The 72,089-nt window shown below is 38.1% G+C and overlaps 2 protein-coding genes across 3 annotated transcripts; one reads left to right on the forward strand and one right to left on the reverse strand.

Moving 5' to 3' along the window:
• The first annotated feature begins 4,916 nt into the window (after positions 1 to 4,916).
• Positions 4,917 to 7,715, forward strand: LOC122025763 (40S ribosomal protein S15a-1-like). Of its 2 annotated transcripts, none has more exons than XM_042584638.1 (4): positions 4,917 to 5,041; positions 6,205 to 6,369; positions 6,449 to 6,609; positions 7,456 to 7,715. In XM_042584638.1, exons 2-4 carry the CDS (start codon positions 6,237 to 6,239, stop codon positions 7,552 to 7,554), a joined length of 393 nt encoding a protein of 130 aa, XP_042440572.1. In that variant the 5' UTR covers positions 4,917 to 5,041; positions 6,205 to 6,236; the 3' UTR covers positions 7,555 to 7,715. The 2 variants fall into 2 exon arrangements, with proteins under 2 accessions (XP_042440572.1, XP_042440571.1); XM_042584637.1 differs by having other exon boundaries at positions 4,925 to 5,041; positions 6,216 to 6,369.
• Positions 7,716 to 9,019: 1,304 nt separating this feature from the next.
• On the reverse strand, positions 9,020 to 34,689 carry LOC122023425 (DNA repair protein RadA-like). Its single transcript, XM_042581524.1, has 15 exons — positions 33,970 to 34,689; positions 32,070 to 32,125; positions 31,455 to 31,513; positions 31,219 to 31,290; positions 20,672 to 20,755; positions 19,325 to 19,432; positions 18,892 to 18,954; positions 18,515 to 18,595; positions 17,680 to 17,745; positions 16,189 to 16,344; positions 13,583 to 13,660; positions 11,464 to 11,502; positions 11,010 to 11,092; positions 10,002 to 10,074; positions 9,020 to 9,470 (listed from the first exon to the last, which is right to left on the reverse strand). Exons 1-15 carry the CDS (start codon positions 34,617 to 34,619, stop codon positions 9,303 to 9,305), a joined length of 1,836 nt encoding a protein of 611 aa, XP_042437458.1. The 5' UTR covers positions 34,620 to 34,689; the 3' UTR covers positions 9,020 to 9,302.
• Positions 34,690 to 72,089: the final 37,400 nt, after the last annotated feature.

A 72,089-nucleotide genomic window follows, 5' to 3' on the forward strand; every position in this document is an offset into this window, starting at 1 on the left:
TCCGAGGTTACTGAGTTCCCAATGAACAACTTCTCCCCATCTTTGACTTCTTCAAAGTTATAGAGCAGGTCCTTATTACAGCAGACATGTCTGGTGGCTTCAATATTAATTCACCATTATCGCGGGTTTGAACTAACTAGGTTCAGTTCAGAGACAACATCGCAAAGGTCATCCATTTCTGGTCCCTTGTTTAGGTTGGCCTCCTACTTCTTCTTTGACGTTTTACATTCTGAAGATTTGTGACCAACTTGGCCACAATTGAAGCATTTCCTAGAGAATTTCTTACTTACGCCTCCTCTGGGTCCCATCTTTAAAGTCTTGGGGTTCTTCCATTTCAAGTTTTGACCGTGCTCGACCATATTGGCTTTCACAATAGCCTGAGAGAATATTTTTCTCTCTAAACTCTAGTTGTCTTCTTCAATGTGAAGTCTAACAATGAGTTCCTCCACATTCATCTTCTTTTTCTTATGCTTAAAGTAGTTCTTGAAGTCCTTTCAGCCTAGCGTTTGCTACTTGGAAAGTTTCACTCAGAACCATACCTTCTAAGTGGATCTCATGTAAGATCACATGCAGCTCCTGGATATGGTTGATCACCATCTTGGAGTCAATCATCTTATAGTACAGGAATCATCCCAAGATGAACTTCTTGGCCCCTGTATCCTCCATACACCTCAATACTTTATTCTGTGGCTATCTCAACATAACCGAGTTTGTTTTAAGATTGTTGGACAATCTGCCAGAGATTTTGGTGAATTAGCTGACCCAACAATTTGTTCCAAGTCTGCTTAGATAATGAAGATGTAATTCTAGGTTATATTTCAAGAAGGATCCGCCATAGTTTTATACAAATACTACCGGGGAGTCAAAATTGAAGTAATTCATTATGATTCAACTAGGGGACGTATAATTTATAGACTTCAAAATAAAGATTCAAACGATTAGATAATTTTTTGAGCATTCCTTTCATTTTCACAACGATCCAATTAAAAAAATGCAAGAGACTTATTTTCTTCTGAGGAATAGATTCAACATTAAGGTAAGGAATAATAAACATGAAAATACAGGCTTCCGTTCGTAAAATTTATAAAAAATCTCGACTGATCCGTCGGCGCAGATGAATTATAGTGATTTGTTCTAATCCAAGACATAAACAGAGACAAGGATAACCTTTTCAAAAAAACTTTTTAAAATAAAGGAAGAACAAAAGGGGGGCGGATCAGTGCTGAGTGCTAACTAGTTCATCAAAGTTAGTCTACTTTCTAGGATATAACAGCGAACCGTGAGTTTCCACCGAGCATTAGTGGTCGTGGCTGTAAGATCGTAAATACGCTAGAGGGTGAGGGGGTGAATAACGTTCATCCAAAATCGCAAGATAAGTTACGCAACGGAAAAGGGAAACAAAAAGACAACACTAACAATGTCAAGTTTTACTTGGTTCAAAGCATGTGACGACTCCTATTTCAAGGCCCCGCGATCATCGATCGTTTTCATTGAGAAATACTATCAGTTCATAAATATATTACAAAGATTGAGTACAAGAACTGAAATTAGTTATTATTGACAAACAGAAAGGAAATTGGAATCACTCGTTCTGTGAACTTCAGAGTAGCCTTTCGGTGTTGTCGAATCCTTCTCGGAGCAGTACGCAAAAATGAAACTTGTAGTAGTTGTTATTTTGAAACTGCTGGTCGAAGGGCCTTATATAGGTCTATTTCGGGCTCTTGAATCCCTTTGGGCGTCTGGACCATTGTTGACATGGTGATCTTTAGTCGAAACTTCATCCGCGAAGTTTATCCACTTCCGGACACTTGAACCCCTTCTGAACACTTGGACTGTTGATGTGGTTTGGTCAGTCGTCACGCTCCAACTCAACTTCGAGATAAAATTTACGATCTGGGTACCTGGACCATCTCTAGGCACTCAGACCGTCCAGCTGCTTATGACACCCGCCCGAGCGATACTGGTCCGAGCACCCGGACCAGCTCTGAGCACTCGGACCAACTATCAGTGCCCAGACCACTTTTTGTCTCTTTTCTTCCTTCCAGCAAAAAGTTAGTCCATATAACAGGAAAATATATTTATCCTATAAAATAGAGTTAGCATAACATTAATAAGATGAGAGGAGTAATCAGATCCTGCATTCCAAGAGCAGGATCTAGTCAAGGTCGGAATGGGTCCTCACTGGATCTCTCCTTCAGTTACCCACCAGGTTGAGAGAAGATCTCCTGGTCCATAAAAAAGTGGGTTCACCGTCCCCACTAGGTTATAATTTAAGTCGAAGCGGGCGCTCAGAGGTCACCTGAAGGCTGCCGAAAGTGGGCAAGTGTCCAGGTTGTCGGTCGTCCTTCATGGGTTTATCGTCCCTACTAGGTTATAATTTGGGTCAGAACGGGCGGCCGTAGGTTGCCGGAAGTGGGCAAGTGTTCAGGTTGTCGGGCGTTGAGCAAGGGGCGGCCTCCGACGACCCTCTCCAACCCAAATTATAATATGGTGGGGATGGTGAACCCATAAAAGGATCGCAACCAATTACAACGGGATTGCAATTACGATCCGGCCGCAATTGGGAGTGGAGACCAGGAGATCTGGTCTCCACCAAGTCTTCATACCAATTGTTAAGTCCCGCGGACCCAACCGAATTTCTCGCTAAATATCGAGTTCAGGGGTGGATCCAGTTGGGGGGGGGGGCGGCATCGACGGTCACTATCAGTCGACGGTCATCGAACCGTGAGTTTCCACCGAGCATTAGTGGTCGTGGCTGTAAGATTGTAAATACGCTAGAGGGTGAGGGGGTGAATAACGTTCATCCAAAATCGCAAGATAAGTTACGCAGCGGAAAAGGGAAATAAAAAGACAACACTAACAATGTCGAGTTTTACTTGGTTCAAAGCCTGTGACGACTCCTATTTCAAGGCCCGCGATTATCGATCGTTTTCATTGAGAAATCACTATCAGTTCGTAAATATATTACAAAGATTGAGTACAAGAACTGAAATTAGTTATTATTGACAAACAGAAAGGAAATTGGAATCACTCGTTCTGTGAACTTCAGAGTAGCCTTTCGGTGTCGTCGAATCCTTCTCGGAGCAGTACGCAAAAATGAAACTTGTAGTAGTTGTTATTTTGAAGCTGCTGGTCGAAGGCCCTTATATAGGTCTATTTCGGGCTCTTGATTCCCTTTGGGCGTCTGGACCATTGTTGGCATGGTGATCTTTAGTCGAAACTTCATCCGCGAAGTTTATCCACTTCCGGACACTTGAATCCCTTCTGAACACTTGGACTGTTGATGTGGTTTGGTCAGTCATCACGCTCCAACTCAACTTCGAGATAAAATTTACGATCTGGGTACCTGGACCATCTCTAGGCACTCAGACCGTCCAGTTGCTTACGACACCCGCCCGAGCGATACTGGTCCGAGCACCCGGACCAGCTTTGAGCACTCGGACCAACTCCGAGCGCCCAGACCACTTTTTGTCTCTTTTCTTCCTTCCAGTAAAAAGTTAGTCCAGATAACAGGAAAATATATTTATCCTATAAAATAGAGTTAGCACAACATTAATAAGATGAGAGTAGTAATCAGATCCTGCATTCTGAGAGCAGGATCTAGTCAAGGTCGGAATGGGCCCTCACTGGATCTCTCCTTCAGTTACCCACCAGATTGAGAGAAGATCTCCTGGTCCATAAAAAAGTGGGTTCACCGCCCCCACTAGGTTATAATTTAAGTCGGAGCGGGCGCTCAGAGGTCACCTGAAGGCCGCCGAAAGTGGGCAAGTGTCCAGGTTGTCGGTCGTCCTTCATGGGTTTATCGTCCCCACTAGGTTATAATTTGGGTCAGAGCGGGCGGCCGGAGGTCGCCGGAAGTGGGCAAGTGTTCAGGTTGTCCGGCGTTGAGAAAGGGGTGGCCTCCGACGACCCTCTCCAACCCAAATTATAATATGGTGGGGATGGTGAACCCATAAAGGGATCGCAACCAATTACAACGGGATTGCAATTACGATCCGGCCGCAATTGGGAGTGGAGACCAGGAGATCTGGTCTCCACCAAGTCTTCATACCAATTGTTAAGTCCCGCGGACCCAACCGAATTTCTCGCTAAATATCGGGTTCAGGGACGGATCCAGTTGGGCGGACTGACGGCTGCCGGTGGAACCCCTAGTATTATGGGGTTCCACCGATGGAGATGAAAGATACCGTCCTTTGTTTAGCGAGTTTGAATGAGTGTCCGAATGCTATAACCATTGGTCTTTTATAGGGTGATTTATGATGTTACACGAGCCAACATAGTTTAGGACAAAGCTAGACCCTAGATTTCTTCCCCCTGCGCACCCACATGTAATAGATAATGGGCGCATGACATCTCTGGCATAATGGTCATGCGTCGATTCTCAGAAACTGACGACCTGAGATTTACCCCACCATACGTTTGACGTATGTGTACCTGCATATATCTCTCTCAATATCTGTGAGGCAAACACTAGAGGAGTCATTAATACAGTATATCTATAATTTTTTTTAATATGGGACTAAAGTCTCATACACCTTTTTCCTCCCTTTCATTTTTACTTTCCATTCATATTAAAATAATAAAGCTAGATCGTCATTAAACCATAATTACTAATTATGATTCATTAAAAGCAACATAACAAAATAAGTAAAGAATTTATAGACAATCAGATATTAGATACAATTTGCAATTTATTGACGAGTTAATCCGGCTCATTATTTGACCCAACCCCTTATTTGCATGTCGAGTTAATCCGGCCCATTATTTGACCCGGCCGTAGAATAATAATTACCATTTGATACGGCCCATTATTTGCACATTGACGAGTAAACCAGCCCATTAATTCACATTGAGGAGTTACTCTGAGCCGGGCCGGACCGGCCAGTCCATATAGAGACTTAGGGCAAACCGTGCAAAGCGTGAATCGGCCGGGGAATCGCACGTGTATATAAATAAACGAACACCAGCCGCGGTTCTTCTTCGAGGAATTAGGGTTTGGCCAGGTCCTCTGTCGCTGTCGATCTCGCGCTTTCTCCCTGAGGTTTGATCTTTATATTCTACTGATTTCAGTTTTAGATCTCTTTTTCTGATGATTTCCTTTTGTCTGATAGTTTTCTGCTGGCCTTTGTTCTCTATATTGTATAACTTTTAGTTCTTGATTTGCTTGCTCTTGTATCTGTAGAGTGCGTTTTTATAACTTGTTTAGCATGCGGATAAGGGAAGACGTTGCGAAAATGCCTTTGTTCCTACTGATCGGGATTGCGTAAATGTGATGTAAAAAATGTTGTTTACTCTAGATTTTCGAAATCTTTTTCGACTTCTGTTTTGTTCTTTAGACAAAAAAGATTTACATGGTTGCAATGATCTTATAATTCCTTTGACATACAAGTATTCTTGTGTCGTTGCCTGAGCATTGCCTGTGCATTTCAGTTGAATTAGGAAGTCACTGGGTATTTTTTATTGTTAAATTCAAAAAAAATTAGAAGCTTTTTTACTGTTTGACTTACAATTGCATGATCTCAACGTTGTATTGAATTGGATTCAATGCCAAGTTCTGTGGTTTTTACTCCTTCTTTTTAGATGTATGAGTAGTGAGCAAGGGTTGATCCTTTAGTTGGCTATTACCAGTTTAGGACGGTATTGTGGCTTCTCTGGTGAAGGGAGTGCATACTCTCAACCATGCTGATAGCATATTGATATCCTTGCTGACCATCTTTCACACAATCTCTTACTATTCGACCAGTGCTAAGCACAGCTGATGGGTGAGCTGGGTCTAGGATGACAGTAGAAATAATTAAATATCACAAATATAATTGGGCCACATTATTGGAGGCTGAACCATGATAATCCAGTTGATACAGTCAGGTTCTGTTGCCTTTTTAGTGCATTGAAGCTCATGGCTTTGGTCCAACCATGAATAATGAATCAGATATTCATCTTTTTCTTTGCATGTGAAATGTGTTTAGATTTTGTGTCATATCTAGGCAAAATTGAGGGGAGTTTCAGATTGCATTTGGAATGTTTCAGCTTTTACATCCTTTATTTTCCAATGACTTCATGTTTAGTGATTAAGCTATTTGTTAAGTAACCACAACAGATTAATATCTGCCTAACCAAAATCTCTATTGTCGTAGCATGAACAACCCTTTTCTTTCCGTACTCATTGGATTGTGGTTATAGTTTCATTTTCTCATCTGCTAACAGGATCAGTTCAGGTTTTTGCACACTTGGTAAGGATGGTGAGAGTTAGTGTCCTTAATGATGCTCTTAAGAGCATGTACAATGCTGAGAAGCGTGGAAAGAGGCAGGTCATGATAAGACCTTCCTCGAAAGTGATTATAAAGTTTCTCCTTGTCATGCAGAAGCATGGTTAGTGCTTTCCGAAATACTTTAGTTCTGATGCCACTAGCATTTCATTCCCATAATTCTTAATTTTCTGTTTCAACAGGCTACATTGGTGAGTTTGAGTACGTTGATGACCACCGTGCTGGTAAAATTGTTGTTGAATTGAATGGCAGGTTGAACAAATGTGGTGTTATTAGTCCTCGCTTTGATGTGGGTGTTAAAGAGATTGAGTCTTGGACTGCTAGACTGCTTCCATCACGGCAGGTAATTTTAGTTTGCTTTTGATCTTCTACATCAATGTTCTCAGAACATAGAACCAGAACATAGAATGATAGTAATGTTACTATTTTGATGGTTTAATTTGTCATACTTGTCAACTGATTTGCATTGATTATGTTTCTGCAAGTGCTAAATGTTTAAAAAATTAAAATATTTGGTAAAAAAATTGCTACCGCAAAGCTGATACTAGATCCTTAGTGATTGGCCTAACAACTACTCCAAAACACTGGTACATTGGTCCACCTTAGTGATTTATTAAAACCTAGTAGCTAAGGCTGTAAATAACTCATGGTCTTTCTTTGAAAGGAAGATCATTCTAGATAACTCTTTAGACATTGGGTCAAGTTAATCTCAATTTTATATTTAGGAGGAGGGTGCCTAGAAATAGCTCTCTATCTTTCACTTGTAAACCATCCTCAAGAATATCCTTAATAATGTTAAGCTCTCTTTAAATAACCTTTTTCACAGCTTGGTTAATTTCTTTGACTCATGGTCTTTCTTTGAAAGGAAGATCATTCTAGATAACTCTTTAGACATTGGGTCAAGTTAATCTCAATTTTATATTTGGGAGGAGGGTGCCTAGAAATAGCTCTCTATCTTTCACTTGTAAACCATCCTCAAGAATATCCTTAATAATGTTAAGCTCTCTTTAAATAACCTTTTTCGCAGCTTGGTTAATTTAAGGTCTAATTACCTTACACATGAAAATTTTGAATTAATCTGTCAAAGAACTACGTAGCTTGAATCTAATTTTTATGATATACTTCATAGTCTTTGAGTTCCATTGATGCATAATGCTAAACTGTCATTTTTTTGAACTGAAATACGCAGTTTGGTTACATTGTGCTGACTACATCTGCCGGTATCATGGATCACGAAGAAGCAAGGAGAAAGAATGCTGGTGGCAAAGTGCTAGGGTTCTTCTACTAGTTCGGTTTTCGATTCTCTGTATTGGAAAAAAAAAATTGGATTTTGATTGGTATATCTGTTCTCTTTCGTGTTTTGCTCTTAAGATTTCTATTCGGTTGGATTATTTGGTGCCGCCTGCTTCCATTCAAAATATCAATTAGAAATTTATTTTCTAGTAGTCACTACAGAAATTTCTAAGGAAACTTCCCATTAATTGTCATAGCTTTGCAGGCTTCCACCAGTTTAAGGCACTAGTTGTGAGGACTTTACTCTGCTGGATACGGCTGCAACATGAGCTGCCTGAGACACATGTATTTATGAATCCCTTTGTGTCTCCGCTTTGATCGAACACCGTAACTGTGACTGCATAGAGCTCTTTCAGCCTTTGTGCCCTCGCCTTGCTCGACTCCTGTTGTTTTTACTCTTGGGAGCAACCTTAACTTGGGTGGAGAAATCATTTCCTCCCTTAACAACATAGGAATCTCTTCAATCTACTTCCTCCTTGATTAACATTGCAGTGGCCCTTCTCTTCTTGTTGTTTCACCGTCAATTGTACTACCAATCATAGTTTGTCAATTTGGGATGAGAATCGGAGAATTATTATATATACTATATATTTTACATGTTATATATATACGTTATATATATATAGTATATTAATTTTATATTTTTCTTATATTTTTTATTTTTATTTAATTTTATTTATATTATATAATTTATATTTTACATTTTATATTATATATAATATATGATTTTTATTTCATCTTTATATTAATTAGATGAATAATTTATAGATATAGAAATAAAATAACGAATTCTTAGAAAACCTTTAAAGTTGTGGTATGGTAAGAATTTTTAGAAAACTTCTAAAGTTGTGCTATGATAACAAAATAAGGGAATTGTCAGAATTCAATTTCTTTCTATCTTAAGATTATCTTATATCTTAGATTCCTCCAATAATAATTTTTAAAAATATATGTTTGTAAATTTATATTTGAAAATATATGTTTGTAACTTCATGTAAAGTAAGGATGGGAAATTAGTATATTTCATATACTTGTATTTGAACTTTTTGATGAAATTGATGAAAAAATTATCGATCTTATTATAAGATTATAAAATCATGATTTGATGTATATATGTTTGGTAAAATGAATAATCTTCTCTTTTCCTTTGATTATAAATAGAAAGTGTTTGATGACTGAATTGATCTTAGTCACGATGTCGAGGCTTTGAATCCCTCATCACCCATAACCTTTCTAAAAGGGATAGTATCTTTTTTTACGTCCCCATGTCCCTCCCGTGTGACGTCCTGTGGGGACGTAAAAAGGAAAGAGAGCGGAAGGTAAAATTGACACATTTCAAACTCTCTTTGGTGTTTGTATCCCGTTCGAGAGAAAGGATCACCGAATCCTAAATTGCAGTTGAAGAAGTCCGCTTGAGATGCATAAATTTTGAATCGTTTCACATAAAATCGTTGTCTGACCATTTATAATCAGTGACCACTAGAATTGTAAAAAATCTAATATTAGTTTGAACACATATTTAATAGTTCGACTCCTTTACCGCCCTAGTCACTGCTTGATGCATTAAACAAGTGTTTGTGGAATTTCTTTGTCAGTTTCTGTAATCAAAATGCTGTGTTAGTGTATCAGAGACTGAAATATTTTTACAGAGACTATCCCAAAATTGACTTATGAACAGATCAACGCTGATTGATCATAAAATTCGCATTTGCGTTGTATAAGGTCATAGGTGAGGTGCAGTTGCTAGACACGAACAAACACGGCGTTGATAACTTCTTTCAAGTTTTTGCATCCCAATATTTCCATCTCCAGATTCAACGCCATTATCGATTTCTCAGTTGTCTTGGCTACGATGCACCTCTTGAAACCCAGTTTAGCAACAGCTATTACTCTCTTGTCCATTCTTGGAACCTTCAGAAAAGTTGAATTGCAAATAAGGTCAAGGTTTTCAAAGAACATTTGAAAATAGTAGCAATGATAACCACAACTACAAAAGACAGATTCCCTATCATTGATATCAATCTCCATAAGAATGATCATGCTCTACAACAGTAGACACAATAGGTGAAAATCAAAGCTCATTATTCTGAAATTACAGTAGCTAAGATTGTAAGTTGGAATTTCAGTCTTTGACTTTGGTATTGCATTGACGTTTCAATGCAGGTGATGGATTGGAAGTTGAAAGAAAAAAGAGGTGAAGTAGGAAGAAAACATTATTTGTGCTGACTCGGTAATTTACTGAAACATACGTTTCGACCATTTCGTACAACTCGATATGAGATTTCAAACCACGGTGTAATTATAGGAAAGAAGATAACTTCTCCATAGAACCAAAGTCTTCTAGATTATTTTAATTATATTACAATAATGGATTATTAGTTTTTAAAAATATATAAAAGAACTTGCAGCCATGGAGAAACTATTTGGGCCGATATTACTTACAGAACGAAGTTCACCGCCCAGCCCAACCTCTCCAATGAAAGCAACATCGTTAGGGATAGGGAACTCCAAGAAACTGAATAAATGAAGTCCTTCAGTTGTCTTTCAACTAAATGTTAGAATAATCAAAGATTCCAGATGCTGTGTAAGAATTATTACAGTACAAAATATATGAAATAATGCTGGTGAATGAAACAAAAACATGATGTAGACAGTCAATAGTTTCAGAAAAATGACTTGCACCGCAGTTGAGCTCATTCCAGGTATAGATAGAAGTTGATTAAAATGCAAGATTAGCTATTAACATATAGCAAAAGACACGAGGTCTTCAAATAATTGTTAAACTTGGTATAAATATGTCAGATACCAATGTGGCTTGCATCTTGCTTGGTCCATCTAACCCACTAGTATGCATTTGGCCAATTTAGTTCCTCTTCACAACCCAACCTAACTTGTTTGATCGACTCAGGGTGAAGGAATTCAACGATGAGGTTTGATGAGGTTAGTGTTTGGGAGTGTGGTGCTCACAAGGCTAGAAAGTATTTTAGAGGCACGAGTGTGCATTATATTGCAAGAAGTTATAAGCGAGTAATAGTTCGCAGAAGTCAGGAGTGCACGTATTTTGGTGACAGATTTACTTTTCACCCAATCTTGATGGCACCCAGATGTTGGATAGAAGGATCTCATCTATTCAATTTTGTAACCAGTAACAACGATTAAAAGTTTCTAAAAATCTTATCTATAATTTACTCCCATTTTCCATCTAATTAAACAAACTCTATTCTGATCTTTGATGGGGTTACAAAGGATTAGAGGTATTACACATGCTAAATATCTTTTCTCAGACTCAGGAAGTTGAATGTACCAAAACAAACCTTCAACTCTCACCAATATTACTTGTGTAAAAAATAATTTCAGGCACCAACCAAAGAATTCTAAATCAACTATAGCTAAGCATTAGATTTCTAATGTGTTTAAACCAAAATTCACATTAGATGGATACTTGTATACCTGCTACAAATTGCAGCCGCAATTGCCAGGTCTCCTGCAGTCTCGTTCAACTGAAATCCACTAACAACATTCAGAAAGATGGCCTGTGGAAAGAATTGAAAATTGTTAGACTTTCCTTTCCTGTCAGCAATATTATAGGCGTTGTGCATAATTCTCCTTTGAGGGAAAGGATACCAAAAGATAGATAATAGTTTGATTTCACACTGGTTTAATCAGAAACTTTCTGACTCTTGGCCTAGTAAAAGTTCACTTTCAGATTCAAAAGTCCTGAAAACAGTATTGCATCAAAAAAAATGATCCAGCAGATACTCAAGCAGATATAACATATTTCAAAAACAGCAGTTCACCAATTCATAGGAAAACAGACTAGTAGCCTATCATGACTTAGAAAGCCTTACATATAAGAAACAGAAAATCAGTATTTTAAGACTAACGGCGAAAAAAAAAAACTTACATTTTCTTGAAGCTTCAGGCCAACCTGCTTCATTAGAACCTTCAGAGAAAAAGGTTTTGTATGTCAGAGGCCAAATAAACTGTCTAATTTAGAAATCAGATGATAATTTAAGAACAAGAATTGAAATGCCCTGGAAAAGGCCATCTTTGCTGATTAGTGTTAACTGAACAAGTAATGCAAAGCATTCTATAGAACACAAGACCTATTAACAGGAGAGAAGCATCCAAGACCTTGAATTGTTTACCCATGCATGCTCTAATTAGACAAATCTCCAGCTACATTAGAATATCGTTAGAGCCTTATTTCTAGCCACAATTGTTATCAGGAAATTGTTCTGTGCAGCATAAACAAATCACACTGTCAAAACATGAAGTCACCTCACCGAAGAGCAAAAAATATTTGATACAGCATGACCAAATCATACCGACAAAACACAAACAACTCCGCTCACCAAAGAGGAAAAACATTATTAAAAGTGAAAGACAATCAATTACATGGGAACCTAACCCTTTTATGAAGATCAACGACCTAACTTTTCCACTCAAAAAATAACTTTTCTAAAAATCTAAACAACTTTAATCATTTAAAAAAACTATTAAAACTCAATAAAATTACAGAAATTGAAAGCTAAATTCTTGAGTGGCTTCTCCAATGTGTGAGAAACTGATTGATCTTCATCTTTGTTTTATTTTTGTTCCTTTTTGGGCATCCCTTTTAATGAGTCATCAGAGACACAAATGTCTCTGATCTAGAGGTAGAAGTAATCTATGTAAATCCCATGTGACACACTAAACATATAAAGACATAGGCTTGAATATCTCCTAATAATTTATCACTCTTTGATTTGAATATTAAATGGATGTTTACATAAGCTGGCAAGTTTAACAAACAAGTCAATTTTTCTCACGGTAATAATAAATATCAGTGTCTTCATAGATCTCCAACCCCACCTAATAGGATAATGCTGGGTTGTTGTAGTGCCTTCATAGGTATGCTAATGAATGCATAGTTGTACTTTGTACCGTTGTCTTTGATTCTATGGGCATGAGCATATTATGCAAAGGCGGAGGCTTGAATATATCTCCCAATAATTTAGCACTCTCTAATTTGAAAATTAAAATAATGTTTAAATAAGTCAACAAGTTAAATAAACAACATATTAAAGTAAATTTATCTCACAGTAATAAATGTTAATGCCTTCATATGACTCCTCATGGAAATTCTAAGGCTGATGAATCCATAGGTGTACCCTATGTCATCCTAGAGTCTCTAAGGTGCATAAGCATATTTTTTATAATATTTATTTCCCAACTCAATCTTTCTTCTAATATCCAAATGTGTCTCTCTTATACACAGAATTCTCAAATTTGGGGATAGTAGACAAAAAAATCAATACAATATCTTGGTGTAAACTGGTAAATGACATACTAGAATTATTATTAGCGATTTTACCAACTTATATTCCATCCTTCTTCTTTTGTTCTTTTAATTCAGTTGGTTCTTTTGAGTCCTTGTAGTGCGGCAATCGATTACTTGAATCATGCCTAACGTGTAGAATGTTTCTTCAATGCAATGGTTATTGGAGGGCTTTAAGAAGATTACATTAAGAATAGTAAGGAGGCGCTTTTAGCAGCTAAGCAAAAGGTTTGACAAGGGGCTCTCTAGAAGGTACGAGTGAAGGATCATCAGAGGAATCTTTAGAAGGTTCAAGTGAAGGATCATTAGAAAACTTTTTAGAAGGCTCGTGTAAAGAATCATCGGGGGACTCTTTAGGAGGCTATTGTTAGTAGACTCTTGACAAGACTTAGTGAAAGATCGTCAAGGGCTCTTTAGGTGAAGGATCGTTAAGGGTCTCCTAAGAAGACTCACAAAAAGGAATGTCAGGGGTCTTTGGGTGTTACCATTAGGAGTCTATAAGATTAGAAATATGCAAGTTATGTGGCGTCTAATGATATTTATTAAAATTATTAAATAAACAATGTTTGTCTATACCCACAATCCTAGAAACTTCATTTATGGTTGGTAGGAAACATTTTGTATATTAGATTCAAATTTCAAGTGTTAAACAAGCAAGAAAGCATCTTAAATTACACAAGTACAAGGTACTAGTGCTACTCACCGAAATTATCATATCAGCTCTGCTACATTGTATTCCATTGACATGTCTTCTTACTGAAGAATCAGAAACACACAATGCCTAGAAATAATTTTTTTAAAAATGAAATATTTTTTATGTCAGAGAAGGGAAGGAGAGGATAAATTTATAACTGAAACAATGCTAGAGAAAGACTAAAGAAACAACATTTTCAAGTGTGAAGAACAAATCAACATATTGTATTATATTACTAACATGATCTGATGTCCTCCTACTTAGATTATTCCCGCATCTACAATGCTAGTGATTCTGGCCTCTTACAAAGAAAACTACTGGCCACAAAGGTTACTGTATTATAATATTTAGAATACTCACAAACCACACAACACAGACGAGTTGGGAACAATTGTCAAATGTTGTTTTGTTGTACAAGACTCAAAACACTAAAATTTCAGCATTCTAGTGCTCATACCAATTTTTTCAAACATAGATAACTTGCTAATAGTACAAGACCAGCCATCTCTCTCTCTCATGCACACATGCACATACATGATTGCCAGTAGTAGACTAGTGTCGATACCAGTCAGACCAATTCTATTTTGCAATTCTGATTTTCTTGTGCATTACAACCACAATTCTCTTAACCCATGAAAACACAGACACAACGCTCAGTACAGCCAGCTACTAACCAGTACCAAGCATAAATATGCAAAGTCTAAAATTTTGATTTATGGTATTGGTTTCTGTAAAAACTGAAACAGACACCATTTCATGTCAAACCATTACGAAACAGGGCATGAATAGATTGTACCAACCTTGTTTTAATTAATAAACCACATTTAGGGTCTTGTAAATAGTGGTAGGCGGTGGCAGCGCAGTTAGTGACCGCCTACCGCTTCAATCGTCTAGGTGATGCCTAAGCGGTTGAATTTTGTTTAATATTTTTTATACATAATATTATAAATAATTATTATTCTTTATAATGTTTTTTTTAATAAAATATATTAATTAAAAATTTAATCTAAATATTTTTAAATAAAAAAGTATTATATATATAATTAATGGGATAATTTTATTAGAATTTAACTAAGTCTATTTAAATTATCTCAATCATAACTAGGAGTTGATTAAAATTATTAACTTAAAGTTATTTAATTAAATCCTAACTTACAACTTACTTGCATGTCTTGTTTCGGCCGGACGACGAGCCTGATGTGTCTGGTCCCGTTGTCGGCTCGGGCGACGCCTCCAGGCTCAGGCATCATGTCTAGGCTTGCGCAACACATTTGGACACGTAGTCAGGCACAAGCAACGCATCCGGGTCGCCGAGCTCGAGCGACGCTTTTGGGCCCGTCGCCTGGCTCGGACGACGAGTTTGGATTAGTCGTCGGGGTGCAGTTGATGCCCATCTCTCGCCTAGGCGGTCGCCTCGACTGCCATTTAGAATACTAAACTTAAATTTAGACCTAACGGGCTTTAATTAAGAAATAATTAGAACAGTGGATATTATGATTATGTGGAGCATAGACTCTATCTTGATTTGGTTTGGCTCAAACCAAAACCAAACTAAAGTTGAAGAGGTATTATGCAAGTATAAATAGCTTAATCAGGTTATATATTATAGGTATATGGTTTGCCTATTAATTAATGTTTTTTCAATTAGTGATGCTAGAGTTCCTTAAGTGTGCTCTTGTCTGCATGATCATTGTTGTTCCACATTTCCTCCACTATCAATCTCAAAAGACCAAGTGAACTCGAACACTTGCCTCACAGAAATCCATTGTTGGTAACCAGATAAAATCTAAACAAGTAATTTTCTTCATCCTGACCTCATCTCAATTTTGGTGCCCTAGCAGAATAATGTTTCATTCATGACAACCGGCACAAACAAGATATGAAACCATGCAAATATGTATTTGATTCCTTGAATAGGTGTAACAAGAATATGTTGCAAAATACTTTTGTTGGGTATTAAAATACACCAACGCATAGGCACACTTGATATCCTTGTGAGATGGATGAGAATATCTTCCAGCTTGCAGCATCACATGATTGTTTTCCAACATCTTGAAAGAAAATGACAACTAGGATCCACTACCTAGATCCTAAAGGAAACTAGAATCCTAGATTGCATCTCTTACTATTGTTCAGAACTCACAGAAAATGAATGCTTGGGAAAGGGGGTAACAGAAACAACAGGCCTTATGCATTGAAGGAAATGTAAAAGAAAGCTACAAAAACAAACAACCACAAATGATACCAGCAAGCTGCGTACTCGTGTAATTTAATAGGAGAAGTTGTAGATATATCCATATAGGAAACTGATGTAACAAGGTACAAGGTAGCACATGAATTTATGTAGGTATATGATATTAGATACATAAGCTTTATAGAAGACATAACCTTATGCTACTACTGGGTTGACACTAGGTGGCCATGAAAAACAGAATATAGGTTACCCAGGTATGAGCACTGGAAACTGCAGTCCATGCTTATCTCTAGCAAAAGATAATACTAGTGTTGCTGAGAACACCAAGTACCACAATGATGCAAGAGAAAACCATAAGCAATTATCGGTTTCTTCAATAAAAGAAAATTGAATAACAAATTGAACATATAAGCAAAAATACCTGGATTTCAACCAGGAAAGTTCGTGAGCCGTCAAGGATAACTGCTACTGCAAGACCAGCTAATACTTCAGAGTCAGAGAAGTGTTCGCTTAGGAATATTTCACTTGGATTTGAGACAGCTTGCAAACCAAACTCTGTCATTTCAAACACTCCAAGCTGACAAAAACCAAGAAGTTATTTGCATTGACTTTTTAACAATTACAACCACTCAGAAACATATTAAGATTCATCAAGTGCCAGGACTGTCTCATGTATACAAAAAGTTAAGACTGTTTTGGATAAAATGGCCAAGCCAATTTCTAGAAGTATACCTAGCCATACCAACTAGTACAACATAACTTTTAGATAACATATAATGCACTGCAACAATAAAAGATGCATGAAATCTGTAATTTTAGTGTCATCAGTCATGATTTTCTAGTTACCAATATCCAACCCTTTCAGACCTTGATATCGCATGAATATATACAAGATCAGTTATCTAATCGTATGTCTATTAATAACCTTTTGAGCTAGAAAATTTTGCATGCCAACAAATTAATATTAAAAAAACGCAATCAGATCGATAATCTTCCTATTTGGTCAAAACAAGGAAATATTATATAACTTGGAACAGTAAGATATACCACATTTAGAAATAATTAAACAGCAAAAATGTACTTCAATTTAGCTCTCTTATCCATATTCTATCTCGTTATTGAGTACCCAATATGCATGCTTTTGTATTTACAATGTCTGCCTATCTCCTCTTCACTTTTCAAGGTTGATGTGTCATGTTCAAATCCTGTTAAGCACTAACAACTGTTAACTTGCCAATAGCACTTGAACTGCTGGCTCCAGAGAATAGTAAATGATGACTCGAATTCAAGTCTTAGCAAAAAAAGGTCTCCAATAGTGATGTTATCGAGCCATAAATAATCAAGTACTGATGACTATGCTTACTATAAAAGCTGACAGAAGATAGGCCACTCCTGGATGCTGTTATACAACAGATAAGAGGGAGAGAAATACAAGAAGCTTAAAAATTCACTCCAATACTGCTACCCAAAGTACCCATATGATATTTAGTGAAGTTTATTGCAGAACAGCCACACTCAAATTAAGCTCTAGCTTATGGAAACTCTACAACTGATTGAAGATACAGTTCTATAGGTAATGTGAGTAGTTTATATACTAAATCCACCGAATTCTTTTGAAATCTGGTGTTCGGCACTAGTTCTAGGTCAATGTCTTGTTCAGCCATTTATAAATGCAAATGCATTGAAGATATTACTTATAATATAGGTGGTCAAATACAGATTACCAAATTAATCAAAACACACGAGCCACATTGATCTAACGCGTAGATCCTTTTCAAGCATTTGACAAGCAAATAACTTCATGAGGCAAACACAACCTTTTCAGCCTAAGAAACTTACTCAGAACTATGAGAAACAATGTGGTAAACACAAAATAAAGTAAAATGCCTCCGGTACCTCGACTATCTGATACCTCATCAGTTGAACCAAAGCGGTTCTTCACAGAGCGCAATAGCCGATAAGATGAGTACCTCTCACCCTGTAACAACAGTCTTCAGGTAAGCATATTGGATATAGGACATATTCCATTGTAATTATGGGGTTACAAGAAAAATTACAAGGCATGGAAGGATGCATGTGTGGAGGCTTGGTTACCAAAGCATGAAAGATGCCTAACTCAATTATGAAGGAACCAATAGTGGCCACTGAGACCATGTTGTGTTAAAAGAAAAAATAGCCTAGGGTTCTCATTCCCCCTTCCTTGTATTATTCACATAACAATATTACATACAAATCCCAGACTATTATACTATTTACATAATGGGGTCTAACATTAATGATGTGAGACAACCTTTTTTTCTTCTTATTTTGATCATTAAAATATTTGCAAATGATATATAGTTATTCTGTAATATCCCGGTTCTGAGATTCTGGTTAAGTATGACTTAAAAAGTTAGATGGTACTATCCATATCATCAAAGTGCACCTTCCTTTTCAGAAGTCCAAACTTAAGAACTCCAAGTTAAGTGTGCTTGGCTTGGAGAAATCTTAGGATAGGTGACCTCCTGGGAAGTTTCCCAGGGTGTGTACGAGTGAGGACAAAGCACGCTAAATGGACCTTCGGTGGTCTATGGAGTTAGTTGTCAACCCGATGGGCAATTCTGGTGGGCCGAGGCGTTACATATTCAGTATCGGGTGTTTAACTTTATTATACACTAAAAAAACACAGTATCTTAGTTTCAAAAAGATCCAATAAAATCAAACACGAGATAGTTGGGTGCTACAGACACACAATACATGATACAAACCTCCATATAGAAAACACCATCTACTATGTGCTCCAACATTCGGGGCCCAGCAATATCTCCTGATTTTGTCACATGCCCAGTCTGAAACAAACAAAGAATTCTAAGACTTCTGAATTATTGTTCAAACAAAGAATTCATAAGATTTTACCAAAATATGGATAGATCTTCCAAATCAAATGTGAAGACAAAAATAGAACTGTTCTGATGGGATTAGTGGCAGGTACAAATCACATGATTATTTATTGCCCACATGCTCTGGATAATTTATATAGAAGTACTTTGTAAGCTGAATTATCATACTACTGGTGGGTTGCTGCACCAATCCATGTGAAGTGAGCATCAAATTCAAATAGCAGTTTTAGAGAAGGTTAGCTTACAAAAAGAATGGGGATATTAGTCTGCTTAGCAAATCGGAGCAATGCAGATGTACACTCCTTAACCTGTAGAGAAAAGCAAAATTAGCTACATAGGGAAAAAAAGTGGAGATGAAAACATATTCAACTATGTTTCACATCAACGAAAGATAGGGAAAGCAAAGTTTGCTACAGAAAAGAGGTTATTCCACGTGACAAAAGAAGATACAAACCTTTGCAAACTTAGAGAAAGTATACATACTTCTAAAGTTATTTTCAGCTAGATGCACAATCAAAACAGAGCATAGGCAAATAAAAGCACATGTTAACAAGGCAACTCTATTGTAAAGCTCCCACTGTAATAGATTTTCTCAAGTATTATATATATGCCATAACCAGTATTTTCTGACTTAAACTAGTGAGATGGGAAATTTCTTGTAGTTCTATGAGAACAAACCTGCATGATATTTCCAGCACTACCAGTAACTCCTTTCAGATAAACAGTTTGAATGGAATCAACAACAAGAGCACGTGGGAACAATGTTTGAATTTTGTCCAGGATGTCCTGCAGTTGAATTAATGTTCTGTTTATACAGTAGATTGTCAAACAACTACTAATTTATTGTAAAAACAAGTTAATATGATCCTCTTTCCATGGCATGAATTTTACAAACAAAGATATAGCATTTCAAGAACTATGGTATGGCAATCAGGTCAATATCCACAATCTATGAGAGAATATAATCTAATTGATGGTCAAATTACATTAATAGTATGTTATATTAATGATCCAACAAAAAGATCAAATACAACCTGGCTTTAATACCAAATTATGAACACCGTATACTAGATAATATCAAGGTTTTATCCACTTTACCAATATCCTATACTATCGACCTCATGGTTTTGTCCGATGAAGGAAATTGGCTCCAAAGTGGAACTTCTCTAGAGGTGACCATTGTGAAAGTTGCCTCGTCAGGACTCCTATAGTTCATTATACGTCACACCCATTAGCTAGTCATTTTTTCCAATATATTTGATTGCTTCCTGCCTCCAACATCCTATGATTCTTCCAAGAGGTTGCTCCTTGCCCAAGCACTTTTTCTGGACAATCACTCACCACCCTTGAAAGATTGGGTTGTTCTAGGTGACTTGATTACAATAGAGAATCAAAGAATTAAAAAAATATTTTAATTGAGAAGTGGAAGAAACAAAATGGAATTCTTTAGTCTAGAAAAATAAAACAAAAACAAGAGTCAATGATTGTTTACGAAGCACATTTTCCTTGATAAACTCAAAGAAGCTAAAATTGTGCATTCAATACCATGAAAAAATCAAATTATATTGCCTTTAAACATTATACCATGCCACCTCCATAACACGTTGATGAGGAAATAATATGTAGGATTTTTATTAAATGGAACCCCTTTAAATTAAAAAAAAAAGGTAGATAGCAATGTGTAATGTTCCACAAGGACACCTAATTAACATAGTTTAGTAACAAATATAACATTGATTAAATTTGGCAAACTAAAAAGTCAGCTTGAATTAGCACAAATAAACATATTTGATAAAATGTTCTACAGTCACTGTTACTTCAGGTAATAAAGGGCTCAGAAATAGTGAGCATCATATGAAAATGTTTGTGGCATTCAGGAAAGTTCATTCTTTTTTGGTCATCTTTGAATTTGGGTTTCATAATGTCTTTCTTGATTTATAATTATCAAATGCCAAGAACTCAATCATAACAGCAGCTATCTGGTCAACATAATTGAAATAGACTTCTTTGGTAGTAAGAAAACACCTCAATATCGGTACTTGAATACAAGAAAAGTTCCTTTGTTGTGATACTCATTCTGTCTGCCCTGTTTCCTATTTGTTCAATGCTCTGCAAAGAAAGAACATTGAGTCATAAAACAAAAATCAAGTTCATAGGTAAGAATTTTATGATCAGCTTCAAAGCTTATGAAAAAATTATTAAAAAGAAAATGTTATATTAGTCAGCACAAATAATTGAAAAAAAAAACAGTAATTAACAAGAAAGCAGAGGTAAAAACAATAGGACAAGGATAAAGAATAAAAGCATCACAAGAATGAAGTGTGATAGTTTTCTCAATTCATGAATCCACCAATCAAATTTTTTTCAAAATCTCATAACATTTATCTTAAAAAACTTCCTACCTAAATATTCTTATTAAGAAAAAGAGCTCCCTGTGAATGACGATGATTAAGATAGCATCTAATCATAAAATTCAAGGGTCATTACTGTCTTACAAATTTTGGGGCGTGATGTTGAGATTATAGTATCATCACTGACAGTCTCAAGCTGGGATAAAAAGGTGGACTGTTGCATATACCATGATATCAACATAAACAATGGTGCACACTTAATGAACAAGTATTTTTAAGTTGTTAACTGTATTTGTTACAAGGTTAGACTGCCAAGATATGTGGCATAAGATGCATTCACAACCAGATTACTAATAGAAAACAATGCTCTCGGATGCTAGTTGCCTTGGATGTGACATTTGTCTAGTATCATTGTTAAAAACATGTTCGAAACCACTTATTTAATTGAGGAAATTTATTGGATTAAATTACAATTTAATTAAAATCTAGATTTATTTAATTAAGGGGATTTATTAGATTAATTACAACTTAATTATATTTCAAATTTATTAATTAAAGATATTTATTGGGGTAATTGTAATTGTTCACTTGATTTAATTAAGAATTTATATACATAAATAGATTTAATTAATTAAGTTAGCCTATAATTAGGAAATTTGGATTAGTTAATTATATTAAGAAAATAGAAAAATACAAATATATAAAAACTTATTATTTATATAATTTATGTGTATAAATTATCCATCTATCAATTTGGAAATAAAATATAAATAATATATGTATTATATGTATTATATATATTATATATAATACAAATTATAGAGTATAAATTTAATGTAACGTGTATATAATAATTAAGAAACTATAATTTGTGAATTATAAATGGATAAAACTTAGTATATAGGAATTATAGGACTTAACATTTATAAAGGGATAAAACTTTGTATGTATATACAAATTTATATGTCTATAAATTTTTATAGATTATTCATCTAATTAATATAGAAATAAAATATAAATAATATATTATATAATATAAAATGTATAATATAAATTATAAAGCATAAATAAAATTAAATAAGGAAAATATAAGATATGGAACGTGTAAAATTTTATAAAAATAATATATTATATAATATAAATTATAAAGCATAAATAAAATTAAATAAGGAAGATATAAGATATAGAACATGTAAAAATATATAATGCATATAAACTAATTAAGAAACTATAGTATTATAAATTATATATATATATCATGTAAAATTTGTATGACTAAGTAAAATATATATGGAATTATATAACCATGAATATAGGTTTCTATTTAGACTTAGTATTAAGTTTTATAAAAATAATATATAAGACTTAGCATTTATAAAATTGGTAGGAATTAGAAATTGAGACCAAGTCCTAAGTTCCCTCTTTTATTTAAACCCTCACCTAGAACTCCACCTTGTCTTCTTATTTCCACCGGCCCTAAACTCTCACCTCGCCCAACTCCACCGGTTCTAGAGCTCCAAGAGAAGACAACTAAAGGAGGGGTTGGTAGCTGTTGGAATAAAGAGTTTTTAATATTCATAATATTTCAGGAGAATTACATATGCTTATATAGCCACACAACCCTAAGTATTAACTTATTAACAAAAGATAAAAAGACTTATCTACCCTTGCTTCTCACAACACTCCCCCTCAAGTTGAACATATATATCAAACATATTTAACTTGCTAAGAGAAGAGTTAAACACAACTTGGGATATAGCTTTTGTAAACATATCAGCAAGTTGATCTTCAGACTTAACATAAGGCAGACATAGCTCTCCAGAATCAAGTCTCTCCCGAATAAAGTGACGATCAATCTCAATGTGTTTAGTCCGGCCATGTTGTACTGGATTATTTGCAATATTGATTGTTGCCTTGTTGTCGCAATACAACCTGAGAGGTAATTCAACCTTTAATCCTATGTCTGTCAACAGAAAACTCAACCACAACATCCTGCAAGACCATGTGTCATGGCTCGATATTCAGCTTCAGCACTGGACCGTGCACAAACATTTTGTTTCTTACTCCTCCAAGTTACCAAGTTTCCTCCCAAAAAAGTACAATAGCCAGAAGTGGACCTTCTATCATCTCGAGAACCAGCCCAGTCTGCATCAGAATAGCATTCCACCTTCAGATCACCACCTCCTTTAAACAGCAAGCCTTTTTTAGGACATGATTTCAAGTACCTTAGAATCCTGTCAACGACCTTCATGTGGATAGTTTTAGGAGCATGCATGTACTGGCTTACTACACTAACAGCATAGGTGATGTCAGGCCTAGTCATAGATAAATAGAGTAATTTTCCAACCAGCCTTTGATACGTTCCCTTTTCCAGACTTGTAAGATCTTCCCCACTAGAACTAGTAAGATCATGATTTACTTCTATAGGAGTAGACGCTGGCCGAGAACCCAGCTTTCCTGTCTCCTTGAGTAAGTCCAACACATATTTTCTCTGACATACATAGATTCCTTTCTTTGATCGAGCGACTTCAATACCCAGGAAGTACTTCAATGATCCAAGGTCTTTAATTTCAAATTCTGATGTTAACTTGGACTTAAGAGCCTGGATTTCTACCTCATCATCCCATGTAACTATCATATCATCAACATAAACCAAAAGAATGGTAGTGCTGTCCTTTTTCCTTTTTATAAAGAGTGTATGATCAGCATTCCCTTGTTTAAAACCAAACAATATCATGACTTTGCAAAACCTATCAAACCATGCTCTAGGAGATTGTTTAAGCCCATACAAAGTTCTTTTCGCTTACAAACCCTTTTGTTTCATTTTCCTGGTGGCAACATGTATACTTCTTCATAAAGGTCACCATTCAAGAAGGCATTTTTAACATCTAACTGAAATAGAGGCCAATCTTATTGGCAGCAAGAGAAAGAATACCGACAGATTTAATTTTGCAACTGGTGCGAAAGTTTCCAAGTAATCTACCCCATATGTTTGGGTGAATCCCTTGGCAACAAGTCTGGCTTTATATCTACTCACTTCACCCTCTGAGTTATACTTGATAGCATAGACCCATTTAGAACCAACCAAGTTCTTCCCCTTTGGGGGATCAACTAATTCCCAAGTACCATTTCTGTTAAGAGCCTCCATTTCTTCGTTCATTGCTTCCTGCCACCTTGAATCCCTTACAGCTTCATAATAGGAAGAAGGTATAGCATGGTTTGATAATTGTGAAACAAATGCATGATATGAAGGAGATAAACGAGAATATGAAACATAGTTGGAGATAGGATGTTGAGTACATGACCTGACACCTTTTCTAACAGCAACCGGAAGGTTCAGCTCGTTCATATTTAGAGGTGCGGTTGGCTCAACTGATGAGGATAACTGCTTCACAGGATCAGGAGCCAGAGCATCCGATTCAACTAGTCGATCAATAGTAGGTTCTTGCTTGTGTCTTCGTCGTTTATACGTAATAATATCTGGTGAAGACTGTGCTCCCAGTGATGGAGCATCTTTTCCCAGTGATGGGGCATCTTTTCTATTTTCTATGACATCCAGTGGAATAGGAGAAGAAACCACTTGAGGAACTTGAGGAACGACCACTTGAGGCACAAAGGAAGAGGTAATATTCTCCCCCTTGAGGATGAGACTGAGGAGAATAATAAGACAAACTCAAAGAAAGTAACATCCTTCAAGATATATCTCGTCCTAGTAATAGGATCAAAGCACTTGTAACCTTTCTGGCAAGTGGAATACCCTATAAAAACTCCTCGTATAGAACGAGGATCAAGTTTAGAAGATTTAGGACCAAGAACATGTATAAAACAAAGTGAACCAAAAACCCGAGGTGTAAGGGAGAACAACTCTACGCTAGGATGAAGAATAGTGAGAGGACACCGGTTCCCGAGACCTTTAGATGGCAATCGATTGATGAGATAAACAGCGGCAAGAACAGCATCAGCCCAGAAATATTTAGGTAAGTGACGTTGAAATAATAGTGCACGGGCTGTTTCAAGAATATGACGATTCTTTCTCTCGGCCAATCCATTTTGTTGTGGTGTGTAGGGACAAGATGACTCATGAAGAATTCCTGAGTCTTCAAGAAAAGTATTTAGAGACTGTGCAAAGTACTCACGGGCATTGTCAGAACGAAGAATCTTCACCTTTGAGTTAAATTGGGTTTCAACCATTCTACAAAAATTTTGAATGAGACGAGGAACTTCTTCCCTGGTTTTCATCAAATAAAACCATGTACAGTGGGTGTAGTCATCAATAAAAGATAGAAAATATCGATAGTCATCCAAAGAAGTCACAGGAGAGGGCCCCACACATCCGAATGAACAAGATCAAATGGAGACAAACTCTTCTTTAAAGACTCAGAAAAATATGTTCTACAATGTTTGGATAACTGACAGATTTCACATTGGAATGACTGAAGAGAAACAGAAAGGAACAGACTAGGAAATAAAATTTTCAAAGACTGAAAAGACAAATGTCCCAACCGAGAATGCCATAAAAGAATTTCTTAATGCTTAGTTCCCAAACACTTGGCTGCAGATTTCAGAGTAGATCTGCACTGAAACACTTGGCGGTGGTGACCTTGTGGGCACCTTCGGGAAGAAGATCTGCACGTGGCAGAGAGAAGGGAAGAAAGCTTGATCGGCGCCAGGAGATCGCGATGAAGGAAGAGGAAGCTTGGTCGGCGCTAGGGCAAAGAGGAAGAAGATGCGCCGACGGCTAGGGTTAGGGATCGGAACTTTGCTCTGATACCATATTGGAATAAAGAGTTTTTAATATTTATAATATTTCAGGAGAATTACATATGCTTATATAGCCACACAGCCCTAAGCATCAACTTATTAACAAAAGATAAAAAGACTTATCTACCCTTGCTTCTCACAACAGTAGCTAAGACTCAAAGACATGTTCTTAACTATATTATTGTTTTATTTAGCTTCTATGTCTTGTGAAGTTTCGGATTTTATAGTTTGTTAGGTTTGGTTATGTTGTGGTCTAAATTAGCCTCAATAGATGAACGAATTTGTAAGATACGACAAAATTAAATAATAAGGTTTAATAGACAAATAATCTTAACGGAATTTTTAGAAATTTTTAGGAATTTTCTAGGAATTTTTCGAAACTCGTATGACGTATGTTAAAGGGATCAATTATTGGGCTAAGGGAAAGTCTGTTTAAGCTACCCTATTTGAACGAGGAAATGTTTAATTTCTTTTCTTTTTCTTTCTTTCCTTCCCCGTGCCCTAACCTCACCTCTTTTCCCCGACACTGACGTCATTCCCTTCTCGCCGTTTCTTCCCCTAGCCCTTCGTCTTCCTCAAACCGACAGCGCCGCCGCGACGCTCCTTCCCTGTGTACCTAGTTATTACATGGCATGTGTATCTAGGTTTTTTACTTGGCATGGGTACCTAGATCATCGATATGGACTTGGTTTTCCTTTTGGTACACATTATGAGGAGGCTGGTATTTTCAGGGTTACATGCTTAGTGTCATGCACCATTTTGCATGATTGCATGCTGAGCGATTGTCGGCTCCATTGTTGTTGAGCATATCGCCAGTTACATGGATCTGCACACACAATCACTAATGGGTTAGTGGTATATCAGACAGAGTGTGTTGCAGCAAGTTGCTCTGTCAGGGTTCCGCTGGTCCGCTCATGGGTAGTGTGATTGCAGCGTGGTAGCGGACAGGGATCCCTCCTCTTGACTATGACACAGGGAGATGAGAGCATTAAGCTCCCCCACTATAATTTCGGGTAGGAGGATATGTGAACTCCGACAACATCCTGTCCACTCAGTCACTCAGGAGTAGTGATGGCAAAGTGCACAGTTGTCATAGCCCTACCCACTCGACCTTACTATCGTGTGTGAGGTGGCTGACTGGCGTCAGGGGTGATCATGTCATTTGCATCATATGCATGGATTGCATTTATTGCTTGTGATTGCTGCATTTTGGATGCTGTATTTTTGTGGTTGCATATGATTGGCATACATACAGGAGACATGATGTGTTTGGTCTGACGACCCTTATATCCGGATAGGAGGTCCTGGTGAGTACAGCTTTTTTACTTGTTCAGTTTTCACATTTCCTGTTTTTAATCAAGAGACTGTACTCCATGATTATTACTGTTAGATATATCTTACTATGCATGTCAGCTTAATACCCGCTGAGTTGTTGAACTCACCCCGTTGCTTTATTTCTATTTCAGGTTGAGGCTGTCGGAGGTTCCAGTCGCTAGTCCCCCACCTCGTGTAGATATGATTTTCTACTTTCAGACTTTGTTTCCTTATTTTGTGATCTACATGTGTGTGATGTGTAGATCTTGTACTCGTGGATGTTATATCGAGTTTTGGTCTACTACCCTTGTTTTACGTTGCGATGGTTTTCCGTTGTGGGTTGTGTTTTCCTCAAGTAGTGGAGTAGGTTTTATAATAAACTGCGTGTTGTAATTTGTTGTGTAGCTAGCCGGAGGCTGATTTATTATAAACTACGTGGATTGTTTGTTTATATTATTATATATGTTCCGGCTGTGTTGGTCAAGGATTGTGAGGCCCTGCGGGCTATGTAGTCAAGTATCAGATTGACACCCGGAGATGCTGCCAAAATTTCCTCTAGCAGGGACTCCTCGAGGCGTGACAGAATTTCACTTCGGTGTCTTCTGTTGAAATGTAGGAAATTTAGTTAGCTTTCATTACCAATTTACAGAACTCTTTTCGGATCAAATATGAATTTCATACGATTTTTATACCACTGACTGATGAATCTGGAATTATGCTGTGACCCTGCTGCTTTTGGTTCTGTTGTGGTGTAAATTAGCCTCAATGGATGAACGAATTTCACTTTGGTGTCTTCTGTTGAAATGTAAAAAATTTAGTTAACTTTCATTACCAATTTATGGAACCATTTTCAGATCAAAGATGAATTTCATATGATTTTTATACCAACGAATCTGGAATTATGTTGTGACCCTGCTGCTTTTGGTTCTATTGTGGTGTAAATTAACCTCAATGGATGAACGAATTTCACTTCGGTGTCTTCTGTTGAAATGTAGTAAATTTAGTTAGCTTTCATTACCAATTTACGGAACCCTTTTCGGATCAAAGATAAATTTCATATAATTTTTATACAACTAACTGATGAATCTGGAATTATGTCGTGACCCTGCTACTTTTGGTTCTGTTGTGGTGTAAATTAGCCTCAATGGGTGACCGAATTTCACTTTGATGTCTTCTATTGAAATGTAAGAAATTTAATTAGCTTTCATTACCAATTTACAGAACTCTTTTCAGATCAAAGATGAATTTTCTATGATTTTTATACCACTGACTGACGACTCTGAAATTATGCTGTGACCCTGCTGCTTTTGGTTTTGTTGTTGTGTAAATTAGCCTCAATGGGTGAGTGAATTTCACTCCAGTGTCTTCTGTTAAAATGTATCTTTTATTACCAATTTACAGAACCATTTTCGGATCAAAGATGAATTTCATATGATTTTTATACCACTGACTGACGAATCTAGAATTATGTTGTGACCTTATTGCTTTTGGTTTTGTTGTGGTGAGTCTTAAATTCTGTTTTAAGAGTTATGAATATGAATGTTGCATTACAATTTGGGTCATGCTTCTAATTGTCTTCCCTTAGAAGATCCATGCTTAATTTTAAGTATTAAATTTGTAAATTTCATATTTATGGGAGCAGTTCTAAATTCTGTTTAGGGGGTCTTATTCATCATGATGTTGCGCTACCGTTGTTCTATGTTTTCCCACATCTTGTTTTATTTTAGTTCTTTAAGTTCGTGTATGTTTAGGTACCCTATATAAGTTTCAGTTTTGGTTGTATGTATGTGTTAAGGAGATGAAACCATGTTAGCTTTTATAGATTTATAGGGTTTGGATTGTATAAGACCTCATGCTCTTTTATTACTTAGAAGTTGATACCATGCTAGCTCCTAGAAATTTTGATACCATAAAGTTGAACCCAAGTTGATGATTACTTTGTGTCATATGTAGGTTTGGATCTTAGGGGTTAAGTTGCCATGAAGCTAACCATCTGGTGCTTAAGATATATGTAAATTTTTGGAATTGGGTTGTGTTATACCTTTGTTTATTTTACTTCTTATCATGCTAACTAATGAGTCACATGTTAATGTTAGGGAATTAGGATGTTAGATCTAGTTATGCCCATGTTTCTTCTTTCTCTTCATCATGTTAACTTAATGAGTCATATATTAATTCTATGTGTTTCGGACTTTTGGGGTTTAATATATGCACTCAATTATGTTTTGATAATTTAGTATGTTAGATTAGTTCGTTATTTTAGGGACATGTATGTTATGAAATTGATGATAATATGCATGTGTAATGTGGTTACAATGTGTAACTGATACCATGTGAAATTAAAAGTAGTACTCTTTACGAAGACAATTTAAGAACCATGCATGTATACTTGCGATGTAAGATATGAAAGAGTTATATGGATAAGTAGAGGAATACGTGCATGTGTGATGACAATACGGAATTGGTGCCTCGGGAGGAGCTCCGGGGAGGGCCTTTCCAAAAATGAATGATGGTGTAACACATTGGTTTCGACTAGTGTGAGTTGTATCATAAGGCATATGCTTGTTGCACAACTAATTACATGATCATGGACCAACACCTACGTTATGTTCGTCTCTTATTAAATTATGTATATGTTTTCCTTTCTGTAAAGTAAGTTTATGCTCCATGCTTCCTAATTTTGTTCTTGCTTATGTTATGCTCTTGTTAGGTTTTAGATCTTTGCATTAGTAATGCTTAAGATTATATTTTGCTATGCTCATGTTATGCTTTATCTATGCAATTATTTATGTGGAGCGAAAAGTATGATAACATATATGTTTGGCAAGAGTATGTTCACGATTATGCTCTCCTTATGTTTATGCAAAACAATTAGCTAGAGGATGAATTAGTTAGTATAGGTTCTCCAATAGGACGCATAGATATAAGAACTAATTAATGCATAATATGGTTTGAATGTGCTGAGTCTCTCGACTCACAGATTTTAACTATTTCAGGTAATGAGACGAATGAGGCAGGAGACATTGACAAATGGGCCAGCTGGGGACACAGTAGTACAACCCGAAGACCTTCCAGTTTAGTTTCCGCATCAGTTGGATTTGAATGTTTCTTTTTGTAGAATAAATTCTGGAACTATATGACCAGTACCTAATGTGGCTAGTAGTTAAATGTTTTAAGGACTATCTAAGTATCTCAGTTAAATCGAGAGTATGTTATGGTTGTAAGTGCATTTATAATTCGGGACGTCCGTAAAAAAAATTAGGATGTTTCACAACCACCGCCTACACATCGTGGAAGAAGAAGTAATGTGGACATGAAGAAGAGAAAAACATTTTTAAAAATTAGATCTATCGGAAGACATTGATTTGGCCTGAATCAGCAAGTTCTAAGTTCGTAGTTGCCCACAAAGATCTACACTGTCTCCATTGAACATACATCGCAACAAAAGCATTCACCATGCCACAAACACACTCACTATGAGATGATTCACCCCTCCTTTTATAGACCAAGGAGTCTGGACCTACATAAGTTCACTTGGCTTGCAAAAACTCTAAGAAAGGAGTAAAAACAAGAAACAATCGGACAAATCTAATACACAACTCCCTGTGTTTGCCTCTCCATTGAGCAACCACTTCAACTATCTTCCAGTCTCCTCCCTATCTAAAATGTAATATATCAACGATATTTTCATATACAAGGCCAATATTTTTTAGATCAAATTGTCAGTTAGCATCTTAAAAACAATGTTCAAAGTTACGTCAACAGGTCTTTAAGATGATTTCTCATTGGTGAGTTTGCAAGTATAAATATAAGAAAATATTGGCTTGCTAGGAATTTAAGTTCTAACTTTTGGCTTAGTTAAGGCACATATTTCGTAAATGGTAAATTAACCCATCACAAGTACCACCGCAATTTTGTGGGACCATACGTTTGTAGATATGTGTCAACTGTGTTCCCTACCTATATATCTTGAAGCATCAGACAATTTGGTCATGACAGCAGCCCAAGTCACACTATAAGATTCAAGGAAATGCTTCAAAGGTTACAAGAAAGGTTGTAATAAAACACAAAAACGAAAACATGAATACCCTAAATTGCCACAACAATAAGTACGACCTTAGAGTAAACAGTTGAACTGATACATACCTCCTCACCAGATACGTATACAACTGGAGCAGACCCATTGTGATTGAATCCTTGAGCTAAAATAGAGGCAATCTTCATAGTCACAAACAAAATTTTTGTATCAGACATAACCCATAAATGGACAAACCTATTTCAAAAATATATGCATAGTAGCAATTTTCTGTAGGTCTACAATCTACATAATCAGTAGACAGAAAGCAAACAGACATAGGCTTTAACAGTAATACAGTTCAAACCTGCAATAGTAGTGTACTCTTGCCAATACCGGGGTCGCCACCAATTAGAATTAAGGAGCCTGCACAACCAAAAGCATAAACAAACAATGGCTTTAAGACAATGGATAACAATCTCTGCAATCAACCTTAATTTGATCTTGCTATGTTGAGTAACTGCATCAACAATTCATGTCCTTTTCATTTCCCGTCACTGCTAATTTTCTTGTGATCATGAAAGAGTTCAGAGTCTGATAACTCATCGTCTATCAATATCTCTTAACTTCCATTATGCTTGTTAAGTGTTGCTTTCCGTATTTGCAATATAGTCTGAATAAATACTCAAGGTAAAATCAAATGCATGAAATGCAGTTCCACAATAGGGAACAAAATTGACTAGAAAATGAATTCTACAAAATAATGGCTGAAAGCATCAACACGTCCAAAAAAAAGAAACATGCATATGTATGAAGGTAACTGAAACCACTTAAGATAGTGTTACAGAATCATAAATTGAATGCTGATGTAGAAGAAATAACCTTTAGTTCTTATCAAATTTCTATATTTCAAATTATCGTAAAGCAGAAAGAACCTTATCTTGAATTCAAGAGAAACAAGAGTAGACTGAAATTTGCATACCTGGCACAATACCACCACCAAGCACTCTAGAAACCTCCTGTCCAAAATGCCCCGAGCTAGAAAGTAAATGCATATCAATATTCAGAAAGATTTTTTTTTTCATTTTCATTTCTTATTTCTTCATTGCGAAAGAACCATTCATTTCAGAGTAAGAATATTGTTTCCATTAACTTTCTTCAATTTGATGAACAATTGTATAAGCATAGATGAATATATTTTAATATGCAAACCCAACCTGAATATGTTCTACAACTGCATGGAATTTACCTTTTATTCAGTACATACTACATACTACATAAATGATAGATATCTAAACAAACATTTCATAAAAGCATGAACATGACTGCATATCCAGATTTCTTTTTTCAGTTGATAGGACTTTACATAGTTGCAACTAGTAGAAAATAAAGTAATGTCACCTTCATTTTTGTTTTTTTATAAACCGACTTAACTTGACCAAACAATAACAACCAAGCCTTATCCCACTAGGTGGGGTCTGCTATATGGATCCTTTTACATCATGAGCTTTATCTTCTACTATATCATCATCCTCGTTTGATATGTGTGTTTGTCATAGTTTCACATCGCCTAACTGGAGCATTTATTGATCGTCTAAGTACATGCCTGTACCTTAACATTCTCATCTCTGCAACTCTCATCTTCTGCTCATGTGCACGACCAAGAGTTGCTTTATTAGTGATCAAACTAGAATTGATCATAATCGGATTACCTTATTATAACACTCGACTCTAACTCTTTTTTTTTTAAAAAAAAGGCAGCCCTGTGTATCAAGCTCCCACCATTGTGGGGTCACGGGGAAGAGTTTATTGTACGCAACCTTATCTTATTTTGCAAAAGGTTGTTTTCGAGACTCAAACCTGTGACCTCCTAGGTCATATGGAAGCAACTTTACTATTATGTCAAGACTCCCCTTCGCCTCTAACTCTATAAGAAAGAGGAAAATAAATTTTATATGTAAAAGCAAAGCCAACTACAATAAAGTGAAGCAGAGGAAATGTCACAGTAATGAATAAGGATAAGCAAAAATGTTGAACGATGTATGAAAAGAAAATGGGCTGACAAACATCAAAGGTTAGTTTACTTGGAGCGAAAGTAACTCAGCCTAGAGTACACACTGGAAAGAAGATAAGCATTCTAAGCCCTCTTTTCATTTTTGCAGACATTTAAGTATCTTTATAACAAGATGATAATCTCACAGACAAACAAAGTACTTGTAACAGCAATAGCGACGAAAGTAGAGTAAAATCTTCATAGCTAAACCATCAATAAGATTAATTTAATAGCAATAGATGGTGTCAAACATGTCACTAGATGATAGGTCCATCTACAGTTAAAGTAGCACCATGGAAATTCACTTTCAATTTTGATCTCTACTAAAAATCTCTTAGAGACCATATAAATTGACTCCTACATAACTCCATGACAAAGAGAGTTAAATCTAGACATTCATATATTAAAAGAAGACGATGCCACAAATGAAAGAAGATATCTTGTAGTGTTTCACTAGACACATTCAAGGTGGTCTCAGGCATATTTAAACTTCGTTCCATCTGTTGTGGATAGTTCAATGCAGAAGTACTGTGACATATAACTAACAAGTTATTGAAGAAAATCAGTGGTACTGGTGGTTCACCCCAGTTAAATCAAACCCATTACATCAATGACAGCAATAAAATAGCTGCATACAATTTAATTGATTCAGCAAGCAAATTCATTCCGCCTAAATTATTTCTATTATCCTCATTGAGTGCTAAATAGACATTACCCCTGAAATATCATACATTTTAATTAAAAACTCTTCATACATGGTGTTTCTACATTAAAGAGAAGTAAGCTCCAGTGCAGTGATTGCAGATACATGTAAATCAGAAAGGCTTACAGTGGAATTCTCCATTCAGACTGGTTTCTGCTAGCGCTGACTTCTGCCAAGCTCAGGGGGGCCGCCGTTCTTAACTGCTGAGGGAACCACGACCTAACTACGGCTTCAGAAATCTCAGACCCCCTTGACGTACTCACCTCAGACTCCACAAACTTCTTAACCGAGGCCAGAGTATGGCAGGATGGGCAACTTCCCCACCACTGTCCAAATCCCTCTCCACAGTTATCGCAGACCCAAGAAATCCTCGCCTTCCCCGACTTCCTCTTCACAACCGCGTAGGGTCCGACATTATGACCTTTCTTCTTCGTGAAAGGCTTCCCGACCCTGAAGCTTTCGTTCTCGTCTGCAACCGGCGTGCTCTTGATCTTTCCCTCCAGTGGATCAAAGTAGGGGGAAACCTTATGCATATCCTCAGCCTCACTGGATGAAGGCCAAGCTCCAGATTGTTCCTCCCACTCTGGACTTCCGGAATGAAGCGTGCACCTGGGGAAGTCGAATGGTCGAGCGAGGAGCCTTGAACCCCCAGGGAGACTGGAGGAGAGGAGAGATCGTGAGCCCGCAGAGGCTTGGCTTCCAGGGAGCAAGAGGAGCTCGTGGCGGAGGAGAAGAGTGCTGAAAGGTTGCATCGAGGCGGGCTGGATTTTGAGCATCGGATACGGCAGTAGACTACCGGCGGAGGAGGAGGAGAATTCTCCGGCGGAGGCGCTGCGTTTGGCGGTGGAGATTCAGACGACGAAGAGGAGCATGTTTTGAGCATCGAGAAAGGCTAACGAAAAACAATAACCCAGGCGAAAAAGTTATATAAAAATTAAAGGTATTTCATTAATGGTTTCACTGTAGCAATTACGTTTCATCCGTAGACCAAAATTATTGTCATCAATCTCTAAGTTTACTGTCCCCTTATGTTATAATTTGGATCGAAGTGGATGGTCAAAGGTCATTCGAAGGCCGCTCCCCACTCGGTGCCAGATTACTTGGCCACTTGTCTACTGTCGGCGGTCTCCTGTCATCCGTCCCGATCCAAACTATAATCTGGGAGATAGTGAACCCAGGGAGGGATCACAACCAATTACGATCGGATTACGGCCACGATTCGACTGCAATTGCAAGTAGTCCACCCTGTAAGTGTTGGATCGTAAGCGCTCGATAGAGGGAGAGGTGAATATCGATTAAAAATTTTGAGATGCGCAGCGGAAAAAGTGAACAACCAATAGCAATGCTAACACAAAAACTTTTTACTTGGTTCGGAGCCTATGTCGACTCCTACTCCAAGGCTCACACACAAGGGCGCTTTCGATGGGCAATTCACTATCAATTCGAAGAATAGTACAATAGTAATTACAATTACTTTTTAAAATAAAAGTATACCGACGAAAACACAGAATGAAAAAGAAGCTTGTTGTAACGACCACCCTTCTTTCTATCACTACTACTCTCTAAGGGTGACCGTTACTTAACTACTGACTCTACTTAATCGGTATGATTGAAACCACGAGGAGTCCTTACCGAAAAATTTCGGTAGAATCTCCCCTGTACCGGTGACCATAAACTGAGATACAAACATAATATACATCAACCACAGGTGGCTGGAACATATAACAAACTCTCACGCAGTTAAATAAGTATCAAACACTACTCACATAAAAAATAAACCAAAAGTACATACATACTAAACTAAGTACATCTTAGCATGCAACCTAGAATCAACAATAATCTCAAAATAACATGAATCTTAAAGTACAACTTCAAATGTTTCTTAATCACTAAAATGTGGAAAACTCAATAACATCCCAAGTCTCTCCCATAGTCCTGGCATCACACACCATCTGCACCACCTTGTCGCCTTCCTTTGTTAAATCTTTTCCTTTCCTGTATCTGCAGTAAGAGGAAATGCAATCTATAAACAAAATACTTAGTAAGCGCTATCTAACTCACAAAAATCTCAATATGCATGTGAATATACTAAAAACTAAAACTGAATGCTCAAAAGGAAAACTACTCATGCTCATCTACTAGTAAAAGAAACATACTGAAGGGCTAAACATGTAAAGCAAATCTATACAATCATGCTAGCATAGAGAACTAAACTTATTGAATTTTAAACACTTTCTGAATCTTATTTCACTTGCTTAAAAACTTATTCTTTTATTTCAGTTGTTTAAAACTTATACTTATAATATTTCAAAATAGTAATCAACTTCTCTTAGGCCCAGGCATAGTACCAAAGCGCGCTCCCTAATAAGAACTGGGGTAGCGAGCCACCAGTCCTACGAGGGTAAAGACCTCGGTCTTACCAGGGCCAAAACCTCGGAATTGGTCACCTGGATTTATTTAACGACAACCTTAGAAGTCGGGTACTAGCCTCTTAAAAAATAAAATACTTATTTACTTCTTTAAATGTCTTGACATTTAACAAGCATCGTATGCGCCAAAATCCCTAAAGTCTTGACTTGGGATCTACTTAAGGCATTGACATTTTTCTTTCTTTTCTTTATCTTTCTTATACTTTTCTTAAACTCAAAATACTGTTAGGGTATTTTTCCATATGCATCTATAAGTGGAATCAACCAGGTAACACACAATACACAATCATGCATATTTAAGGGAAATCTAAAGCCTTGTTCTACAATGCTATCCATAAACTATCTATTAGCAAATCTACACTGCTAAAGAAACTAAATACTTAAAGCAAATCTACACTACAATGCTTAACAAAATTCTGTACTGAAATGCTTAACAGAAATCTGCATTGCAATGTTAAATAAAAATATGCACACTAATGCTTAATAAAATCTGCACACTAATACTTAATAAAAATCTGCACTAAAATTTTGCACTACAAGGAGATCTAAACTGCACTAAAATTCTACACTACAAGGAGATTTCAACTGCATTAAAATCCTCACATGGCAATTATAAACCTAGAATTTCATATTCTAGTAACCGACTGAGACCAAATGGAATCATTGATATTGACACATCCAAGTACTTTAATTCTGAACATCAATTATGCCATTAAACTTATAGTCAGAAAGGAATTCTCAGTATAAGATCTATATTGATCAACATGTAAATCTCTTTTCTCATCTTCTAAACTAAACTTCTACTCTGAACTTATTACTTGCATATCTAAATCACTCACATACTTCTCACCTGTTAAATTCATTACCTCAATTCAAATCATCTTTAGTCTTAATATATGTCACTCACCAAAACAACATATTACTTATGCTCATCTTCACTCTTTCATCCACACTTCTGCACTAAAGAGATACACTATCATCTATAGCCTAATGTACCAAAGATCTATTCTGACTTGTTTTAGAAACCCGATAAAGAGGAGTATTAGCATCATCAATTGAAACTCAATCCATCAAAACCACTCTGCCAAATTCTCCTAAGACTAGGTTGTTCATAACAAAAACATAGCACAACCAAAACTAAAACCCGTAGGGTTCCAAAATGATCCGTTCATACCCATTAAAGTAACAGTAAATAAATATCTAAACATGAAACTCAAATTATAAGGCTGAGGAGTCTAATCTACATGCCTAATCCATTTAAATCCCTTTTCATCTTCTTTATGAGACTCACAATAGAAAGCTTCAAAAACAACACTCTAAAAACAAGAGTTCTGCTACAAACCAATCAAACACCTCGAGGAAAGGATTCTATTCATCATCTAGAAAAAGGATTCTAATTGAAATGCTTAAGGGAAGGAAAAATGTTCTGTTCGTGTACATCAAAATCTGTAGTGCAGATAGGCCAGCTAATCGTGGCCATTTCATGGCACAAAATCAATTAAAACTTCTCTGGAATTTACATTCCTCTAATTCTCACTTTATGATCCTAACACGTATAATCAACTTCATAGGGAAATCCACTAGAATATTTTCCATAGTTCTCGAAAACCTTACGGAGAAACAGAATAGCGATCATCCAACTCAAACCATTAAATTGCTACACACTAATTTGGTACATAACCCAAATTAAACAAAACTTAAGTGAATCTACCTATTACTGGTTAAGGATACAAACGGATCCGTGCACAACATATTTATTACACCATCACAAAGCTGCAGAATTCAAAATACATAAGCTATTCTCAATTATTCTCTAACCTCCTTATTCTATGCTTCAAAAGAGAACTGTTAACTTAAACACTCCCTAAATTGAATGCTCATGATGTTAATACAAGCAAAACCATATAGCACAGCAAACAAAACTTGTTGCTCATGATATTTATAGGCTGTTCAAAACTGAATGGCACAAAAGAACTAGATCCGAAATCCAGAAATAAGGTTGTTCATAATCAATGAGGTGGCAAAGAACTAAAATCTGCAGTGCTAAATACAAGGCTGCTCAAGCTTACCGAATCATTATCAAAGGAAATCTAAACAGCAAGTATCTAAAGCTAACACTGCATGCTTTAAACTAGAACAGATCTAAAACCATTCATAATCCTTCTTTGAAACCCACGACAGTAAGCCCTTTAGACTAAGCTAACCTCAAAAATCTGTACAAGAATTATCTTCCTAAATATAGAACCCAAGCTTAGATCAAACCAATTCCTTATCTTTGAGTCTCACGGCAGCAAACCCTAAACCAAAAGTCTTCACAACAAAATTCAAAAACTGAAAAAAAACTCTACACGAGCAAATCATGCTCATCAATGTCACCACAGAAAAATCTAACTTAAAAGCTGCAGTACTAATTTCAAAGCTTGAAGGAATTAACCCACTTGCTTAAACTTAACTAATCACTTTCTTTCTTTCTTTAGGGTTAACGGCAGAAAACTTTGAACTCATCCCTCCTCACGGCATACCCCAAAAGACACAAATAAAACACCAAACCGAACTCAACAACTCAAACCAAAGAAAGAATCAACAAACAGGAATTAAAATCCCTAGCAGCAAGCTTCAAAAATCAACACAGCAGCAAGCTTCGGAAATCATGAACACAAAGATCCGAAACCTCAATTCACAGCAACAAGGGTAGAAAATCTCAGAACTACTCTTACTGCAGGTGAGTGAGCAACTTACCTTAGGTTTTTCTTGGACTTACAGCCGACGAGAAAGGCTCTAGGGTTTCGGGTGAAGCTTGAAATCTCAACGATTCTTCTGTGTCCGCGTCCCTTCTTAACAAGAGGAGCTCGATGGTGTGAAGACCTTACGAAAATCTCCCTTGGCTGGCCGCCGGAGAAGCCCTAGGTGCTTGCTGCGTTTTCGCCCGAGAAGAGAACGCCGACGCACGGGGAGAGGAGAGGAGAGAAAATTTTCGGAAAAAGAAAACCTAATTCTTTTCTTATAACTAGGGTTTTTATTAACTGCTATACTTTAAATATTTGTCACTCTTTCCTTATTCAGCAACGGCCGCGTGAACACTTGGTCAGCGCGCGCGTTGCTTAGGACTTGGCTCGTGGGTTCGAATCTCGGCTTGGACATTTTTTTGTCAAAACTTCTTTCGTTTAGTAAAAATACCAAATGACCTCCAAAAATTACATAAAAATACTCTAAAAATTTCTAAAAATCTCTAGAATATTTTTATAGAATTTTTAAATATTTTTAAATTATTTTTTTTAGGGCTCAAAATGAGGAAATTTGGGTTGTTACACTTGTCGTCGGAAGAGCGTCGCAGGAGCACAAAAAAGCAGTTCTTGAGTTGTGTTGAAGCTTCAGCCTTGACCCTCCTTATATAGGAGGTTTGGGGCACCTAGAACCGTCAAGGCGCCTTGAACATGATGTAGCTGAGTCAACCAGGGCGCTCCACGTGGCGAGGTGACGCTGACGATAAATTTTCACCTCCGGGCGCCCAAGTACCTCCCGGCCGCTCGGATCTATCCCGAGCGCTCGGACCCCAGTTTTCCAGCAGCTTCCTTCCTGCAAGAAAATGTTAGTCCGGAGGCAAACATATAATACATATATCCTGTAAAACAAAGTGTTAGCACAGTTCAAGTAGAGTATTAATTATATTCTGTCTCCTCGAGACCGGAATCTAGTCACGATCTCGACTTAGATATCCGAAATGGATCTAAGTTAGATCGACGCCTAATGTTCCCTTCCCGGGAACACGTCCTCACAGTCACTCTCCTCCAGTGACTTACCTTCACTTATCTGCCAACCGTCCGGTCAGCCCTTCGACCCGTCTGGACTTCGTGTCAGCTACCTGGTCAATCCGTTGACCTAGCTGAGCTTCCCTGTAACACTGAGTTAGCACAGTATTAACAGAATTCAAGTATAACCTAGGGTTACCTCCTAGGGGGTTGCGTAACTTCACTCACTAGGACTTCCATTGTCTGGCTTCACTCACCAGAACTTCCTCCACCTAGCTTCACTCACTAGAGCCCGACTTCACTCACCGGGACTTCCACCACCTAGCTTCACTCACTAGGGCCCGACTTCACTCACCGGGACTTCCACCACCTAGCTTCACTCACTAGGACCCGACTTCACTCACCGGGACTTCCACCACCTAGCTTCACTCACTAGGGCCCGACTTCACTCACCGGGACTTCCACCACCTAGCTTCACTCACTAGGGCTCGGCTTCACTCACCGGGACTTCCACCACCTAGCTTCACTCACTAGGACCCGACTTCACTCACCGGGACTTCCACTTTGCCTAACCTTTGGTTAGGACTTACCTTTGCTAGTCATCTAGTCCTGACTAGACTTCTCTCTCCCAAATATCAAGTCCTGTTTGGGTCAACGCTTGGTCATATTGTCAAACATCGAAACCCTAGAAGTCAATTGCACCAACAATCTCCCCCTTTTTGATGTTGGACACTTTTCTTAAGTTAGGCTTGGGTCTTTTAAGGGTTAATTCTCAAGATTTGAAAATTTTGAAAATTTTTGAGTCTTTTAAGGGTTAATTCTCACCGAGTTAATTCGAAAAAGTTTGAGAGTAGGTTAGGAGCTTAACTTAAGATTTTTCTAACTTAAGATATCACTCTCCCCCTTTGACACACATCAAAAGGGTATGAACTTAAGGGTTAGTTTCTATTAGGTTTTTTCACCAACAATGTGCGAAAAACTTTTTGAAAGTAAGTTTTCTAAGTGACAAAAGTGACTTTTGATAGTGTATTTTCAAAATTTGTAAAGCAAAGAGTAATTTTGTAAAAGATTTATGAAAATAATTTTTTAAACTTAGTTTCAAGATTTTCAATAGTAATTTTTTAAAGATTACTTTTAGTCTTTCAATCAGGGCTCCCCCTTAACTTGACACATTCTTAGGACTTCTTGTTAACCACAAGTAAAACTTCCTATGTGTCAAGGGGTTGATCCAAATTAAAAGAACACAAAGTTTGAAGGTGAGTTTTCAAAATATTTTCAAAAAAATTTGAAAGTTTTAAAATGTTTTACTGAGTAACAAAATAAGTTTTCAAAATATATTAAATCGTAATGATTTTTTGAAAAGCATAGAGTGTTTTTTTATATATAAAATAAATTTGTAAAATAGTTTTCAAAATAAAAAAAGTTTTGAAAATATTTTAAGAATATTTTTCAAATAAAGTGTGAGAAGGTTATTCAAAATATTTTCATATTTATAGATTTTTCAAATAATTTTTCAAAATATTTTACACACATAATTCTCAAGAACACCTCCCTTGACGTCAACACTCCTTCTGAAGTCAACACTCCCCCTGAGGTCAACACTCCCCCTAAAATCAACATTGGGGTTTGGGTATGTTAATTTCAAGACTTTAGCATATTTTTCTACCTAAGTGTTATAGAGGATTTAGGGTTAGTAACATTTTCCTACATAATTATCTCTATATACTTGATATAATTGTTCATTTAAGTATGATTAAACATTAATCAATTATACCGAAAATAATTGATTTTAGATTCAGGTGTAATAAGTTAAACTTTAGTTTAAGGTTAAATAAGATAAGTTGTTAATAATTCAATAGCAATTAATCATTATCAATAATTTATTGATTAAATTTTATTTGATTAATAATTTAATACTTATTAAAATAATTTAAATTTTATGTTAATTGATTGAGTTGATTAATAAAAGTGTTAGTTATAATTTAACATTTCATTTACTTCCTTTTAAGTATGATTAACTTAGTTTAAAGTTAATAGTAATTCAAAGTTGAATAAATTAGTAGATTAATTAATCTTTTAATTTTTTTAAACAAAATTAATAATTAAGTAAATTAAATAAATTGTTAATTTCAAGTTGTTAAATTACATTTAAGTAATATAGACTTAGAATTAATTTTAATTTTAAGTTTGAGATTAGTTTAAGTTTAACTTAATTAAAATTTAATTTTAAAGTTTAATTTTAATTTTAATTTTAATTTTAAGTTTTATTTTAAGTTTAAATTTTAAGTTCAACATTTAGTTTTTTAACTTAAATTAAGTTTTAAGTTTAACATAATTTAATTAGTTTTGTTAAATAAATTTTAAATTTAATTTAATTTAATTTTTAGTTAAGTTGATTTTAAATTTGATTTTTAACCTTTAGTTTTAGTTTTGATTAAGTTAGTTGAAAATAATTTTCAAATAAATTTTTAGTTTTGATAAACTAATTTTTCAGTTAATTTTTTTTAAAATAATTTTTGAAATCATTTTTAAGATAATCTTTCATACAAATTTTTAAATAATTTTTTTTTTAAAAAAATAATTTTTAAGATAATTTTAAAAAAATTAAAATAACTTTTAAGTTAAAAAGATTTAAAATAATTTTAAGTTTAAAAAGATTTAAAATAATTTAAAGTACAAAAAAATTTAAAATAATTTTAAGTTTAAAAATATTTAAAATAATTTTTAGTTAAAAAAATTAAGATATTTTTTTAGTTTAAAATAATTTTAAAAATAATTTTAAAGTTAAATTAATTTCTAAAATAATTTTATTAATGTTTTTTCAAATGATTTTTAAAACATTTTTAAAATAATTTTTAAACAATTTTTAAAGTATTTTTAAAATAATTTTCAAAATAATTTTTAAATAATTTAAAAAGATTTTTAAAAGATTTTTAAATAATTTTTAAAATGATTTTTAAATAATTTTTAAAAGATTTTTAAATACATTTTTAAATGATTTTCAAAAGATTTTTAAATTAATTTTTAAAATGATTTAAAAAGAATTTTTAAAATGATTTTTAAACGATTTTTAAAAGATTTTTATATAATTTTTTAAATGATTTAAAATGATTTGTAAATACTTTTCAAAAGATTTTCGAAATATTTTAAAATAATTTTTAAATTGATTTTTAAAAGATTTTTTAAAATAATTTTTAAACGATTTTCAAATGATTTTTTAAAATAATTTTTAAACGATTTTTAAAATAATTTTAAAAAGATTTTTAAAAATTTTTAAAAATAATTTTTAAAATGATTTTTAAATCATTTTCAAAAGATTTTTAAAAGTTTTTTAACATGATTTTTTAAAAAGAATTTTTAAAAGATTTTTAATATGATTTTTAAAGTTTTAAAAGATTTTTTTTTAAAATAATTTTTAAAAGGATTTTTAAAGTTTTTAAAAGAGTTTTTTAAAATAATTTTTAAAAAGATTTTTAAATGATTTCAAATAGTTTTTAAAATACTTTTTAAAAAGATTTCTAAAGTTCTTAAAAGATATTTTAAAAATATTTTTTAGAAAGATTTTTAAGGTTTTTATTATAATTTTTTAAAAATATTTTTAAAGTTTTTAAAAGAGTTTTAAAAATAATTTTTAAAAAGATTTTTAAAGTTTTTAAAAGAGTTTTTGAAATAATTTTTAAAAGGATTTTTAAAGCTTTTTAAAAGAGTTTTTAAAATAATTTTTAATATATTTTTAAAGTTTTGAAAGAATTTTTAAAAATATTTTTAAAGTTTTTTTTAAAAGAGTTTTTTTAAAAAATAATTTTTAAAAGGATTTTTATAGTTTTTAAAAGAGTTTTTAAACAGATTTTTAAACTTTTTAAAAGAGTTTTTAAAATAATTTTTTTAAAAGATTTTAAAGTTTTTAAAAGGGTTTTTAAAATAATTTTTGAAAGTGTTTTTAAAATAATTTTTAATAAGATTTTTAAAGTTTTTTAAAAGAGTTTTTAAAATAATTTTTAAAAGATTTTAAAGTTTTAAAAGAATTTTTAAAAAGATTTTTAAAGTTTTTTTTTTTAAAGAATGTTTTTTAAAATAATTTTTAAAAGGATTTTAAAAGTTTTTAAAAGAGTTTTTAAAATAATTTTTTAAAATATTTTAAAAGTTTTTTAAAAGAGTTTTTAAAGATTTTAAAGGAATTTTTAAAAATAATTTTTTAAAGTTTTTAAAAGAATTTTTAAAATATTTTAGAAAGTTTCAAAAGGATTTTTTTTAAATAATGTTTAAAGTTTTTTTAAAAAATTTTAAAATAATTTTTAAAAATATATTTAATGTTTTTTAAAAGACTTTTTAAAATATTTTTTAAAAAGATTTTAAAAGTTTTTAAAAGACTTTCTAAAATAATTTTTAAAGTTTTTTAAAAAATTTTTAAAATAATTTTTAAAAACATTTTTAAAGGTTTTTTTGAAGGAGTTTTTTTGAATAAATTTTTAAAGTTAATTTAATTTAATTTATTTTATTTTATTTTATTTATTTATTTGATTTAAATTTAATTTAATTTAATTTATTTTATTTTAATTTAACTATTTAATTTAATTTAATTTAATTTAATTTATTTTATTTTATTTCTAATTGAGTCCTTAGTCATCTCACCCGATCGACGTTTTCAATGAGGGATTCATATAATTTTGTGAGATGAGTTAGGTGTTGGGCCTTTCGAGTCGCGAAAACCGCTTTTTTGCGTCGCGGAAACCCCGAAACCCCCGCCACCGGATCCTTGCGAAGAATAAAATTTCGAAAAACATACGAGTACGAGTTTACAAACTCTAGATCTACATTAGAGTACAAGTTTTACCCTTGATGCGTACCTTTTGCAAATCCCGCTCATCCAAGGTGCCGGATGTCAAGATTGTCAAAGTAGACAACCCTCTAGAAGTATCCACACGAACAAATCGATGGAGGGAGAACCTTAGAGTGTGCTAGCACTCCAAGAAGGTCTCGGCAATGGAGAGGAGAGGGAGAGAAGAATTGGAGCAAGGAAGTGTTAGGATCTTCGGATGGCTAGAGAGAGGAGGTGTGAATAGCCACCACTAAAACTCAAACAATTTCCTCACAAAACTTGGTTAGCACAGCGGAAATAAACAAAACAAAAACTGATGCAAGGAAAGAAAACCAACCAACACTAACAAAACGATGTACGAGGTTCGGGGATAACTTACCCCTACTCCTCGGCGTGTCCGTAAGGTGGACGATCCCTTGATCTTTCGGTAGATCACACCCCGGACAAATTCCGACTAACTATTTCTCCTTCTCGGTGGAGCAACTTCTTCACAAAAGTCAGAGAAAATGATATGAAATAAAGCACAGACTTACAGAGCTTTGTGGCTAAAGGAATGAACAAATGAACTCACAGCCACAATGAAAACAACGCGCAAAGACAGAAGGATTCCTCAGCCAAGAGCTCAACCACACAGCGCCCTTGCTTTGGTCGACAGAGAGTTTTTCCAGAACCTTAGCAAATCTCTCTTCTTCCTCCTTCTTATTCTGCTTTCTCACTATCCCGAATCACTGTCACCTGTGTCGAATCGCTGCAACCAACTCAGGCGTCGCCAATCACTCTTCCTTCTCATATGATCCTCTGAACTCACACCAATACCATCCATGGTCTTCACTGGTGTCTCTGAGCTCGAACCAATGAGCAAAAGTCCAACTGATCGCGGCCAGTGATCGTTGAAGCCCGAATTGCATCACTTGCAGTGAAATACAGCATAAAGGGCACTTGTTCTTATTCTTCTGATGGAGCTTTATTTGAAATTAGCCAATGGCACGATACCTGCAACCTGTAACTTAAAAATCTCACAGCAGATGATTTTATCCGGTGAATTAGAAGTGAATCAGAAATATCAGAGAAGCAGCAGAAACAAACGACAAGTTGTGGATCGGTCACCAGACCGATCCATAGTTTTCTGGACCGATCAGGACTCATCCTGATCGGTCTGGGAATAGTCTGATCGGTCTGTGGACCGATCAGACTATGGGTGGATCGGTCCACAGACCAATCCCCCTTCTCTCTTTGAGTCCAGCGTCTTCTTTCTGATCGGTCTGTAGACCGATCAGATAACCCACAGAAACTTTCTGTGTGGTTCCTGATCGGTCCACAGACCGATCAGATAACCCACAGAAACTTTTTGTGTTGTCATTGATCGGTCATGAGACCGATCAGGTGACTAATGTATCACTGGATCGGTCTGCCGACCGATCCAGACAACCAGAGTATCACTGGATCGGTCAATAAACCGATCCAACGTCCTTGTGTTAGTTTTAGAGCCTCTCAGCCCTAAACCCTAACGTCTTCCTGGTCCAGAGAACGAGCTATCAAGCCCTCTCTGACCTAGTCCAGAGAACGAGCTGCCGAGCCCTCTCCGACTTCGTCCGGTCCAGAGAACGAGCTACCGAGCCCTCTTTGACCTAGTCCGGAGAACGAGCTGCCGAGCCCTCTCCGACTTTGTCCGGTCTAGAGAACGAGCTACCGAGCCCTCTCTAACGTAGTCCGGAGAACGAGCTACCGAGCCCTCTCCGACTTCGTCCGGTCCAGAGAATGAGCTACCGAGCCCTCTCCGACTTCGTCCGGTCCAGAGAACGAGCTACCGAGCCCTCTCTGACTCTGCGTGCCAAGTATCCGTACTTGGACTTTTCCTCTCCTCATGATCAACCTTGATCATCAATCAGTCTGAGTTTAATTAATATCTGATACAAACTTAAATCAGTGTCAACATCAAAACACCAGCCAGGTCAGACTGTATCAACAATCTCCCCCTTTTTGTTGTTTGACAACACAATTTAAGTTTAGATCAGAAATGTTCATATTTTCATATTTCCCTAATTTTAGGGGAATCAAGATCCTCCCCCTAAGACAGATACAACACCATGTAAGGATAGGGGAATCAAAGTCCTCCCCCTAAAGCCAAACTTTCATTTATCTCTAAACTTAGTTATTCTCTCCCCCTTTGTCAAACACCGAAAAGGTGCGAATTAGGTAAGAAAACTTTAAAAGACTCCCCCTTAACCCATACTGCCTTTTTCTTAATTCGCCTAGAACATCCTCTAAGTATATCATAAGACAGTGATAAAGAAATAAGGGACATACAAGACATGGTATATGAACAACATATTAAAACCCAATAAGGAGTGAAACATAAAGAAAGAAAATAAACAGCATAAATAGAAGAAATCAGTAAGTATCCAGGACAGACATGCATATCCAACAACCAACATCCAAAACATAGACAGTCAAAATGACATCATGGAACAATGTATATCAATCAGCCTCCTCATCATGAGGGGCATCAGCATCATCAACGGGAGGAATGGGTCCCTGAGGTGGCATGCCGCTGCTCGAGGACGGATAGCCCGGGAAATCCTGCGGAGGTGGGTATCTGGCCATCCAATCCATAATCGCCTGATGTGTCACCAGTTGCTGACTGCGTAAATCATCGTAGCGCTGGTCAATCCGGACGCGCAGCCCGTGAAGCTCAGCAACCAGCAGCTCATCGTGCCGATCAAAACGACTCTCCAGCTCAGCGATCTGCCAGCGCAGATCAGGATCGGCCTCTCCATCGTCAGCAGCAGGAGGAGCAGCTGCAACCTGTCGTGGAGGTCCCCGTGGTAACTCACCTAGAGCTCTCCCATCCTTCCACCAAACATCCCCATTTTGTCCTATGATTCCAGACTTGGAAAATGCCCGCTTCCTAAGTCTGCAATCCTGTCTGACCATCTTGACTATTATACCCTTAGAGACATCAATCTGAAGGGTCTCGAGCCAATCTGTAATTATATGCCCATAAGGCATATAAACAGTGTAGTCGCTCGGCTCACTATAGGAGATGATCGAAAAGTAGATGCTAGATATGATGTCAAAGTCGAGACGCCGACGCAATCCATAAAGCATCAGGCAATGATATGGTCAGATCTCAGACAATGGTTTACATGTGATAGGCAGAAGGCAGTTTGTGACAATTTTAAAAAGAATGTAGTCTTGAGGAGATAACCTCAAGGCTGCAAAAGTAGGAAAGTCAACATCTAGCTCATCAAGGCCACCCGGTCTAGGATGTCTGAAGAAGTACTCATAAATATCGTCAGATGAGATATCAAAGGGTGGAGGTAAAGGATCTGGTAAGTCAGGAAATATCGAAAAGATATTACCGGAACACCTCCGACAACCGAGATAGTCAAAGAAGGATGAGAAACTGAAATCAAGAGTCTGCTTAGCAACTCTTGTTTTATAACCTACATCATTAGTCTGATGAAGGTTGTTATAAAACTCAGAGACCAAGTCATAGTTGATATCCCGTTCTAAGTAGACAAGTGAGTCAAGTTGGTAGTAGGCTATGGTTTCTGACACAGTTGGAAAAAAATCGTCCATGAATCTCCGATCCACAGACCTACAAGGGAGTAATTTAAAGGTTCTTTGTCTAAAGGCTTCCTCAAAATTGTGGTTCGGGAATCTCCCAGAAATAGATGGTTGAGGTCTGGAAGGAGCCTTAGACTTCGACTTCGCAGGTGACTTAGAGGTCCCCTCACCCACTGGTTTCTTTCTAAGAGTTAACAAAGTGATATAATGGGGCAAGTAAGTGAGAACCGGAGCCACCCGAAACAAAAACCATAGATATGGTGAGAAATGAAACCGAAATGCCAAGTTTTAGAGAAGTAAGAAGTTACCTTGGTGCCATTGAAGTTTTGGCTAGAGCTTTGGCTAGGGTTCCGGCGTGCAAAGAGAAGAGAAGAGGTGAGGTGTAGGGAAGAGTCGGCTAGGGCTTCCGCGTGAAGAGGGAAAAGAAAGGATCGGGAAGTTTTAAGGGTTTTCTGATGGGTGTACAGTTGATGAAATGATCGGACGGTTGTCCGATCAGGAGGTATCAGGAGCCTCCTGATCGGTCCATCGGTCCATGGACCGATCCAGGAACATCCTGATCGGTCTGTAGACCGATCAGGAGACGATCAGTACTCTCTGATTGGTCCCTGGACCAATTAGAGAACTTCCTGATCGGTCGGTAGACCGATCAGAGAATGATCAGTGGCCTTGCATACCGGATTGATCTGATCGGTCTCCGGACCGATCAGGGAACTCCCTGATCGGTCTGTAGACCGATCAGAAAGTGATCAGTATGCGTGCCAGGCTGACCTGATCGGTCCGTAGACCGATCAGTGTCTGATACTTAGATGTCTCCAGTAATTTTAGTAACTGAAATTAGTAATTTCAGTAACTGAGATTCATAGAGATGTTCGATAGTCCGTGGAAGTTTCTCTAGAAAAACTTCCAAGTTCAGAACTTAGAACCTGGAGGATCTACAAGCATAACGATTTAAAAAAAAAAAAAACTATGGTCTGAACTTGTTTTTAGCCCTAACGTTGTAGACATTTAGAAAACAGGCAACTTAAGGCTTACAAACTGAAATTTTCGACCTTTGTTATGTTTAGTTTCAAGTTTGTCAAAATATAACCAACTTGCTATCATTCTTTCAAGGACTTGTCCTAGTATCAATCAAAATCATGAAAAGCATCGTTCAAGGGTATCAAACAGTCCATCAACCAAAGTTTCATAATTTCTAGGTAAAGGTCCAACCAAGTTTCCTTGGTTGGAATAAATGAGTAAGATCTAGGAACCAAATACACATGAATTATGTAATGGTCTTCCCCATACTCAATTTATGTCTCTTCAACCTAATTATTCAAGGGATGCATGATACATTTTGAATAATTCGGTTGATCCTAGCATCTCACCCCATTTCTAGCAAACAAAAATCATTTGTTAAACCTTATAGTTTGTGTGAGATGTTCCCAAGTTATCCAAATTAATTTCCCTATTTCTCTTGTGGTTTTAATTGTCCTTAATGATCATGATGAGGTCCTAATGGCCTATTGAGCCAAACACATTCCCAATTCTCTCCTCAAATGACTAAATTCATTTTCCGGAAGAGGTTTGGTGAAAATATCGGCTAGGTTTGACTTTGACTCAACATAGGTGAGTGCAATGTCTCCCCTAGCAACGTGATCTCTAATGAAGTGGTGACGCACTTCAATATGTTTGGTCCTTGAATGATGGACTGGGTTTTTTGTTAGGTTTATTGTGCTGTTGTTGTCACACAACACTTGCACTCCCTTATACGAAAGTCCATAATCTTCTAGAGTGTGGATCATCCACAACAATTGTGATACACTCTCTCCCATGGCAATGTATTCAGCCTCGGTCGTGGAGAGAGCAACACAATGTTGCTTCCGACTTGACCAACTAACTAATGATGAACCTAAAAATTGGCAACCCCCACTAGTGCTTTTCCGATCTAATTTGCACCCAGCGTAATCGGAGTCGGTATAACCTATCAAGTCAAAAGACTCCGTGCGAGGGTACCATAGACCTACTCTAATTGTGCCCTTAAGGTATCTCAGAATTCTCTTAACTGCAATTAAATGAGATTCCTTGGCACAGACTTGATATCTAGCGCACATGCCCATAACAAAAAGTATGTCCGGCCTACTAGCTGTGAGATATAGAAGACTACCAATCATGCTTCTATATTGTGTTAGATCAACTGGTTTTCCACTCTCATCATTGTCTAGGCGAGTGCTCGTCGCCATTGGAGTGGATACTTCCTTAGAGTCACTCATTTTGAATTTCTTGAGCATCTCTTGAGTATATTTTGTTTGATGGACATAAATACCATCTCGAGTTTGTTTGATTTCAAGTCCAAGGAAGAATGTCAATTCTCTCACCAGACTCATCTCAAACTCACTTTCCATGTGAGTGATAAATTCATTCAAATAGCCCTTGTTATTTGAGCCACAAATTATGTCATTGACATACACTTGGACTACAAATATGTTTTCACCATCTCTACGTAGAAATAGTGTTGGGTCTATTTGACCTCTTACAAAACCCTTTTCTAATAGGTAAGTTAACAACCTTTCGTACCAAGCTCGAGGTGCTTGTTTAAGCCCATAAAGAGCTTTCTTGAGCTTGTACACGTGGTTTGGAGCTTCGGTATTCACAAACCCCGGTGGTTGTTCAACATAGACCTCTTCTTTAATGAAACCATTTAAGAAGGCTGATTTGACGTCCATTTGATAGAGCTTGAAGCCTCTATGTGCAGCAAAAGCTAGCATTAAACGAATGGACTCTAATCGAGCCACGGGAGCATAAGTTTCATCATAATCGAGGCCTTCGACTTGACTATAGCCCTTGGCTACAAGTCTTGCCTTATTTCTTATTACTTCTCCCTTTTGGTTTAACTTATTTTTGAAGACCCATTTGGTTCCAATAATGGTGGTCTTCTTAGGTCTAGGAACTAAGTCCCACACTTGGCTCCTTTCAAATTGACCTAACTCATCTTGCATAGCTATGATCCAATCAGGATCGTGCAATGCCTCATCAACTAATTTTGGTTTGATTTCTGAGATCAAGGCGACCTCATTAGACTCATTTCTAAAGAATGACCTAGTCCTAACCCCTTGTTGAATGTCTCCCACAATCTGGTCTGGGGGATGACTAGAGGCTATCCTAGATTGCCTTGGTGTTGACGGTGCCTCATGAGTGATCTCACTAGACACAGGCAAGGGCTCAGAATCAAGTAAAAGATCAGACTGAGCTCTCTCTTGCCTTTGCTCATCGTCATCGGAGTCAACTTCGACTCTTTCTATGTTTTGATCATTTAAACTTAGATTTCTAAGTTCAAATTGAATTTCTCCTACATCCCTTGATTGATCATTGATTTAGGGATTTCTTCAAATGCTACATCGGAGGACTCTTCAATCAATTTAGTCCTATTGTTGTAGACTCGATAGGCTTTGCTGGTGAGAGAGTACCCGACTAGTATCCCTTCGTCAGCCTTAGCCGTGAACTTTCCAAGATGATCCTTGGTGTTCAAGATAAACACCTTATAACCAAACACCCTAAGATGTTTAATTGTAGGGGGCTTCCCAAACCAAAGTTCATGGGGAGTCTTTCCTAAAAACCTATGTATCAAGACTCGGTTTTGCACATAGCAAGCGATATTTACCGCTTCAGCCCATAAGTAGCTCGGTAATGAGTACTCATTGAGCATGCTTCGTGCAGCCTCTTGCAAGACTCGGTTCTTTCTCTCCACAACCCCATTTTGTTGTGGGGTCCTTGGAGTAGAGAACTCATGCCTATATCCTTTTTCTTGACAAAATTCTAAAAATCTATGATTTTGAAATTCTCCACCATGATCACTCCTAATTATTTTAATTGTTGTTGATTTTTCATTTTCGGTTCTTCTACAAAAAGAAACAAAAACATCTATGGTTTGATCCTTATTTTTCAAAAAGAAGGTCCATGTATATCTAGTAAAATCATCAATGATCACTAAACAATATCTACTCCCATTCAAAAAAATAACATTACTGCAATCAAACAAATCCATGTGCAATAAATCTAAAGCAATAGATGTACTTACAGTGCTTTTACCTTTATGAGCCGCTTTTGTTTGCTTACCCTTTTGACACGCATCACATAATTTTGTCTTTTGATACTTGATGCTTGGTAAGTCTCACACTAATCCTTTGTTGGCCAGCTTTCGAATGTTCTTCATGTTTACGTGGGCCAATCTTCTATGCCACAATCATGATTCTTCTTCTTTTGACATGAAACACTTAGCAGAGGCATTAGTAGCACTTTTAAAGGATACTTGGTAAATGTTATCTACCCTTGTGCCTACTAGTACCGTGTCAAGTGTGTCAATGTGTTTGACCAGACATTGACTTGAATGAAACTCAATTGTGTAACCCGTATCACACAATTGGCTGACACTTAGGAGATTAAAAGTCATCCCCTTGACTAGAAGGACATTTTTGATTTGGAGACATTCAGATATTTGAATATCTCCAACTCCTATAACCTTAAGGCTACCATTATTACCAAAGGACACATTACCTCTATTTTTGTTTTGAAGGGTGGTAAAGAGTGACTTATCCCCGGTCATGTGCTTGGAGCATCCACTATCAACAAACCAAGTTGATAGATGCTCCCCCTTGACAAATGGCTACAAGACACGAAAGATAGATGTTTTAGGTACCCAAATCTTGGGACCTAATGCATCTACAATGAAAGACCTAGGAACCCATGCCTTGGTCACACCCTTCCTAGTCTCATGAACCCTAGAAGCATGTGATTTATGAAATTGAGTTCTAGACACTAAGGAAATGAAACTAGACTCCTTAGGTTGGTATCCTAATCCAGCCTTGTTGTAGACCACCCTTTGGGCATTTAGAATCATATCTAAGGTCTTAGAGCTAGTTGAGAATTTCTCAAGTATTTTCTTGAGTTTCTCAACTTCACTCTTTAGGGCATTATTTTCATCCTCAAGAAGCTCTTGATGAAGGTCATCAACCTCATCTTCCCTAAGAGTCTTCAAGTGTTCTACTTCTTCTTTTAATAATTTGATTTCAGTTTTTGATTTCTTAAGCAGTGTAGATAAATGAGCAATAGTCTTATAGCATTTTTCTAAATGTGGAGAAGTTACCTCTTCATCATCCGAAGATGATGAAGCCGCGGTTGATGTATCACTTCCGGAGTCCGATTCCTCCCTTGCCATGAGTGCTAATTGACGAGTGCTTTTCTCCTTCTCTTCCTCTGATGAGCTTGAGGAGGATTCATCCCAAGAAGCTTTGAGAGCTTTCTTTTTCTTGGCCCTTTCTTCCTTCTTCTTGAGTTTCGGACACTCACTCCGATAATGTCCTTTCTTGCTACACTCATAACAAGTAACGTTAGTCTTATCAATATTTTGATCAATAGGCTTACCTTTCCCTTTGTATCTTCGGCTCCTTCTCATGATTCTTCTCACGAAGTTGGCCATCTCGCTTGATGATGATCCTCCTTCATCATCGGACTCGGAGGAGGATGAGGATGTAGGAATTTCTTTCTCCTTCTTCTTTTCTTTCTTCCTCCTTCCATCCTTGCTCTTTTCTCCTACAACTAAAGCAATACCCTTCTCTTTTTGACTCTTGTTAGCAAGCTCATGAAGTTCCATTTCACAAAAGGATTCATCTAACTTAACAATTGAGAGGTCCTTGGAGACCTTGTAGGCATCTACCATAGATGACCACAAGGCATTCCTTGGAAAAGCTTTGAGAGCGTACCTTACGAGATCGCAATTTTCTACGCGTTCATCCACGGAATGAAGACCATTGATGATCTCCTTGAACCTTCCGTGTAGTTCACTTACCGTTTCGCTCTCCTTCATGGTGAGGTTTTGTAGTTGGTTTAGGAACAAGTCTCTCTTGGCGATCCGAGAGTCTCGAGTTCCTTCTTGGAGCTCGATGAGCTTGTTCCACAAATCCTTTGCACTCACGAATGGACCTACCTTGACAAGCTGATCTTTGGCTATTCCACATTGTAGTGTGACCACCGCCTTGGCATCGGCTTGTCCTTTGCGAGTTTGCTCGGCGGACCACCTCGACGACTCTAGTTCCTTACCTTCTTCATCCTTCGGAGGTGTGAAACCTTCCTTGACCGAGAACCACATGGAGATGTCGGTCTTGAGATAATACTCCATACGACTCTTCCAATATTGGAAATCCGCTCCATCGAAGTAGGGTGGGCGATTGGTACTAAAACCTTCCTTCATAGCCATCTTCTTGCTCTTTAGGGTGTTAATCCGGATGAAGAGCGCCTTGCTCTGATACCACTTGTTAGGATCTTCGGATGGCTAGAGAGGGGGTGTGAATAGCCACCACTAAAACTCAAACAATTTTCTCACAAAACTTGGTTAGCACAGCGGAAATAAACAAAACAAAAACTGATGCAAGGAAAGAAAACCAACCAACACTAACAAAACGATGTACGAGGTTCGGGGATAACTTACCCCTACTCCTCGGCGTGTCCGTAAGGTGGACGATCCCTTGATCTTTCGGTAGATCACACCCCGGACAAATTCCGGCTAAGTATTTCTCCTTCTCGGTGGAGCAACCTCTCCACAAAAATCACAGAAAATGATATGAAATAAAGCACAGACTTACAGAGCTTTGTGGCTAAAGGAATGAACAAATGAACTCACAGCCATAATGAAAACAACGCGCAAAGACAGAAGGATTCCTCAGCCAAGAGCTCAACCACACAGCGCCCTTGCTTTGGTCGACAGAGAGTTTTTCCAGAACCTTAGCAAATCTCTCTTCTTCCTCCTTCTTATTCTGCTTTCTCACTATCCCGAATCACTGCCACCTGTGTCGAATCGCTGCAACCAACTCAGGCGTCGCCAATCACTCTTCCTTCTCATATGATCATCTGAACTCACACCAATACCATCCATGGTCTTCACTGGTGTCTCTGAGCTCGAACCAATGAGCAAAAGTCCAACTGATCGCTGCCAGTGATCGTTGAAGCCCGAATTGCATCACTTGCAGTGAAATACAGCATAAAGGGCACTTGTTCTTATTCTTCTGATGGAGCTTTATTTGAAATTAGCCAATGGCACGATACCTGCAACCTGTAACTTAAAAATCTCATAGCAGATGATTTTATCAGGTGAATCAGAAGTGAATCAGAAATATCAGAGAAGCAGCAGAAACAAACGACAAGTTGTGGATCGGTCACCAGACCGATCCATAGTTTTCTGGACCGATCAGGACTCATCCTGATCGGTCTGGGAATAGTCTGATCGGTCTGTGAACCGATCAGACTATGGGTGGATCGGTCCACAGACCGATCCCCCTTCTCGCTTTGAGTCCAGCGTCTTCTTTCTGATCGGTCTGTAGACCGATTAGATAACCCACAGAAACTTTCTGTGTGGTTCCTGATCGATCCACAGACCGATCAGATAACCCATAGAAACTTTCTGTGTTGTCACTGATCGGTCACGAGACCGATCAGGTGACTAATGTATCACTAGATCGGTCTGCCGACCGATCCAGACAACCAGAGTATCGCTGGATCGGTCAACAGGCCGATCCAACGTCCTTGTGTTAGTTTTAGAGCCTCTCAGCCCTAACCCTAACGTCTTCCTGGTCCAGAGAACGAGCTACCAAGCCCTCTCTGACCTAGTCCGGAGAACGAGCTGCCGAGCCCTCTCCGACTTCGTCCAGTCCAGAGAACGAGCTACCGAGCCCTCTCCGACTTCGTCCAGTCCAGAGAACGAGCTACCGAGCCCTCTCTGACCTAGTCCGGAGAACGAGCTGCCGAGCCCTCTCCGACTTTGTCCGGTCCAAAGAACGAGCTACCGAGCCCTCTCTGACCTAGTCCAGAGAACGAGCTGCCGAGCCCTCTCCGACTTCGTCCGGTCCAGAGAATGAGCTACCGAGCCCTCTCCGACTTCGTCCGGTCCAGAGAACGAGCTACCGAGCCCTCTCTGACTCTGCGTGCCAATTATCCGTACTTGGACTTTTCCTCTCCTCATGATCAACCTTGATCATCAATCAGTCTGAGTTTAATTAATATCTGATACAAACTTAAATCAGTGTCAACATCAAAATACCAGCCAGGTCAGACTGTATCAACAGGAAGAAGATGAGAGTTGAATGAGCCTTGAATGAAAAATGAATTTCATTCACAATCAAAAGTGGTTGGGCACCTTCATGGAGTGTAACTCCTTTTCATTAAATGTGGAGGCCATTAAAGAGAGGACTTGTAACCTCCATGAGGTGGCACACACATGTGCCAACTATGATGATGTGGCACATTATCATTAGTCCTCCTAATGCCAACTCACAAATGAGGTGGCAAATAGTCAAGTCAAACTTGACTCTTCCTCTTCCTCTCAAGTCAAGTCAAACTTGACTTAATCTCTCTTATGGTTGTTCTAATCCAACCATTTAATTCAAGTCAATTTAATATAATGAATCTAATTCATTTAATTAAATTGATTCAATGAGTCATAATCTAAATTAGACTCATTGAACACATGAACCAACTTGAGTCCAACTCAATTAGCCCAATTAGGATTACTCTTAATCCAATTTGATTCATCACATGAATCTAATCCTCTTGGTTCATCATATGAACCTAATCTCCATCTAATTGTCCTTAGTGTGTGACCCTATAGGTTCTTGTAACGTTGGTAATGCCCCTAAACCGATTTAGGAGCATAAGTAATAAGCGGTATCTAGCAACACATCATTACTACCCAAGTTACAAGAATGTTGAGATCCAACATCACCTTGTGACTACTAATTGTGACTCCTCATAAAATATGACAAGTGTCCTTCTATCCTAGACATCTAGATTGATCAATATGAGGCATAGACCGTGTCATCCTCTAATCAATCTAAATCTTGAACTCCAAGTAGACTCACTCGATCAAATGAGCTCAATATCTCATATTGACTCATTTGGGCATGGTCATGCACTTCGTGGTCTCACTCTATCAAGAATACCGATGTCACTCCCGTCATATAGGAGGGATAGATCCCATCTACATCACTCACATCCCTCCGCATAATTTGTTACATACCCAGTAATTGTCTTTATAGTCCATCCAGTTACGGGTGACGTTTGACGAAACCAAAGTACATAACTCCATATATAGGGATCCATGGTGACTTAAGGTCTAAGGACTAGTAGTCATACTAATAGCCACATGAGAAAGTATATGACACTCATATAACGATCCATGATACTTTCTCATGGCGGGTCATTCAGTATACATTCTCCAATGCATACCCATGTATCAACTTAATATCTCTATATCCATGACTTGTGAGATTAAGTCATCGAGCTGACCTACATGCTAGTCTTATTGCATTAACATTGTCCCTGAATGTTAATACTCAACTAGGAATGATTAAGAGTAGTGTCCCCTATATCATCTCACTATCGGTTCAACTAACCGATTGATATAGGTAAGAACTTTCTACTCAAGGACGCTATTATACTTAGTTTATTTGACACCAATACAAGTAAGTATAATAACCAAAACAAATGCCTTTATTTATATAAAAATATGATACAACAAGTCCATAATACAATCATCAAATGATTGGCTCTAGGGCTCTAACTAACAATCTCCCACTAGCACTAGTGCCAATCAGTGTAGGCTCTAAGCCCCAATGACCTAGTGTGACCATCATGCTTCCTCTGTGCCAAAGCCTTGGTCAAGGGATCTGCGATGTTAGCCTCTGTAGGTACTCTGCAAATCTTCACATCTCCTCTCTCGATAATCTCTCGAATGAGATGGAAGTGCCGTAATAGGTGTTTGGTCCGCTGGTGTGAGCGAGGTTCCTTTGCCTGTGCTATAGCTCCATTGTTGTCACAATAGAGCTTAATAGGGTCAGCGATACTAGTAAACCACCCCAAGTTTAGTGATAAACTTACGGATCCAAACTGCCTCCTTTGCTGCCTCTGATGCAGCGATATACTCGGCTTCTGTTGTAGAATCAGCAACTGTGTCCTGCTTCGAACTCTTCCAGCTCACAGCACCACCATTTATGCAAAACATGAACTCCGACTACGATCGATAATCATCCTGGTCGGTCTGGAAGCTAGCATCACTGTAACCCTTTATAGCTAGCTCATCATTGCCTCCATATATCAAGAAATATTCTTTAGTCCTTCTTAAGTACTTAAGAATATTCTTGACCGCTATCCAGTGACTTTCACCTGGATCAGACTGGTATCTGCTCGTCATGCTCAAAGCATACGAGACACCAGGACGAGTACATAGCATAGCGTACATGATAGATCCTATGACTGAGGCATAAGGGATCTGATCCATGCGGTCTCTCTCCTCTCTAGAAGAAGGACCTTGAGTCTTCGAAAGACTCACGCCATGTGACATCGGCAGAAATCCCTTCTTGGAGTTCTGCATGGCAAACCGAAGGAGTACCTTGTCAATATATGTACTCTGACTTAGGCCAAGCAATCTTTTAGATCTATCTCTATAGATCTGTATCCCTAGAATGCGGGATGCCTCACCTAAGTCCTTCATTGAGAAGCAACTCCCTAGCCAGGTCTTGACAGACTGAAGCAAAGGGATGTCCTTCCCAATGAGTAGTATGTCATCCACATACAATATGAGGAAGACAACTATGTCCCCTACAACCTTCTTGTAGACACAAGGTTCATCTTCATTCTTGATGAAACCAAACTATTTGATCGCATCATCAAATCGAAGATTCCAGCTCCGAGAAGCTTGCTTTAGTCCATAAATGGACTTATGCAACTTGCATACTCTGCTAGTATGCTGTGGATCTATAAAACCCTCAGGTTGTGTCATGTACATATCCTCAAGTAGGTTTCCATTCAGAAACGTGGTTTTGACATCCATCTGCCATATCTCATAGTCATGGTATGCTGCAATAGCAAGCATGATCCGAATGGACTTAAACATCGCTACTGGAGAAAAGGTTTCATCATAGTCAATACCATGAATTTGCTTGAAACCTTTAGCTACCAAGCGACCCTTATAGATAAGTCCATCCATGTCAGTCTTTCTCTTAAAGACCCACTTACACCCAATTGGTTTTACCCCTTCAGGTGGATCAACCAAAGTCCATACTTGGTTGGTGTACATGGATTCCATCTCGGATCTCATGGCCTCTAGCCATTTTTCGGAATCTGGTCTCATCACAGCTTCCTGATAGGTGGTAGGCTCATCCTCTATGAGCACAACGTCATCATGGTTAGACAAGAGAAATGAATATCTCTCAGGCTGACGACGTACCCTATCAGACCTGCGAAGAGGTATGTCTACTTGAACTGGTTGTTGTTCCTCAACTCTTTGTGGAACAACATCATCCACAACACTTTGTGGTTCCAGTTCAATCAGTGCTATGGTCCGTATCTTGAACTTCTTCAAGATCGAACGTACTCCCACTAGTCTTTCTAGAAACAAAGTCCCTTTCTAGAAAGACCCCAATCTTTGCCACAACTACTTTGTGCTGACTGGGAATATAGAAGTAATATCCCTTAGTTTCCTTGGGATATCCAATAAAGTAGCACTTGTCAGATTTGGGTCCTAACTTGTCTGAGACTTGACGTCGAACGTAAGACTCACAACCCCAAATCCTCATGAAAGACACCTGGGCATCTCTCCCAGTCCATATCCTATATGGTGTCTTTATCACGACCTTGGATGGAACTCGGTTGAGTATAAAAGCTACCGTATCTAGAGCATAGCCCCACAGGAATGTCGGAAGATCTGTGTGACTCATCATAGATTGTACCATATCTAATAGGGTACGATTCCTCCTTTCGGATACACCATTCCACTGTGGTGTTCTAGGAGGAGTGAGTTAGGATAGAATCCCACACTCAGCTAGATAGTCACGAAACTCATGGCTAAGGTATTCTCCACCTCGATCTGATCGAAGTATCTTAATACTCTTTCCAAGCTGGTTTTGTACTTCATTCTTGAATTCTTTGAACTTTTCAAAGGATTCAGACTTATGTGTCATCAAGTACACATAACCATATCTACTGAAGTCATCAGTAAATGTGATGAAGTACCTATAACCGCTTTTGGCAGCGACATTGAAAGAGCCACATACATCACTATGTATAAGTCCTAACTGTTGGGATCTCTTCGTACGGCTAGGGTTAGCGCAGCGGAAAAATAGATGCAGAAAGAAAACAGGAGAAGAAAGACAAACCATATAACGAGGTTCGGAGATGAACTCCTACTCCTCGGCGTGTCCGTAAGGTGGACGAAGCCTACCAATCCGTCGGTGGATGAGTCCCCGGAAACCCGGCTAATAGATACTCCTTGTGGGTGGAGAAACCTCACCACAATCTTTGCAACAACAATAGGAGTACAAATAGGAACAAGAAAACAAGAACAGAAATGTAAACAACACTTGCTTGCCTTCTTGAAGTCAGCAGGAACCCTGGTGAAGCAGCAGCTTCTCGGATCCAAGCCTAGCTAGAAAACCAGCAACAAGAAGAAGCTCACGCGAAGCTTTAGCACCCAACGAGCTCAACAAAGCTCAGCAGGAAGAAGAAGCAGAAGCGGAGAAGAGTACTTCCAAGGAAGAAGAAGAAGCCATGAAGCCCTCGGCCCCTTTATACCTGCGAAGAAGCAAAGAAACTAGCCGTTGCGTCATAGCAGCTAGAACTCGATCGATGCGCACCGATCGTGAAGAATGGATCGTCTCGATCGGTCTGCGGGACCGATCGAGAGAGATGGATCGGTTCACGCATCGATCCCTTCCTTTCCCTTCTCGCGATGCTGCGTCTCGATCGGTCCGGTGACCGATCAGTGCTGTCTGATCGGTCCCAAGACCGATCCACCCTTCACGCGAATCTGGCAGCGAAGCCTGATCGGTCCGTGGACCGATCAGGACTCACCTGGATCGGTCCGTAAGACCGATCGGTATCCACCAGCGCCATCGAGGATCATCGATCGGTCCGGACCGATCGGTATCCACCGATGTGCTGCGAGTGTTATCGATCGGTCCCGGACCGATCGATACACTCGATGTGCTATCGAGTGTTGCTGATCGATCTGCGGTCGATCAGTAAGCGGATCGATCTGCACCGATCGCCGCTCAGTGCCCTTGGATCGGTCTCGCAGACCGATCCAAAGCTGAGTCTCGAGTCAAGCTTCCAAGCTTGCGCCCTCACCCACGGTCCGAGCGTGCTACCGAACCCTCTCCGACCATACTTGCCAAGCTTCCACACTTGGACTTCCCAATTGCCTGGTTTCACTCACCAGGACTTTCCAACTGCCTAACATCCCAGTTAGGACTTTCCCACTGCCTGGCTTCACTCACCAGGACTTTCCAACTGCCTAACATCCCAGTTAGGACTTTCCCACTGCCTGGCTTCACTCACCAGGACTTTTCCCCGTGCCAAACTCCCTGTTTGGACTTTCCCAGTGCCAAGTCTCCATACTTGGACTTTTCCAGTGCCAAGTCTCCATACTTGGACTTTTCGCGTGCCAAGCTCCCTGCTTGGACTTTTCCGTGCCAAGTCTCCATACTTGGACTTTTCCAGTGCCAAGCTCCCTGCTTGGACTTTTCCGTGCCAAGTCTCCATACTTGGACTTTTCCCGAATCAGGTCAACCAGGTCAACCTTGACCTACGGTTGCACCAATAATCTCCCAAACATCTATTCTTGTCCCACATCAAGAATAGAACTCTCTCACGAGTGTCAAACATCAACATGCAACACAACTAGGTCAACCTTGACCTAAGGTTGCACCGACAATCTTCCCAAGTCAAACATCAAAATACAACTCGAGTCACGTCAACTCGAGTCGGGTCAACCAGGTCAACCTTGACCTAAGGTTGCACCAACAATCTCCCCTTTTTGATGTTTGACAAAACCATAATCAAGTTAGGTTAACCCGATAACCTAACTTAGGTTTTCAATCATCTTCCAATGTCCAATGTTCTTTCCTTGAACATTCTCTGGACATTCTCCCCTTAGGTTAACCCGATAACCTAACTTGGGTTCTCCAATAATTCTCCCCCTTTTTGACACACATCAAAAAGAATTCCAATGTTCTTCCTTGAACATTCCTTGACATTCTTTCCCTAGCTTAGGTTAACCCGATAACCTAACTTGGGTTCTCCAATAATTCTCCAATGAACACTCTCCCCTTTTTGACACACATCAAAAAGAAAAAGGAGGGTATCAAGGTCAAGAGTTTCTTCCTAATGAAAGTCCCATACCTTCCATTGAAACTCTTAATTTCCCCCTTGATACTAAACTCAACAATCAACTTAGTGATAATCCCATATCACTAATCCTTAAAAGTCTTAAGGAGTAAAAACTTCCCCTAAAAGTCAACTCCCCCTTGACAATTAGGTAAAACTCCCCCTAAAGGTCAACTCCCCCTTGACCATTGCACCAACAATACTTTGAGAGTTCCAAACCTTTAGAAATCCAAAAACACCACTTCCATAACTAAAATTTCAGACACCAGCTGAAAAATCAGAAATTCGGCACGCCCTGATCGGTCCCCAGACCGATCAGCCCTTCACCAGATCGCACTTGTGCTACTGGAACTCACTGGATCGGTCTGCAGACCGATCCACGCTTCCCTGGATCGGTCCGCAGACCGATCAGGACTTACCTGGATCGGTCCCCAGACCGATCCAGACTCTGATAGGCAGATTTCTGAAATTTCCTTCCCGAAATTCAGAAACTCCTAGAAAATTCCAGAAAATTCAAAAAATTACGAAACTTTGAGGATACATTCCTCATATCATATATTATCATGGAAAAATAGTTTTAGATGAAAATAACTTCCATTTTCAAATCTTGATACAAAGTTCGAAAAGTTTTGAAATAGCTCAAAGTTTCAAAAACTTTGTATCACTTTGTTCAATGATGAATGCAATCACTAAGATGGCTTCATCAAGGTTTTCCAAATAAATTTCAAAATGATTTTAAACCTTTTAATTTAGGACCATAATCTTAGGGCTAAATGTACATGACTTGTACACAAGCTTTCCCTATGATCCTCCATTTCTTGAATTAGGCTCATCTAGGTACAAGAACTATGCACCTTGATCCTAACTCATGATCCTAATATCTCTCACACATCTAAAGTGTATCAAACCACATTCAAGTCAATTTGATGTGAGATATGAGTTTAGGTATCTTAGACTAAGGTCTCATGCATTTTCTAAACACAACTTTGATCTCAATATCAAAATGTGTTTTTCATCCTTAAGTCAATTCAATTGATTATTAATGCAAGAGATGATGACATGGCATAAAATGGTATCATAAATGAAAACATGTGCCAATGTCATGATGTCATGGCATAAAGTTTGAAACTTAAATAAACATGACATAAAAACTAGCCTAAGCATGATCATGACATTTCAAATGATAATAAAATAAATATGATGTCATGGCATGGCATATGGCAACCAATCATGGGAAGTTAGCACAAATAAAATACCTAAATTCCCTATCTAAGTATCCTTAGCCTTAGCTAACTTAGAATCTAACCCTAGATTGCCCATATATCCCTAAGAGACAACCAAAATCCCAATTATGGTATTTCTCTAGGTTTTCTTAAATTGTGCCAAATGAGATTAAAATCGATATTTTTCAAATATGGCACAATTTACTCTTTAAGGAGTAAATAATAATCCTTTTTCAATTTCAAGGGTTATCAAGACCTTGAAAATGCTCATTGAGTGTCAATTTCCTCAAAGTTGGGTTAACTACCCTTCTAATTGGAGTTGACACTCTCTAACCCATCTATGGGATAGAGAAGATGCTCCTAGGAACCCAATACCTATTAGAGCTCATTGGGTTCACTAAATATTCACTAGGGATAACTTCCCTAGCAACCCTCCTAATGACCCTCTTAGGCTTTGAAGCCTTGGTCATTTGGGTCTCATCAAGGTCAACTATAGGGGTGACTCCCCTTGTAACCTTGGTAATGGTCTTCCTAGCCCTAGGTTTTGTTCCATAATCAAATGGAACATTGTGGTAAGTGGGCTTGACCATTTGGGACTTAGGTTTGTGACCCAAACCTTTCTTGTCCTTGGACTTGGGTTTTGACTCTTAAACCCTAGAGATGACTTCTCCAAGTTCTTAAGAGCCTTTTCCAAAGTATCAAGTCTTGACCTCAAGACTTGATTCTCCTTCTCTAATACCTCAATTTTTGATTTGTCATTTTTCTTTGAGGCATTCCTAGGCATGTGTCTAGTTGATTTGGGATTCCTACCTAGGTTCTCCTTAACCTTAGATGAGGTAATTCTAGGGTTGGCTTTCCTAGTGTTATCCTTATCTAGGCTCACATGTTTGGCACCTAAGCATGTGTATCGATTTCTAATGTTATCATGCTTATCATTATTGACTAGTGCAATAAAATTTCTAGCATGCATCTTACTAGTATTGCACGAATGAGACTTAAATGATACCTTAGGGTTTGCCTTAGCTCCCCCTATAGAAGTGCTCGGTCTCTTGCCCTTGTGAGGTTGCCTCCCCCTCGGACAATGACTCCGATAATGTCCCCTTCGCTTGCATTGGAAGCACACCACGTGCTCCTTGCCTTTGCGTATCGGAACTCCGGCTTCCTTGACCTTTGGCGCCGGTGGAGTCTTTCTTACCCTCTTTGGATACTTACTCTTGTAATGTCCATGTTCCCTACACTCAAAGCACATAATGTGTAATTTAATTGAACTTAAATTGCTTGAGTTACCTAGGGTTGAGGGTGGATGCGAGCTCTCTTCTTCATCCCTTTCGGAGGTAGAAGCTTCTTCTTCTTGCTCCGAACTTGAAGAAGAACTCTCCTCCTCTTTGTCCTTAGATGTTGAGTAACCCTCAACTTCTAATTCGCTCCCTCCATGATGTGAGCTACTTGGCTCACTAGGCTCCTCTTCATGGCTTGAAGTGGAGCTCTCCTCATGGTACTTGGCCAAGTTATCCCACAACTCCTTGGCATTGTTGTATTTACCTATCTTACACAAAATATTAGTAGGTAATGAAAATTCAATTGTTTTAGTTACCTCATTGTTGATCGTGGATTGGTGGACTTGTTCCTTCGTCCACTTGTTCTTCTCTAGAGGCTCTCCTTCTTTATCCATTGGAGGAGTAAACCCTTCTTGTACACAAAACCAGTTCCACATATTAGTCCTAAGAAAATACATCATCCTTACCTTCCAATATGCGAAGTTGTCGTTGTAGAAGGGTGGAATGGTGATGTCTTCTCCGAATTGATCCATCTCTAGCTTTTGCTCCCACGGGTGTGAATCCGATGAAGAGCGACCTCGCTCTGATACCACTTGTTGGGATCTCTTCGTACAGCTAGAGAGGGGGGGTGTGAATAGCCGACCCAAATTGCTCGTTTCTTTCTACAAACTAGGGTTAGCGCAGCGGAAAAATAGATGCAGAAAGAAAACAGGAGAAGAAAGACAAACCATATAACGAGGTTCGGAGATGAACTCCTACTCCTCGGCGTGTCCGTAAGGTGGACGAAGCCTACCAATCCGTCGGTGGATGAGTCCCCGGAAACCCGGCTAATAGATACTCCTTGTGGGTGGAGAAACCTCACCACAATCTTTGCAACAGCAATAGGAGTACAAATAGGAACAAGAAAACAAGAACAGAAATGTAAACAACACTTGCTTGCCTTCTTGAAGTCGGCAGGAACCTGTGAAGCGGCTTCGGATCAAGCCTAGCTAGAAAACCGGCAACAAGAAGAAGCTCACGAAGCTTTAGCACAACGAGCTCAACAAAGCTCGGCGAAGAAGAAGCGAAGCTTGAGTGAAGAGTACTTCGAAGGAAGAAGAAGAAGCCTGTAGAAGCCCTCGGCCCTTTATACTGCGAAGAAGAACTAAGAAACTGGCGTTGCGTCTGGCAGCTAGAACTCGATCGATGCGGACCGTCGAGGAAGAGGTGGATCGTCTACGATCGGTGCGTGGACCGATCGAGAGAAGATGGATCGGTTCGACCGATCCTTCCTTTCCTTCTCGCGTGCTGCGTCTCGATCGGTGCGGTGACCGATCGGTGCTGTCGATCGGTCCCAAGACCGATCCACCCTTCACGCGAATCGGCAGCGGCTCGATCGGTGCGTGGACCGATCGGGACTCGTGGATCGGTCCGTAAGACCGTCGGTATCCACTCGGCGCTCGAGGATCATCGATCGGTCCGGACCGATCGGTATCCACTCGATGTGCTCGAGTGTTATCGATCGGTCCCGGACCGATCGATACACTCGATGTGCTTATCGAGTGTTACCGATCGATCTGCAGATCGATCGAAGCTGGGGATCGGTCTGCCCAACTGGATCGGTTGGTTCGATCGGTCTGCAGACCGATCCAAAGCTATGAGTCTCGAGTCAAGCTTCCAAGCTTGCTGCCCTCCCCCCTGCCGGCCCAGAGAGCGTGCTACCGATCCCTCTCCGACCATACATGCCAAGCTTCCACACTTGGACTTCCCAATTGCTTGGTTTCACTCACCAGGACTTTCCAAGTGCCCAACCGCCCAGTTAGGGCTTTCCCACTTCCTGGCTTCACTCACCGGACTTTCCAACCGCCTAACATCCAGCTAGGACTTTCCCACTGGCTTCACTCACCAGGACTTTCCCACTGCCTGGCTTCACTCACCAGGACTTTCCACACTGCCTAACATCCCAGTTAGGACTTTCCACTGCCTGGCTTCACTTACCAGGACTTTCCAACTGCCTAACATCCCAGTTAGGACTTTCCCAGTGCCAAGTCTCCATACTTGGACTTTTCCAGTGCCAAGCTCCCTGCTTGGACTTTTCCGTGCCAAGTCTCCATACTTGGACTTTTCCCGAATCAGGTCAACCAGGTCAACCTTGACCTACGGTTGCACCAATAATCTCCCAAACATCTATTCTTGTCCCACATCAAGAATAGAACTCTCTCACGAGTGTCAAACATCAACATGCAACACAACTAGGTCAACCTTGACCTAAGGTTGCACCGACAATCTTCCCAAGTCAAACATCAAAATACAACTCGAGTCACGTCAACTCGAGTCGGGTCAACCAGGTCAACCTTGACCTAAGGTTGCACCAACACTAACAAATCAGTCGCTCTTTCGCTGTGCCCACTAAAGGGAGTCTTGGTCATCTTGCCTAGTAGGCATGACTCACACGTCTTATAAGATTCAAAATCAAATGAGTCCAGCAAACCATCTTTATGGCGTTGGGATAAGCGCTTGTCATTTATATGACCTAAGCGACAGTGCCAGAGATAGGTTTGGTTCAGGTCATTTGACTTGAACCTCTTGGTATTTATGTTATAGATAGGGCTTTCAAGGTCTAGAATGTAGAGTCCGTTCATCAGAGGTGCACTACAATAGAACATATCTTTTAAATAAACAGAACAACATTTATCCTTTATAATAAAAGAGAAACCTTTCTTGTCCAAACAAGAAACTGAAATTATGTTCTTAGTTAAAGCAGGTACATAACAACATTCATCTAATTCTAATACAAGCCCAGAGGGCAGAGATAGATGATAAGTACCTACAGCAACATCAGTAACCCTTGCTCCATTACCTATGCGTAGGTCCACCTCGCCCTTTGCCAATGCCCTGCTATTTCTTAGCGCATGCACATTAGTACAAATGTGAAAAGCACATTTGGTATCTAATACCCATAATGAAGAAATAGATAGATTAAATTCTATAACATATATACCTGAAGTGGAAGTCTCACTTCGCTTCTTCTTAAGATCTTCCAGGTACACCTTGCAGTTCCTCTTCTAATTCCCGGTCTGACGGCAGTGGAAGTAGGTAGCATCCTTGGCGACCCCTCCTTTAGGCTTCAGTGCCTTTCCTTTGCCCTTGGCTTGGGACTTTCCCTTGCCCTTATGTTTCTGAACCATCAGAACAGAGTTGGGCTTAACCTTCTTAAGGTTGAGCTCAGCAGTTCTTAACATGCTAAGCAGCTCGGGCAGTGGCTTGTCAATTTTGTTCATGTTGTAGTTTAGAACGAATTGACTATAGCTATCCGGCAAGGATTGCAAGATCAGGTCAGTGGCCAGCTCTTGGCCAAGCGGGAATCCCAACCTTTGTAGGTTTTCTATGTACCCAATCATTTTGAGTACATATGGGCCTACGGGAGCCCCATCTGACATCTTGCACTGAAATAGTGCCCTTGAGATCTCAAATCTCTCATGCCGCGCTTGTCCTTGATATAGTTGACGAAGATGTTCAACCATATCGTAAGCGCCCATCAACTCGTGTTGCTTCTGAAGCTCAGAGTTCATGGTCACGAGCATTAGACAGGACACATCTAATGCATCATCTTGATGCTTCTTATAAGCATCTTTGTCAGCTCGCGTGGCATTGGCAGGAGGAGTCTCCGGAATAGGTTGCTCCAGAACGTATAATTTACGTTCCTGGGTGAGAATTATTCTCAAGTTCCTGTACCAGTTCAGGAAATTTGCTCCTTTGAGCTTGTCCTTCTCAAGAACAGAACGCAGGGAGAAAGAGTTCGTATTCGACGTCATGGTTATCTACAACAAAAAAATGCAGAAAATAAATATCATATTCTTTTAAATCATTTAATTAGGCCTTTAACTAAATGATGCTCCCACTGAATTCTATAATTCATGTGGGACAAGATCCACATCATACTAACCCTTGAGTTAGCTTTGGCTAATACTCCCAAGATTTAGTATGATCAGTAGGTAACGATTTACCAATTACATCTCTATGCAACTCTTGTTTATAGGATAAGATCCTCATGTATATTAAGACTTGAGTTAGCTTTGGCTAATACGCCCAAGAGTTAATATAAACGTGATTTTATCCTACATTTCCAACCATTGGATAAATGCCTATAGTTAAACTCGATCCAATTGAGTTAACTAGTTACTCAATCTAATTGAGTTGTACTCACCCATGCGTTGATAGGCGGGACCAAGATTGTCCCTCCGTACCCTACCAAGATAATATGTGTTGCTCTGCTTTGGCAGATTCAACAACACATGTGATCGAGGTAGTGATAGGTATCATGGCACGGTAGGCATTAGAGTTGACGCGATTGAGATCTAATCAAATCGAGAGGGTGCATCTTATACACGATTTAGATCTAATCTAATCGTTAGACACTAATTAATTACTAATCATGCATCACATACACACAAGTAATTAATTAAATTATTTGTGATTAGTCATGGCCCTACTACGATCTTCTCAAGCCAATGAGAAGATCGGATGGTCAACCTATGGTCAACAGCTTCTCAAGCTCCTCCCTTTGGCCACCTTGTGTTGCTCGCGCCCTCCTCGTAACTCCGTCTCGAGTGAACCTTCCACCGCTCCAATTTTGAAACTCAAGTTACATTCGAGTCTAAACTAATTTACAACAAGAATAAAAAGAGAGGCACGACGCGCAGGTCGCGTATCAAGTATACAGCACACACAACACAAATGACGGCGCGCAGACCATAATATGAATTACAACATAATTTCCAATCTAATTGGGTCTTTTGGGCCATGACTATAACAAAATAACATATAATTCTAAATTATGTAATTTCTATAATTTTCTGTAATTTTTCCTATAATTTTTACAATTTTTACGAGTAAAATTTCCCAGCGGTCCTGTTTAGCGATTTTCGGGCGCAATCGCGGAACGAATCCCCTTGCGGGGCCAGGGGCAGCGCCCCTACCCATGATCTAACCATCGCGAGTGTCCCTTAGCAATCCAATAGCGCCTTAGCCCACTGTCCTAAAAAGTTTTAGGGCGAAACCTTGCCGTTTCGGAAAAATCTTCTCGGTAGTCGAAGCCTACAAGTGTCGAAACACTTGTGCTTCGCTTCTATGAGAAAAATACCCATAAAAACCATAAAAACCATAAAATTACTGAAAGTTACAGAACCTATATTTTTCATAAAAATTCAAATTAAACTCGTACTCGCTTCGCACGTGGCTCTGATACCACTGTTGGGTCTTTCGGGCCGCGAAAATCACTTTTTCGCGTCGCGGAAACCCCGAAACCCCCGCCACCGGATCCGTGCAAAGAATAAAATTTCAAAAAACATACGAGTACAAGTTTACAAACTCTAGATCTACATTAGAGTACAAGTTTTACCCTTGATGCGTGCCTTTCGCAAATCTCACTCGTCCAAGGTGCCAGATCTCAAGATTGTCAAAGTAGACAACCCTCTAGAAGTATCCACACGAACAAATCGATGGAGGGAGAACCTTAGAGTGTGCTAGCACTCCAAGAAGGTCTCGGCAATGGAGAGGAGAGGGAGAGAAGAATTGGAGCAAGGAATAAGATGAGAGTTGAATGAGCCTTGAATGAAAAATGAATTTCATTCACAATCAAAAGTGGTCGGCCACCTTCATGGAGTGTAACTCCTTTTCATTAAATGTGGAGGCCATTAAAGAGAGGACTTGTAACCTCCATGAGGTGACACACACATGTGCCAACTATGATGATGTGACACATCATCATTAGTCCTCCTAATGCCAACTCACAAATGAGGTGGCAAATAGTCAAGTTAAACTTGACTCTTCCTCTTCCTCTCAAGTTAAGTCAAACTTGACTTAATCTCTCTCATGGTTGATCTAATCCAACCATTTAATTCAAACCAATTTAATATAATGAATCTAATTCATTTAATTAAATTGATTCAATGAGTTATAATCTAAATTAGACTCATTAAACACATGAATCAACTTGAGTCCAACTTTAGCCCAATTAGGATTACTCTTAATCCAATTTGATTCATCACATGAATCTAATCCTCTTGGTTCATCATATGAACCTAATCTCCATCTAATTGTCCTTAGTGTGTGACCCTATAGGTTCTTGTAACGTTGGCAATGCCCCTAAACCCATTTAGGAGCATAAGTAATGAGCGGTATCTAGCAACACATCATTACTACCCAAGTTACAAGAATGTTGAGATCCAACATCACCTTGTGACTACTAATTGTGACTCCTCACAAAATATGACATGTGTTCTTCTATCCTAGACATCTAGATTGATCAATATGAGGCATAGACCGTATCATCCTCTAATCAATCTAAATCTTGAACTCCAAGTAGACTCACTCGATCAAATGAGCTCAATATCTCATATTCACTCATTTGGGCATGGCCATGCACTTCGTGGTCTTGATTAAAGGCTCAATTTTGTCGCGAATTGGGCATCAAATGATGTATACCAAACCCCTCCTACGCTAATGTAGCATAGGAATGACTCGGGTCGTCCGCCAACGAAAGTAACGATAGGATAGTAAACTTAGGATCGTATGTTATTTCTATTTTTTGGGGTTTTTAATATAGAATTGGGGTTTGGGTTTTTGATTCTAAATTTAAGAAATGAAAAGCAGAACAAGAAAGAAACTAATCTAATGCTGGAATGAAATTTAACTAGGTGTCAATAATTAATCCACAATGCATTGTCACTCTACGCTATGGGTTAACTATCAACGCAATTAAACTAAGGATCGAAATAGCGAAGCATCAAATGAAATCTAATCTAAATAATGAAAGACAATGCAAGTAATGAAAATTATATTTACCCTAACTAACCATTGAAGATTTTCCTACATCGCAGTGTCACACTACGATATAAGATTATCTATCAAAGGACATAACATGAAGTAAAATATTAACGAAACTAAGAATGTAATGAAGCCTAAAGCATGTAACAAAACCTAAAACATTAAAGAAACCCTAAGCTAAT

The sequence above is a fragment of the Zingiber officinale genome, chromosome 9B (assembly GCF_018446385.1).
Source record: "Zingiber officinale cultivar Zhangliang chromosome 9B, Zo_v1.1, whole genome shotgun sequence".
NCBI classification, from domain to species: Eukaryota; Viridiplantae; Streptophyta; class Magnoliopsida; order Zingiberales; family Zingiberaceae; genus Zingiber; species Zingiber officinale.

What these genes read in the sequence shown, in the direction of transcription:
- LOC122025763 (XM_042584638.1), top strand. Translation starts at nt 6,237, where the DNA reads ATGGTGAGAGTTAGTGTCCTTAATGATGCTCTTAAGAGCATGTACAAT. An exon ending in CCTTGTCATGCAGAAGCATG is followed by an intron (nt 6,370 to 6,448) that starts GTTAGTGCTTTC and finishes CTGTTTCAACAG; the next exon opens with GCTACATTGGTGAGTTTGAG. An exon ending in GACTGCTTCCATCACGGCAG is followed by an intron (nt 6,610 to 7,455) that starts GTAATTTTAGTT and finishes TGAAATACGCAG; the next exon opens with TTTGGTTACATTGTGCTGAC.
- LOC122023425 (XM_042581524.1), bottom strand. Translation starts at nt 34,619, where the DNA reads ATGCTCAAAATCCAGCCCGCCTCGATGCAACCTTTCAGCACTCTTCTC. An exon ending in CTAATATCCCCATTCTTTTT is followed by an intron (nt 18,596 to 18,891) that starts GTAAGCTAACCT and finishes TGTTTGTTTCAG; the next exon opens with ACTGGGCATGTGACAAAATC. An exon ending in GCGGCTGCAATTTGTAGCAG is followed by an intron (nt 10,075 to 11,009) that starts GTATACAAGTAT and finishes TCATTTATTCAG; the next exon opens with TTTCTTGGAGTTCCCTATCC.